Here is a 72,089-nt window from a genome sequence, read left to right on the forward strand (position 1 = left end):
AGAGATTTTTATTGGACTGGTATGAAATCCGCCATTACAGCCTACGTAGCTGCTTGTCAGGTGTGTCAGCGAAACAAGGCAGAGCATTTATAGCCAGTAGGGGTACTACAACCACTCCAGCTTCCCACTCAGGTATGGGTCGACTTATCTATGGATTTTATTGAGGGTCTTCCGAAGCCTTTTGGGAAATCCACTATTTTTGTGGTTGTGGAACGATTCTCCAAATATGGTCACTTCATTCCCATGGAGCATCCATACACGGCAGCATCAGTAGCCCAGGTCTTCTTTACACACATTGTGCACCTACATGGCATTCCGGAGTCCATTGTCAGTGATCGGAATGTTGTTTTTACTAGTCAATTCTGGCGGGATCTTTTCAAACTCTGTGGCACCAAGCTGGATTTTTCTTTCTTCGGCCTATCACCCTCAATCTGATGGCTAGATAGAAGTGCTTAACTGCACCATTGCCATGTATTTACGTTGCTTGGTAGGGGACCACCCAAAGAGGTGGGTGGACTGAATTCCGAGGGCGGAGTACTTATACAACAGTTCCTTCCACACAGCCTTACAGGACACCCCATTTCAGATAGTGTATGGCAGGGAACCTCCCCGTCTTCTTTCATATGATCATGGCTCCACCCGAGTCGATGCAGTTGACAAAGCTCTCATTGATCGAGATCAGTTTTTGGCCATTATTCACCAGCGACTCAGCCAAGCCCAAGCACATATGAAAGACTACTATGATTAGGGCTACAGAGACATTCAGTATAACACAGGTGATTTTGTTTGGGTCAAACTTCAACATTACAGACAAGCTTCCCTGGCAAGCCGCAGGCACAAGCTCTCGTCCAAATATTTTGGGCCATTCCAAATTACTAAAAAGGTCGGGGACGTCGCATATAAGCTTCAGCTGCCTCCAGAAGCAAAGAGACATAACGTTTTCCATGTGTCCCTCCTCAAGGCCTTCAAAGGCAGCGCACCTCCTCACCCTCCTGCTCTACTGCCCATGGAGGATGGACAAATATCTCTCATGCCGTCTAAAATCTTGCAGGCTAGTCAGAACCCACAACGACAAGAGGTTTTGTTCAATGGTCTCACAACGACCCCACCACTGCCACTTGGGAGGACCTCGAAGTCTACCACCGGGTCTATCCCACATTCGAGCTTGCGGACAACCTCGTTTTCCATGAGGAGAGTGATGTTGTGGACTCCATAGCAGAACGAGTAATACAGAGGTGATGCGAATGAGTCGGGGACTCAGGGGAGAAGTGAAGTGCATTAGGCAGTTTATGTTCTTTTAAGTTATTAATGTTTATGTTCTTTTAAGTTATTAATGTCATGTAGAAAGGCCGAGGGCTGTATTGTAATAAACCACAACGCTATAGCTCGAGCCTTTGCTTTATTAGGCTATCGAGAGGAATGGGAGATTAAGCAGAAAATTACAAGGGATCTATCTTCTCCTTCAACGAACCAGGGTCAGCATTCCCCGGGAACCTAAGGTGCAAACTCCCTTTGACGAGTCTGATTCATCTTTCTCAGCCATTGATTTCCCCTTTTCTCACTCTTCCATCTCGCTATAATCCTTCATTAGTCACCATAGGTCGTCTGGGCAGAACCAAGAGACCAGATTCGGATTCAGAAATACAAGAAACCCTCTCCCACCGAAGAATTACTCGATCCATGGTCAGAGTTCACAATAGAGTTTCAAACCAAAGACCTAGGACTTCTCAAATACTTCCTTGGTATAGAAGTCCTTCAATCTAGATACAACATTATTTTATCATGGAGAAAATATGTACTTGACCTCTTAAAGGAAATCGGGATGCTTGGTTGTAAACCAGGTGATACACCTATGGAATTGGATGTTCATGTGCTAAAACTAGTAGTGATGTTGCCCTTACCCACTTTCAACAGTTGGTTGGAAAGTTGATTTATCTCATAGTTACAAGAGTAGATATATTATGTTCAGTTAGTGTTATCAATCAATTCATGTACCAACATCAACAGTCTCATTGGATGGCCTAGGAGAAAATTCTTTAATATTTGAAGAAAAATCTTAGTCAAATGTAGTGTTTAAATCCCGTGGACATATTGATATTGAGGGTTTTGCAAATGTTAATTGGGCAGGCTCTCCAAATGATAGAAAATCCACCTTTGGGTACTATACGGCAATAGGATGTAATTTGGTCACATGGAGAAGCAAGAAACGGAAAGTTGTGGCATGGTCAAGTGCTGAGGTCGAATATAGCGTTATGACACATTCAGTAAGTGAGCTATTATGGCTTAAATCCCTCATGAACGAGTTTGGGTTCCAGATAACTAAGCATACGCAGCTTCAATGTGATATTCATGTTGCCATTCATATTGCAACCAACCTTGTATTTATGAAATGACTAAACACATTGAGTTAGATTGTCATTTCGTTCGAGAAAAGTTACAAGTTGGTGTTATATCGATGTAGTACATAGCCTCCAACAACCAACTAGCAGATGTTGCAAAGTTTCTCTCTAATACATGTTCCAAGATGGGAATATTTGATATTTTTTCACCAGATTAAGGGGGGAGTGTTAAAGAAGTATGAGTGGCGTTCTATATAATTAAGTGAAGGAGTGGCATAGGGTATAATTACGTTAGAGTTTGAGTTCTTTTTTTCTTTACATGTATTACGGCTTCCAGCCCTCTTATCTATAGATAATTAAGTGAGGGGGAAAGCTCATAATGTGCTCTCATTTTCCCCCTAAGAAAGCCCTAGCCTTCTCTCAAACTTGTTCCCTCTCTCTTGCCTCATTTGCTCTTTTTTTTGTCTCTTCTACTTCTTCTCTTCCCTTCTTCTAAACCGTAGGCCTTCTAATGATGAAACCCTGGAATCTAACAAAGCTCTCAATAGCAAGCTCTAGAATGGATACTGTGATACTTAAAGAGATCCCCTGACAAGGATTATTATACAAATGTCATGGTCAGATAAATATTAAAGGCTTTGAAAATACTGATTGAGCAGGTTCTTCGAATGATACAAAATATCTCTCTTGCTATTGCATATTAGTGGGAGAAAATTTGGTAACACGGATGAGCAAGAAGAAAAATGTAGTTGTTCAATCTACTGTAGAGGCAAATACAAGGCCATGACACATGCAATGAGTGAACTAATATGGGTCAAGTCACTTCTTATAGAATTGGGGTTCAGTAGAGATACTGCAATGAAACTCCATTGTGATAGCCAAGCAGTCATCCGTATTGCCTCAAATCCAATCTTCAGTGAGAAGACAAAGTATATCGACGTTGATTGCAATTTTGTTAGAGAAAAATTTATAAGTTGTTGTCATAAGTCTTGAGCATGTCTCATCTCAAGGTCAATTAGCTAACATATTTAAAAAACGGGTTGCTTCAAAGATACTAAACACGACTCCAAGTTGGGGGGTTTATGATATTTTTGCACCAGCTCGAGGGAAAGTATTAGATGACAAGAAGAAGAATAACATAGTTGTAATTTATCATATATTTTTAGTCCTCAGGTTAGATGGTATTTATGTAATGTTTTATCTTCAAGTCATTATATAAAAGTTAAAGGGAAGGATTAGGGCTTCACTTCAAAACCCTAAACTCCCCAAACCTCACTTCACCACTCTAATTATCCTCCTCTTCTCTTTTTTTACGCTCAACTACTTCACCTTCTAACTTAGTCTCTCTTCTACCTTTCTTCACCTAGTCTTTAAACAAAGTTCTCTAAGACCTCACTAATGGAATTCTAAGATTTAACACAACAATTTAGATGAGGAAGCCCCTTTCCCTCTACAATTTCAGAGAGATGGGGAGGGAGGCAAAGGCATATGCTGCCTTCCCCATTATTGTATGAAGGCGGGGAGAGCACCCCCGCCCCATTTGCGCATGGAATAGAAAGTTTCTCCCGTGCGTGTGACACGGCTGATACGTCCAAGCCAGCCAGTTCAATGGTCTAACCGGTTGATGTGGTTGGGTCAGCCACTTCTTCTCTAAATCCAATTTTTTAAGTTTCGGAACCCAGATAGGGAGCTCAAGTGCAATTGAAGCCAGTTTAACCAGTCAAGCCAATCAAAATCGAGTTTTATAACTATAAACCAAACACTTTTATTTTTATTTTAAAATTTTTATTTTGGTAAATATTATAAAATATAATTTTTATTTTGGTAAATATTATAAAATATAATTTTTATATATTTAAATAGCTTTTGATAAATTTTAACACAAGTACTTTGTAAAAATTTAAAAGTATTTTCAAAATATTTCCTTTTAAGTTTGGAAAAGGTTTTCTATGAAACTCAAAAAGAAGTTTCAAGGTAATTAGGAAGATGGTTATTCTACCCTTGCAACCCAAAATTTACTGAGTAACTTTAGATCCAAAAAGTTTATGTTTCGTTTTTAAGTACATTTTTTTCTATAACAGTTGTAATCAGTTGACATAATATCTCTAGGAGCGTGAGCGTGTTTTATGTCACAAGAGTACATGCAAATTTGTATGAAATAAAGATATATATAAGCATTTACATAATATTTGAACAAGGTATAAAATATTTATACTTTTAAAAATTGTCAAGAAAGAAGAAGGAAGATTATGAAACCAATATAGTTGGCCATTTTTATTCTATAATTTTATCATCAAGATAGGCAATCATGGCAAACAATATTATTCTTAATACCTACATGTATTTCCAACATGTCATGTCCTCAAACCGTAGTACAGGCCACAACAAACTCCATAGCCCATGCAGCGACACATGTGAAAAATAAAAACCCATTGAACAGGTATTATTTTATAGTAGGTAATGCATGGCACATGGGCCAGACAAACGCGTGCCTTCGGTGGCTACCGTTTTTGTTTCTTACGTTCTAAAAAATAACAAAAAAAACAGATAAGAATGAGTCATTCAACTCTGGAAATCGAATCCCACTACCGGTTGCTACTTCTACTTCGGTGGCTAATTGGTGTTGCTACGCTGACTGCTGTCCACATGAACCGAACAGGGTCCATTATAATCATTTCAAAACAAAAATAAAATAAAATAAAAAATCCTACGGCGGTCTTCCACTGTGACCACGGAAAGTGGCGAATTTGAAATTGAATAGCGCCTAAAGTCTAAAGTCCGCAGGAACCTGAAGAAAGACGAATCATGAATGTGCCACCTTTGATTTTGATTCGGATTCTGAGCACCAGAACTTAACCCAAGAAGACCAAATGTGGTGGGTCCTCATGAATTGCTTCTACTTTAAAGAGATTGTTGAATTGGTGACAGAACGTCATGAAAAGATTTGCACTGAACTAACTCAACAACACATGGGAGCCCACCACTGTCTTTCCCGGTTTGGTGGGTCCATCTCTATAACCCTATCATATTAACTCATTCCTGTCCAATTCTCATCCAGCAATAAAAAATCTGATTGATACCTCTGATTGCCCCTCCCGAGTGTGATCGTCCTGCCTGCCTCAATTTTAGTTTAAACCAAAATTGGAATGCTGCCCTCATGTGAGTGTTGTAGCTATGAAACTGGGGATAGTTTCTATATGAAATGTCATAGGTGGGATTAGAGGAGTTGGGTGAGATGTTCTTTAGGGTTTCAATGTTCAGTGCCAATTATTAAGTATTTTTTTATTTATGTGTTGTAAATTGTTATTAGTTGGTACCTTTTGATTAATAGTAAATGTTACTTTTGATAGAACTGGTTTATTTCTATTGACACATGAGTAAAATGATTAACAAAAATAGGACTTGATCAGAATAATGTTGTTATTTACCAAATTGCTGATTCTAGGCAGTATAACAATAAGTTCTCGATTTTGAAAGCTCTTTTTAACTCATTTTTTAGATTTTAGTTTATCCAGTATTTAATGTTGACATTTAGTCTTAGATCTTTCTTTGCAATGTACTTCAAGGCATATAATTACCTTAATGCAGTGTAAATGACTAATGATAATTGTTGAGATTTTCCCTCCTAATGCTCTCTCTCTCTCTCTCTCTTTGTGTTGTGCCTTCATTCAATAGAGTTCAATTTTTCTAGTGATATGTTTCTTGAAAGACCTTTCTTAGTCAAATTCTGTATTTCATAATTATATTCGCAGACCAAGTAATTTGGAAAACTTGCTTATACCAAGTTAGAAAAGCACACCGGGACAAAGGTTAGCGAAATATTTAAAAAGGACTAAGAATATGTTGATGGTTTGGCCATGATATTTTGATGGTTTTCTTGCCACAACAAATGACTAAATCAGATTAATTGTTTAAGACTACTTGTTCCATATATGCAAATAAACATATTATCCTTATTATAGATGAGATCAACCTTGAAATTTCTTATGTGATTATGCATCAACCATAGCTGATGCCTCGGGGAACTAAATCATAAACCTAATGAATTATAGAAGCAACATAAAAATCATTGAAATTAATAATTTAGTACCCAACATTGTCCCACCCTCACTTCTCTCCCTTCTATTATAGAAAAATGGCCCACAAGGAGGATCCTTGAAATTAGAAAAAGACTAATTAGAAAGAAGATTGAGTAAGAAATATTCTTCGGGAATTCAACAAGGTTGCTTCTTTTCTCCAATGCTTTTTAACATTCATATGTGAAGCCTTAGCTGCCATATTTAAATTAGGGTGTCAATCCAGAGCATCCTTGAAGCAATAGTGGTTTGCCATATGTGACTTAAAACTGTAGATTTGAAATCATGTTGTTGACAATCATTTTGAATGAAAGTCTGAAAGCACCTAACTCCTTTATAAAAACTCTCAAAGCTTTCTGCATTCAAGAAGAAGTTTTTTACAGCAAACTGAAAAGCTTGGAAAGAGCTCAAGTTCTGAAATTTCAATTACCCCTGTAGTGTTTTATTGCTTTATGTTACTAGGTTGTAAATTGTGGCTGCCTTTGTAGTTCTTAAATTTTAAATTTTAATGCGACAACTCAAACTACTAGGAGTTTGGGTTGGTTCCAAAGTTTGACTTCAATAAGGGTATCAATGGATACAAACCCAAACTATTACTGAAAATTCAAATTTAATTCATTAAGAAATGGGTTTCCTACAAAGGTTACACATTAGGTTCTCTTCTAAGTTGAGTACAAAAGAGTAAGAGGTAAGAATCATACCATGTGTTGTTGCCAATAGGAATTGCAGCACCCTACTAGGTGTATAATATAAGAATGAAGAATAATATTGTCATGATTATCATTGATCAGGTATACTCTATATATAAAATTACACAGAGAATGTGGGTGATTAGAACTCTATAATTTGAGTTTGTCTCAAATTCAATCACTAGTTATCTTTATCTCTATCATTATCTTTATATCTATTACTATGTTTAGCTTTATCTCTATCATGCCCCCGCAAGATAGAGGTCCGAGAGGAGAGTCCAATCTTGATCTTCAAAAAGAAAAAGCATGTTCTTGGAAGTGGTTTGGAGAGAGCAGCGGCACTGGTAGTGGTTGAGTAGAGTCGCGGCACTGGAGCCAACTAGGGCAGGCGAAATTGCATCATCTGAAGGAAGTGCAACGACACTAGAGGCTGCTAGGATGGACGGAATCACATTGTTTGGTGGAAGAGCAGCGGCACTGGAGGCGGCTGGTGCGGACGGAATTGCATCATTCGGTGGAAGAGTAGCGACACTAGAGGCGGTTGGGGTGGACATAATTCCATCATCCGAAGGAAGTACAGTGGCTAGGGCAGATAAAATTGCATCGTCAAGTGGAAAGGTAGCGGCTGGGGCGGATGGAATTGCATCATCAGGTGGAAAGTCAGCGGCTGGTGCTGGTGGAATCGCATTGTACGGAGGATGAAAAGGTTCTTTAGTGAGGGTGTTTTTTAATATAAAAAATTGCCACACATGAGAAACTCACACGTATGAAAGCCACATGTGAGTTCGCACTTTGCGCATGTATGTGCAGGGGACAGCGTGTCCAAGGGGGGAAATAATTTTTCCCCCTGAACTTAGGTCACCGAGATGCGCGGTGGGGGCTGGGCGGCGCCGGTAGGCTGGGGTCGTCGATGTTGTGGCCGGAGGGGTGAATGGCGGCGACGGCGAGGAGAGTGACGACGGTGCCTGTAGTTGATCAGCAATGGTTACCGGTAATGGTTACCGGCAATGGTGGTGAAAATCTGGCGACAGGCGATCATGTGAGGCGCAATGTCGAACAGAGTGGACGGTGGGGGTTTTGTACTACACACTGACGATGGTGGTTGCCGGCAGAGCAGACGACGCCAGCGGGGTGGACTGATTTCGACAGGAAATCAGCGACGACAGAAGAGCGAAGGAAGAGCAAGGAAGTGTGGAGGGTTATGTGCTATGCTGGAGTGGTTGTCGGTGGAGCGGACGGCAACAGAGGCAACGACGATGGTGATGGCTTGAGGAAGTTTGAAGAAAGAAGAGAGTTGTCGCCGACATAGTGAACGACGGTGGCAGGCGACGACGGTGAAGATGGACGGCAACGAGGGCGTCTGACGCAGCAGTGGCATTAGTGGCAACGGTGGCAGCAGGGGCAGTAGTGACGGCGAGGGTGGTCAATGGTAGGATTTTTTTTTCAAAAATATCTCCGACGAGATTGCACGGAGAAGGAGAAGAGAAACGTACCAGGTATGGGTGATGGTAGTGGGTTGCAGCGACGAAGACTGCTTTCGATAAGTATTTCCAAGGACGATAAACTTTTCTGATTAATCGATTGGGAGCTTTAATACCATATAGAATATAAGAATGAAGAATGATATTGTCGTGATTATCATTGATCAGGTGTAATCTATTTATAGAATTACACAGAGACTGGAGGTGATTAGAACTCTATAATTTGAGTCTGTCTCTAATTCAATCACTAGTTATCTTTATTTCTATCATTATCTTTATATCTATCACTATGTTTATCTTTATCTCTATCACTAGGTGCAATTAGCTACCATGTTAGGCTGGCACCATTGGATGTATCTAGAGGAGGTTGTCGACCTTCTAATCTATAATATGATGCAGCTAGAAAATGCCTAAAGGATAGAGGGTCTAGAAGGGCTCATCACTCTATTCCAATAGCTTTACAAGACTGGTTAGGTGGGATTGTCTTATACAATTATCTTCTCTTGCCATTAGGTAGAATATGAAGGGACTAATTTGAAAGAAGGTGCCATGCATGTGATTTAATAGCCATGCAAAGAAACAGATTATCCTTATTTCAGATAAGATCAACCTTGAAATTTGCTATGTGTTATGAACCAGCCATAGTTGATGCATCATAAAACTAAATCATAAACATAATGAATTATAGAAGCAAGATAAAAGACATTGAAATTAATAACTTAAACCCAACATTGCTCCACCCTTCTCTCACTTTTGTTATAGAAAAAGGGCCCACAAGGAGTATCCTATTATGCGTACACTAGAATTTCAATAAAAATCGTTACATTAGTGAGCCCCAGGTTTTTGCTTTTATGAGTCATATTTAGAATTTAATCATAATGGAAAATTTGGCATAAAGATAGTAATATTTAGAATTACTATCCATAATTCACGAGCGTTGTTAATTTAAAGAATAAGAGTTGTTTTAACTTTCCGGTTACTTTTCTCTTGCAGCTTAAAGGTGCAAAGATACCTGAGAGTTAACATACTACCCTTCCAAGTAGGTTCAAGTTAGTAAACTACAATCAATTATCTTGTTATTTTAATTTTATTTTCAATTAGATGTTTTGCCATAAAAATTGCAAGATTCTTGAGGTGTATATTCATGCCTTACCACACAACATTACTGTTGAATTTATGGAAAAGAGAAATACTTCATTGACTTCATTAATTTATTATACTCAGAGTACATGAACCTCTATTTATAATAGAGGAAGGTAGTAGAGTTCAATTATAATAAAACTACCTTTGTCCCAATTACACCTAAACTCTAACACTTAAATATAACTCCTACCATAATTAAATAACTCATTATAGATAAAAGACAAACATAACTCAAACTAGAACTCTTCCAGGATGTGACCATAAGATAAAGATGCCTTTGTGAGTCCTTATTGATCTTCCAACTTTTGTGATAAAGATGTTAGCTAGTTGGTGAATTTATGGAAAAGAGAAATACTTCATTGACATCAATAACTTATTTTAATCAGAGTACATGAACCTCTATTTATAGTAGAGGAGGATAAAGAGTCCTTATACAACTTATCATTCAATCCTAATTACATTACAACTCTAACTCTTCAATTTAAGTAAGTCTAAATTAAGTAAATCTATCTAAACAACTTGAGTAGAACTAGGAGTCCTTCTTGATCATCCAACTGATGTAATAAGGATGCCAACTCATGGTAATCATTGTGGGTCCTACTTCTTATGGGCTTGGGCCCATCTTGTGGGTCTTCCTTGGTCATGTGGCCCATCTTATAATAATCTTAGATATGTGGGTTTTCCTTGGTCGTGTGGGCTTGAACTTATCTTCCAACACTCCCCCTCAAGCTGGAGGTGAGAGAACAACATGAACTCCCAACTTGCTGCAAATGATGTATAAAATGGCACATCTTCCAATATGCATTCATCTTCCAACATTCCCCCTCATGTTGTTGCGTCCTTCCATGAGGCCCTATGGCATTATAAGTGAGAGTAAAAATTACTCCTAGCCGGTAAGTCATTGCTTCATAGTCCAGTCTTAATGTTGGATGTAGGGCACACTCCACTGCTATCAGTAGTGTGTCTCTCGGCATTGCTCTGAAGTGTCCACCACCGTGTCCCTCCACAAGACAACGACTCTCTAGTGGTAGGAGACATAAAAGTCATTACAAGGGGGGATAACATAGATGTAATCATAAGTTCCTCCGTCATGGACTTACAACCACAAATAATTTTCATCTTTTTTACGGGGATGAAGTTCCTCCGTCATGAACTTCCAACCACAAATAATTTTCATCTTTTTTACCGGGATGAAGTTCCTCCGTTGTGGACTCCTAACCACAAACAATTTTGATCTTTTTGACGGGGTAAAATAAATGATGACATGAGGCCACCTCTTATTCACTAATAATGTCCCCAAAGAGACATAATAGTTGCAACTGAATATAACACGACCACCTTCCAACACATATAACACGAACTAAATAATAATCTTTATAAAAGAACCCATGAAATAATCTAATATAAAAATTTCTTCATTGATGCACAAGCTTCATCTGTTGTGCTCCCCCTTTCTTGAATATTTTTGTCACATAAACTTATCCACAACATAAGGAAAAATACATATTTCTTGTACTTCTTCTACTTCTCCCCTTCAAGCTAGGAGGTAATGGCAGTGATCCCAGCTTGAACCAAATATCATTGATGTAGCAATAGTCCAAATAAAAAATATGTATAAATAAGTGAGATATTTTTCTAATATTTCAACTCAAAAAGTGACACAAAACATTGGGCATAAATTCAGATTTTCAATGTAACAGAATACCAACATGACCTTTGATTTTTCCAATTCGAATACATCTTTCAATATAGATCAGATTGACATGAAATTTTTTTCCTTCTTAAAGTAGAATTAAATACCTTTCATCCAAGTATAACTTCTCTTCATAAAATATAATTTTCAGAAAATAAATAATCTTATATATTTTTCGGTCTCTGTCATCTGGCCGAACTAAATATTGTTTCTCCTGTTTTTCCAGAATGACCATTGACTCTTCAAAGATCAATTTCTCCTTATAAAAATATCATACCGAGGATTGGTTGAATAGGTAAAATAATAGACTTATATATATTTTTGTTGATATATAATTCTCCATATAAATTCTCTAGCATAAAATACCTCAGAATTTGAGGTTTTCTGCTGCAGCTCGAATCTCTTCATAATCTGACCTTTGCTGCTTCAAATATCGATTTCTCTTTGTAGATAGCTCATATAAAAAAATGGTTGAATAGGTAAAGATTAGACTTACAAATATTTCGTTTGATATATATTTCTCCATATAAAGTCTACTTCTTGATAGCAAAAAATGCCTTGAAATCTGAAGATTGCTGCTACTGATCGAACCTTTTTCGCAAACTGACCTTCGCTTATTCAAATATCGATATCTCTTTGTAGATAACTCCGATTGGAACAAATCATTCTTCTTTGGAAAGTAGACTCAAATATTTATCCGTAAATATATAAATTACAATATGAAAAACTACTTAGAGAGGTGAAATTACAACAAAATCTACGGGTGTATGGACTGAAAAAAAATAACTACGAACCTAGACCTAGGGTTAGGGTTTAGAGGAAAGGATCACATTACCTCTGTGAGTTGACCAAGTCAACTCACATAACATGCTCTGATACCCTGTTGAATTTATGGAAAATAAAAATACTTCATTGACATCAATAACTTGTTGTAATCAGAGTACATGAACCTCTATTTATAGTAGAGGAAGATGTAGAGTCCTTATACAACTTATCATTCAATCCTAATTACATTACAACTCTAACTCTTCAATTTAAGTAAGTATAAATTAATTAAGTCTATCTAAACAACTTGAGTAGAACTAGGAGTCTTTCTTGATCATCCAACTGATGTGATAAGGATGCCAACTCATGGTAATCATCCTACTTCTTATGGGTAATCATCCTACTTCTTATGGGTTGGGCCTATCTTGTGGGTCTTCCTTGGTCATGTGGCCCATCTTATAATAATCTTAGATATGTGGGTCTTCCTTGGTCGTGTGGGCTTGAGCTTATCTTCCAACACTCCCCCTCAAGCTGGGGGTGAGAGAACGACATGAACTCCCAGCTTGCTGCAAATAATGTATAAAATACTTTTGTATAAAATGGCACATCTTCCAATATGCTTTCATCTTCCAACACTCCCCCTCACGCTATTGCGCCCTTCCATGCAATAGTGTAATGGGTTTATTTATAATGGTGTCCTAATCCGGACACTGACTCTCAACCGGGATATTTTTTAGAGGTAAATTTATCATGGTGTCACAATTAGAGCACCGACTCTCATGGTGTCCCAACCGTGATATTTTTTAGAGTCAAATAAATTATAGTATGGGAAAAGGTACTGAGGCCACCTCTTCTTCAATAATAGTATTTCATCCAAAGAGACCTAATAGCAGTAGCTGTACTGTAACACGACCATCTTCCAACACATATAACACGAACCAAAATAATAAACCTTGTGGAAGGACCCATGAAATAATCATAATCCGATATAAATATTTTTTTTCTTAGATGTAGAAGCTGCATCTTTTGTGCTCCCCCTTTCTTGAATATTTTGATCACATAAACTTATCCACAACATAAGGAATAAAATACCTCTTTCTTGTACTTCTTGTATTTCTCCCCCTCAAGCTGGGAAGTAATGGAAGTGATCCCAGCTTGAACCAAATATCATAGATGTAGCAATAAGTCCAAATATGATACGCATAGCATACAAGAATTAAAAAACATAATATGTCATGAATTCAAAACTAAAGATCTTGGACTTCTAAATATTTTTTGGGCATAAAAGTTCTTCAGTCCAAACATGGGATAATATTGTCTCAAAGGAAATATGTCTTAGACCTCCTCGAAGAAACATGAATGATGGGGTGTCACCCAGCTGACACACCTATGGATGCGAATGTAAAATTATGTACAAGTTCTAGAGAAGATATTAATATTGGAAAATATCAAAGACTTGTGGGCAAACTTATCTACCTCACAATTACTAGACCAAACGTATCATATGTTGTAAGTGTGGCTAGTCAGTACAAGCATAAACCACAACTTACCCATTGGCAGGCTTTGGAGAGAATATTATGATGTTTAAAAGGAGCCTCAAGAAGAGGATTGATTTATAAGAAAAATGACCATTTCAACATAGAAAGTTTCTCAGATGTGGATTGGGCTGGATCACCTGATGATTGGAAGTCCACTTCTGGATATTGCACTATTATTGGGAGGAACCTGGTTACATGGAGAAGTAAGAAGCAAAATGTGGTTGCAAGATCTAGTGCAAAACCTAAATACAGGGCTATGGTTCACACAGTCAGTGAACTCCTATAGATTAGATCTCTTCTTACCAAATTAGGATTTTATAAAGGAGGTTCTAAGTGTCTACATTGAGATAACTAAACATTCATTCATATTACTTCAAATCCAGTCTTCCATGAAAATACCAAACACATCGAAGTTGACTGTCACTTTATACAAGAGAAATTTTAAACGGATGTTAAGCACCTAACTAATACTACCCAAAAGACCGGCCTGGTAGGTAGCGAAAAGCCAAGTACTTAACCCAGGACCATAACATCACATCCCACCTTCACGAGCTGACGACCACGGCGGCCCACTCTAGCGACGGCCTACTCTAGCGATGGCCCACTCTAGTGACGACCCACTCTAGAAACACCGCTAGGTCGCCCCCTCAGGGATTCGAACTCGCGACGTGGGTACCCACTCATATACCAAATGTTAAACACCTAGCCAATACTACCCAAAAGACCGGCCAGGTAGGTAGCGGAAAGCCAAGTACTTAAACCCAATACCATTAAATATATCTCCCTCAAACATGTTTCATCACAAGAGCAAGTAGCATATATTCTTACAAAACCGTTTACATCTAATATCCTATCCTTTATATGTGACGAGTTGGGTATCTATGATGTTTTTTTCTCCTCCTCCAGCTTGAGGGAGAGTGTTAGAAGAGTGGGCTCAAGACCACACGTCCAAGAAAAGTGTTAGAAGAATGGACTCAAGCCCACTCCAAGAAACGAAAGTCCACACATCTAAGAGGTGGCATATGGTTAAATAAGAAGACTTCTCATAAAGATGGCATGAAGTTGTAAATACTTGTCTTTTTTATGTCTCTTCTTTTATAATGTTGTTGCCCTAAAAGGACATTGTAAAAGGTATAAATAGAGGCCTTGACTAAGAGGTTGTTAAGTACCTAGCCAATACTACCCAAAAGACCGGCCTGTTAGGAGCAAAAGGCATAAGTACTTCACCCCAGGACCATAACACCACACCGACGTCCACAGCGTCCCACTCTAGCGATACTGGTCGGACCTGGGTTAAGTTCCTATGGCCTACCAATATTTTAATCTGGCCTCTAGGTTGCCCCCTTAGAGATTCGAACGCTCGACGTGGGAGCCCGCTTTGATACCAAATGTTAAGCACCTAGCCAATACTACCCAAAAGAGCGGCCTGTTAGGAGCGGAAGACATAAGTACTTAACCCAAGACCATAACAGAGGTAGAGCATTTCAAGCTCTCACTTCTTTTTCCCCAAATCGTCCAAGCTCTCTCCCTTGATAGGCACTCTCTCTCTCTTCTCCTCCATTGGTGATTGATTTTTTATCTCTCTCTCTACTCCTGCTCCTTCTTTGTTTGGTTGAAGGTCTTATCATGGAATCCTAAATTCTACATAAATTTTGGAGTTTTGGGACATATTTGCATCCAAACATGTTTTTATCCGAGCATATAAACATTTCACATATGTTAGAAACCCAAATTCCCCTGCTTTAAAAATTCTCATAGTGAACTTGAATTAGAATGATCAATCAACATTTGCCAGATCGACCAGAAGTGCACAGAGCAAAAATATAAAGCATGATCAATCAACGAAGGTTGATTGATATTGGTCGATCATACCATCGATCAATAATCCACTTTATGAAGAAAATATGGTCATTACACTCGATTGATCGATCAATATTTTACACTAATCGAGCAATGTGAAATCAACTTTTTGTAAACGGACAAAAAATACCTAGTTTGGCTTGAGGAACTTATAAATACCTCACTAAACCTCTCATTGAAATGTTAATGAGATTTTATTGGCATACCTAGTTTATTTTACTCTCGATCACTTGAAACTTTTTCATAAGTTCTATATTTGAGAAAGAGAGTCTATTTTGCAAAACTCTATCATTCCTTTCTCGTTCCAACTCCTTGCATTCATAATTAGTTAAGCACCTATCTATTCCATTGTGCATCAGAGGCTGGAAGCTTGGAACTCTCAAGGAGAAGGTTATCTCTCCACAATTCAAAGGGTGTAAGTTTTACCTTACTTTGTAATTTTTTATGTTCTAATAGGCTCATCTAGAACCTTGTTAAATTTAGATAAAAATGCATGTTAGAGCTAGAATCTAGCTAATCTCTTGGGAAGATTAAGTTTTAAACGTTTATTATTGTATACACGTGGCTTGAAGGAGAGCCAAAATCTCCTTCTTGTAATTCAAAGTTATTGTAGATATTATTAGTGGAATTTTTCAAGCACGGATTCTTGGATGGTGAATACCAATAGGAGAACATTGATAAAAAAAAATATTTGGTTAAAATTGTGGTGTATGAATTTTGTCTATTTATTTATATTTGTATTTGTTATAATTCTTGCACACCTTAAGTTTAAAATTGTAAAACCTCAATTCATCCTCCCCCCCTCTGATAAGCCACTTGGGCCAACAAAGGATTGTTTAACTATAATTTGGTTATGTTTGTTTCCTCTATTTTAAATAAAAGCTCCTTGTACTCAATTTTGATAATTAAGTCAATAAATTATTTTTATTTTCTTGAAATTCAAAAATTTGGTTTATCTATGAATTTTAATAGGTAATTTTCTAATTTTTTGTTAGGGTTTTAATTTTCCATGTCAATCATTCCTATTGTTTTCCCCCTACAAAATATGTAACTATATGCACTTATTTAATTTTTAATCTTTATGATTTTCTAATAAACAGTGATTCTTTTGTATGTTATATTTATTTATTTACTTTTTTGATGATGATAGTTTTCCTTTTTTGTTTATTATATAATAAAATATGATTAACATTTTTATGTTCGAATCCTTTTGTAGTTAAGTGCTTTCAATTGCTTTTCTCTCTTATCTTTTATTTATGAAGCTCTTTATTTTTCTTTCCGTAGATTTAAATGATTCCTAAATGTCACATTTGCTAACATTTTTTAATCTTATAGAATTTGCTTGGCATAGGAGAGGATTTCTTAGTGAAATGGGTTGAAGTGGACTATCAATGGATTTATAATATTCAATTTATGAAAGGATTAGGTTTGATCGATTTGACTTAGCAGCCCTTTAATGCGCCAAATTGAGAGCCAGAATAATAATTTGAGATTGTTTAGATAAGAAATTATACTCCAGCTGCAGACTGGTAAATATAATCCTGTTTCTGTTTTTATTCGCGTGCATCAGCAAGTATTAATAAAAGGTGGAGGTGGGGGAAGAGACCAAGCGGAAGGTGACGAGAGGCGAACAGGAGCAGCCCCCTTGAATCTACGTGTGCCTTAGTGGGGACCATTATCAGTTATTTTGGGCGAGGATTCAGTGTATCTGACTAGTCATATTTCCCAAAAGACAACGGAAAAGTGTGAAAGCATGACACGTCACCGGGTTTTGACGTGGGTGCTTCCATCTCCCGCCGCTGGTTTCCCAACTAACCCGGGTTTTGGTTAACACCTGGTTTGGCGCTTCGCCATACCAGGATTACGACGGGAACATTTCTTGGAAGGCTACAAATTCCGTCTATTCTGTCCCTTGTCAACTCGTTCCAAACCCCGACTCGGCAAGTACGGGTTGGGAAGCCCGGTAAAGATTTTCCCAGTCAACGTACGGAGGCATTTTTACGGTACACAGGCGAACCACGTTTAGAATGCGACGTCCAAATTTTCCTAGGGAAATGAGATTCAAGATTCAGATCTGACATTCCATTTGTGGAAAAGATGATTTCTTATCGACAAAGCAAGGACATATGAATCACGAGAGTTTGGTAAACGCCGCAAGCTACAACACTTGCCAACAAGGAAGCAAAACATTAGATAAAAACTCTTCTCAATTTAGGCATCCAGCTTTGGAATCTCAGAGGAGGCGGGGCCCATCGCCATCGCTGGTCACGAAGGTCAATTCATGAATCCATTTTGGTCTGTTAAGAATTTTCCTTTCCATTCCGGGCGCCGAGTCCCACCAATATTTGTGCTAGGCTCCCCTCCTTCTAGCACAATCTCACAATTGCAGCAGCCATTCTTAGTTATCAATTGGCGAGGACGTCAGGTGGTTAAGTGGCGAGAGATGAGGAGTGGAAGCAACGGATTAGGGATTTGTTAGAACATGAGAAGAAAGTCGAAACGAGTTTTGTGGATCAAATAGCAGGAGTAAAGGCTCCCACGATTTTTCCGAAGAATATAGTTTCAGAGCAGTAAAGGAAAGTCATAATTAGATGAAGACGTTAACGGCGAAATGGTCTCGTCACAAGCGGTCTTCTAGACACTCTTAACCCCCGGTTAACTCAACCTCTTTTCCTCTCTCCCCCTTTCTCCGTTTCATCTCTGTCACTCTCCCACTCCGTATATATACCTCCCTCTTCACAAAAACCAAATGTGGATGTCATGAGTACATGCGAAAGAGATAAACGGAGGGATCTCGAGAGTTTTTTACATAGAGGAGGTAATGTAGACGGCAGGAAGGAAGCTACTTATGATTTCTTCTGCTACAGAACTGCAGCGGTGAAAAGGATTTGGGAGTGACGCCCAATCGACGGACACGACCACGGCCACGACGACCCAAACGTTGATGGTTGAGTACTTCAGTGCGGGTTCGGTCTTCATTCTGGTGGCCTTGACGGCTTCTCTGGTGATCTTGCCTCTGATGCTCCCACCGCTCCCTCCACCGCCCTTGATGCTTCTCCTTGTTCCTATCGCCATCATGGTACTTCTTCTTCTGCTTGCTCTTCTCCCTTCTGAGGTTGTCGTCTCCACCGTTTAAGATTCGTAGCCACCTAATTCCCCGACCTCCGACTCTCTGCAACACAGATGTTTCTCTCTTTCTTTGACTTGGTTTGGCTTCTCCTTCTGTATCAGTTACGACATAACGCTTTCGAGCAGAAATCAAGCATTAGCTGAGTATTGGGGATTCTCTTATCTTCGTGCTGTTCGCTGATAAAAAAAGAAAAAGATACGAGAAACGGTCCCCCTCCATTCTTTCTTATTGAAACAATGGTTTTATTGCAGTTGATATGTTTTTTTTCATGCTGAAGGAAGCTACATTTTTTTGTTGAATCATCTCTCTCTTCCACTCTGGTGATCAGATATGTTTCAATGAGAAATACAAAGAAAAAGTAGGTACAACACCATTAAAAAACAATGCGAATCGAAATCGCCGCGACTGCCGGGCGAAAACAAAGGCAGCTGGGGCTGGCAGGACGTTTCTTCTGCAGTTTGTGTGCTCTGATTGATGTTGAACGATGATCTTCTTTTCAAGTGGGATTCAGTTTGGTGGTCGCCCTCACAGTTGGCTCCCATGTATAAACAAAGAGACCGATGACGAGGATGGCTGCACCGGCGATAAAACCAGGCGGTAGCGTAGAGGCGACGCCGATGTATGGGAGTGGGAGGGTGAAGGCGTAGACGGAGAGGGGCACTGCACATGAGCCGCCGTAGGAGGGGTAAGCAAAAACTTAAAAAAAAGGACGAGAAGCGACAGAAAAGAATACAAGTGGTTTCATCAGGTCCGAGTGCTCGACTCGTTCTTGATAAGAGAAAAACCGCACGAAGTGGACGCCGGCCGTGCACATCTACTAGTGTACTATAAACAATTTCGTATAAACTACTCCAATTTATATACTATCCTTCACCTCTAAATTTTTTTGACTTTGGGCATTTTCATTCATTTTCTCAATGTTTTTACATTTTTAAAATCCAATTGGCATGAAATTTTCAAATTTTCTATTAAAGAGTGACTTAGATGATGAAGCTTCAAACTACTTAAATTAATTTGCATCTATTTCTATATATCCTAGATTTTTAGAACAAGATTCGACCGTTTATAAATAGATTTTCTTCTCTAGTTAACAAAAAATATTTCAATTTTAATTTTTTAAAATCATGAATAAAGTATTATCAATTAATTCAAATATTGTTTTGTTGGTTAAAACTGATCGATTGGTCTAATTTATCTACTTTTGCATGCCTAGGAACTAGACAAAATCCAAGTTTTGGTTCAACACATCGTGCTGATGATATTGCCAAAAAACAGGTCTACTAGACTACTATTAAGAACAACTTTATTTCAAGGAATTGGGTCATGTTATTGTCATTATGGGTATAATTCGAGAGAATCTTACACAATCAATCATGATTCAAACCAGTTTTATCAAACTCGAGGACCAATTAATTGATTCGAGTTCAACCATTCCCATTACCTTCTTTGATCTGCAATTTAAAAATCCAAAGAAGAAAACCTAATCGACCTAACTAGTTTGCTCGTCAAATTATTCAAAATTTTCCGTCTCTGTCTTAAAGGTTTCCCCTTACCACCCTTCATTTAACAACGAGGGAGTCCCTCGCTCAGTATCAACAGAGATCAGGAAAGGCTTCCCTTCCCCTCCCCCGCTCTTTGGCTGTTGAGTGATAGAGATCTGACCTTCCATCCCATGCACTTCATATTAGTCTTTTTGCTGTGGAGAGTGATTTAACTATTGGTTGCAGGTTATAATTGATGAGGGATAAACATACTCCCTTCAGTTATCATATAAAATTTCATTGGATCTGTTCCATGTTGTATTTATCTTATCATGTAAAGTTTATCTTTTCTATTCTCAATTGTATAAATATCACTCTTACTCAACTGTAAAGGTGTAGTTCAGTTCATCCTCTAATGTGATTCAGTTTATCCTCTAATGTACTTCAGTTCAATATCTAACATGGTATCAGAGCATATCGATCTTTTGCATCTACCATCCTCTAAACTTTTTTTTTCCGCTTCTTCTGCCTCTCATCCCGTAACTCACGTTCTGCCACACCCTCCCAAGTTGAATCACCCAGACGATTCACTTTCAATTCCATCCGCTCCAGTTGCTACCAATGTCGTTGTTCTTCTACATCTCTTCCTCCGGATGATGGCAGTCTGTTCGTCCCAGCCACTACCAATACCAATGCTCTTCCACATCTCTTCTTTGGACGACGTGATTCCGTTCACCCCAGCCGCTACTAGTGTCGCTACTCTTCCATCTCTTCATCAGATGATGCGATTCCCTCCACCCCAGCTACTGCCAGTGTCGCTACTCTTCCATCTCTTCACCGAACGATACCATTCCATCCCTCCCAACCGCTACCAATGCCGCTACTCTTCCACTTCTCTTATCGGACGATGCGATTACATTCGCCTCAACTACTGCTATTCTACATATCTTCACCGAACGATGCGATTTCATCCACCCCAGCCACTACCAGTGCCACTACTCTTCCCCACTACCAATGTCACTACTTTTCCCGTCTTTTTTCCTTCTGAGAACCCTCGAAACAAATCTCCTTACATAACCAATACCAAAATCACAGTTTCAGTTACTACAAGACAAGATTGGCCTCTCTAACAAGTAGCTTATCTTGAGGGGGTATGATAAGCGATAAGCATGATCCCATCAGTTATCGGATAAGATTTCATTGAATCTATCCCATGTTATATTTATCTTATCATGTAAAACTTATCTTCTCTATTCTAAATTGTATAAATGCCACCCTTACTCAATTGTAAAGGTGTGGTTCAGTTCATCCTCTAATATGGTTCAGTTCACCCTCTAATGTGCTTCAGTTCAATATCTAACACCTCGTGCTTAGTATCATGAGTTACGCCAGTTTCTCATCATCTCTGGCTTCACCAACTCTCATGCAGACTCCTCTCTATTTATCTCTCACACAGGTTCAATTGTATTGTATATTCTGGTTTATATTGATGACATCATTATTATAGGAGACAATGACCAAGTTATGGCAATGTTCGTCCACCTTCTTGCTTAGAGATTCTCACTCAAGGATCTTGACTCTTTGCCTTACTTTCTCGGAATTGAAGTTGTTCCTCATTCTCAAGGCCTACTTCTATCTCAACACTAGTATATCTCTGATCTCCTTACTCGCACACGCATGACAAATGCAAAGCCTGTAGTTGCACTGCTTGCCACATCATCTACACTCAACACTTCAGTCTGGCACGACACTCTTTGATGCATCTGAATACCGGACTGTTGCTGGGAGTTTACAATATTTGTCTCTTACTCGCCAAGGATAAGTATAATCCCTTCAATTATCGGATAAGATCCCATAGGAATTATCCCATATTGTATTTATCTTATCATGTAAAGTTTATCTTCTCTATTTTAAATTGTATAAATACCACCCTTAATTGTAAAGGTGTGGTTTAGTTCTCCTCTAATTTAGTTTAGTTCAACGTCTAACATAGTATCAGAGCAGGTACTAATATGTGAACCTCCACCTAAATTATCCATATGTAGAACCACAAAAAGAGGGCCTACTCATAAGGGGGAATGTTAAGGAATAGTCTCACATGGAGTACAACAAATATCAAAAAGGGCATCATCATTCCCTCCCCCTCCCAAGCGCTTTGGCTATTGAGTGTTGGACATCTGTCCTTCCACCCCATGCACTTCATATTAGTCTTTCTATTGTGGAGAGTGATTTAACCATTGGTAGCAGAGTAGGTTAAAATATCTAAAAATCCAATGATAAAAGCAAGAGGGATGGGGAGCTTTATGTATCCTTCCCAAGTGCATAAGCTTACAAGGGAGAAAAGGGGTGGGAATGGGAGCTTTATGTATCCTCCTTCACTGCAAAAACATAAAAGGGAGGGCGGGAGGGGAACTTCTCCTCTCCTTCTTGTCACTCTTCTGATGTGAAGGGTGATTTAACCAAAGTAGGTTAAAATATCTTAAAATCCAATGATAAAAGACAGAAAGGCATGGGGAGCTTTATGTATCCTCCTTAACAGCAAAAACCTAATTAGGGAGGTTCAGAGAATTTCTCCTCTCCTTTGTCATCCTTAATGTCAATGGGCAATGTTATAAAACCCCATTTCGATCAACTGGTTGAAACAGGTTCGACAGACTTGGTCCTTATCTAGGTCGCACAAAAACAAAACCCAAGAAGAGAAAAATTCACTAACCTTGCCCTACCAGTTGGGTCATTCTGCCCACCCCTCCCTCTCAATTTCAGTCTCGCCAACGGCAAACATGATCCATCGCCCTATGAAGCATGATGGCTGGCATAGTGCTAAGTCTTCCTTGGTCGCACCAAGGGGAAGAATGAGGAGGTAGCCTTTCTTCCCCTCTTCTAACAGAACAACAACAACAAAAAAAAAAACAAAAGAGAGAGAGGGAGAGAGGGGTTGGAAAAAGAGGCGGTAGGTAGGGCTGGCATCGAACCGAGCTAGTTCGCGAGCAGCTCGAGCTCGGCTCGATTCCGGCTCGATTTGATTCGATTTATCTAGATCTCGAAGAGGGGTTGGAAAAAGAGGTTGTAGCTAGGGCTGGCATCGAACCGAGCAGGTTCGCAAGCGGCTCGAGCTCGGCTCGGTTTAATTCGATTTATCTGGATCTCGATCCGAGTTTGAGATCCTGATACGGCTCGTTTGAGTTAACGAGCCGAGCTCGACCGAATCATGATTCGGTTCGAAAGCTTACAAGCTGGCTCGTGAGTCACGGGGGGGGGGGGGGGGGGGGGGGGGGGGGGGGGGTGTGACGTCGTGCTCCTCTTGTCGCCGTCGATAGCTTCTCGTTGGCCGCTACATCCTCTTCCCTCTGATTTCTTCGCCTCTGTTTCCGACGCAGTCGCCTCCGTCACTAATGACAGGTCCTCGCCGGTGCCACGCCTTCGCTCCACGTTGTCTCAGCGGCAAACCAGAGTCCAAAGAGAGTTGAGACCTAAGTTGGGAGAAATAATTCCCCCCATCCGCATGAAGACGATTTCGCACGTGTGAAAGTCACATGATCATAAACAAGTAAAAAAAACTTTGTCCCTTCCTCATGACTCTTGAAGAAATTGAAAAGACATTTTAGTAGAAATACGTTTCTAAAGACTATTAGTGGTTTTTTTATGACATGTTAAAAAAATATTTTTAGTAGAAATATGGGAACTATTAGTGCCTCATGTTTTTTTGGAAACTTTTTTCTGATTAGAAATTCTTATTAAAAAATCATATAATCTTCTAAGTAAGATTTTCCTGCCAAGATGGGCAAGAAAACCGTATAGAAAAAATTTAAATAAGTATTTGATAGTGGATGTTATAATACTTTTAGTATGAGGCAATTTTATAGTAATTTTTTGTTTGACATTTTATTTTATTAAAAAATTATCGATAAGTATAGTAATATATTAGATTGATTATTAATTTTTATTTATTTCCCTATAAGAGGCAATACAAGGTACATTTAACTTTCCTAAGAAAATTTTAAAATATTTCTTATAATTTTCTAGTAAGTCTCTAATAGTAATAGGATTTTATTTAAATATTTTTTTTGGAAATATGTATCCTAAGAAAAACATTTCTAGTTTTTCCTAGAATATAAATTTTCAATCAGAAGCACTAAGGAGGCCATAGAAAATTTATGGCCAAATTGAAAAATTACAAAATAAGCTAGACAACATTTGAGGTAAAAAAGATTAATATTGGTGGGTTCTAATCTATTATCGAGATTCAATCCCGAACCTCCCCTATCATTCGTTTTTTTAAAATGTATGCATAATTTTATAGATAATTTATTTGACATATATTTTATGTAGAGTATTAAAAGTAGATTAACCTCAAACTCAGCTAGAGCTCGAGCTTGAACTCGATTAAAATTATTAGGCTCAAGCTCGATTATAATTTTAGGCTCGAGGCTAGATCTGCTCGAGTTCGAGTTCGAGTTCAAAATCTTTAAATCAAACTCGGCTCGAACATAGGAAAGTTCAAACTCAACTGGATTCAATGCCACCCTTATACCCAATTTTAAGTAGAGGTCATACCCAATTTTATGTAAAATGTATGTCCAATTTTATATAAAATGTATGTATAATTTTATATATAATTTATTTGACATGTATTTTTTTAAAAATTTTAAATATATGTTGGAACTCAAACTCGAGACATGTAATTTTTAAAAAGTTTTAAATGAATGTTGAAACTCAAACTCGGCTCAAACTCAGTTAAAATTATTGGGCTCAAGCTCGATTAACAATTTTAGGCTCAAGGTTAGGCTCAACTCGAGCTCGAGTTCGAAATATTTAAATCAAACTCGGCTCAAACATAGGCAAGTTAGGGTTTGGCTCAGCTCAATGCCACCCCTAATGATAGGTAACTAGGTCAGATTTTATAGTATAGCTACTAGAAGGGGTCCCTCAACACCCTACTTTCTATAGAAGGGGAAAGGCAAGGGTATGTATTTCTTTACATCTATGTACCTTGTTAACTTCAGAGCTTTGAAAACTCTGGAATTTTATTTCATATCACTAATAACTATTTTAAAATCTATAAGCGTCTAAGTGAATTAAAACTCCTCGCAATATTCATGGTTTTACACTACATCCGAAGGGATTTCCCTTAAAAGAATCTTTAATAACTAAAATATTGAAACCTGATGATAAATATACTATTTAGTTATTATTGTGATCGCACCTTAGTTACGCATTCAAATCAAGAGCAAAAGCAAAAGAAGAAATTGAATAGAAAATGAATTGCTATTGATAGGTTGCTTGAAGCTTGCACTTTTGAAAGGGTTGCAGATGCCACGATTTCAAATATAAGCACCAAGTAATTAAATTTTAGTGGACAAATAATATGTCCCTATTACCATAACTCGATAGGAAAAAGACTAAAGAACTATATAAACCCTTATCAAAATTTTAAGTTATTTTATAAAGATATAAAAAATAAAATTTTGATTAGGGCCCACTTTGTCTCTCCCCATTCCTGTGGATAGAGAAGGGAGGAGGAAGGTGGTCTCATCCCTCTATTGTCTGCATGACAAGGAGAACCTATTTGCACATGAAGGAGAGGTCTAAGACTACCCTATCCCTTCGGACTCCAGCCACCTCTTCACATGAGAGGAGTGGAGGCCCCATCATGAATAAGAAGGAAGAAGAGGGAGAGAAGACTCACTATCTTTTGCACAAAGTGGGCAAAGGGTTTCTACCACCGCCATACACGCCGCAAGCAAGGGAAGAAGGAACCCGCCTCACTTTCCGCAAACGAGTAATGGTGATAGTTCACCTTCTTTGCGTGAGATGAATGAGGACTATCCCCCCTAGTGCAGAACAGCCATTTTAACATTTCAATTTAAATTTAAGAAATGATAATTTTATCCTGATAGTTAGTCCATAAGCCACATTTGAAAGTCTTGACTTCATTAAGAAATATACCTTCCATGAAAGCCATATTCAAATAATACACTTCTTCTAGGTCATTATATTTTATAATTTAGAAAAGACTATCAACTGATGGCTCTTACTGTGGACAGCAGCGTTCTTGCCACTGCTGCAGCAGAGGACCCACAGGAGTAATTACGACAAATCAATTATCATATACACATGAGAACTCGACATGCATCATACCTACATGGCATTTATATACACATGAGAACTCGACATGCTTCATACCTACATGGCATTTATATACACATGAGAACTCGACATGCTTCATACCTACATGGAATTAAGACCAGGCGGGAACATGCTTCCTATAATTGACTCGGAAAAACCACTAGCCAATGAAAGAGGTATAAGAAAACAAGAATAGGCAAAAGAAAACTAACCTGAGAAGGAAGAGGCCAAGCAAGAGACGACAGCAGAAGAGATCTTAATGAGGTGCAAAAGTGAAATGTTGAAAGCCATGTTCACAACAACGAATAGAACTGGTAGCAATGGGGCACCCTCACACCCTGTACCCACCGGTCAGAAGTTCAGAACAATCAAAGTATTTCAGCAAAAAATATCAATACAGTACAGAATATCTTATAACAGAGATAATTAGAGTTACAAACCAAGGGTCTATCTCAACAATGTATTGTCGTTCCCAAGATATATAACATTCGCCATTATTCATCAATCCATCATCAAGAGACTACAGTGCAACACCATAAAAGAAGCCTAAATATATGTTCTGCACTTAATAGGGTAAAACTGCTGGAAAGTTGTTGAAAGTAGACAGGCTAAAATTGGTTGGTTACTTAATGGTTGTTTATAGTATCTTTTCCATAAATGAAGTCATTGCTCATCATTGTCAAGAGCAATAACTATTCCTGATTTAGATTATTGCATTCCGACAAGCTCCAGGCTGAGAAAGCATGACCACAATCATCCATCACATCATTAAAAAGAGAACCATAAATATTTAAAGAAAAAAGGTTGATGGAAAGATATCAAGTATAAAGGTTAGGCATAATATACCACTTGTCAAAGAGCCTAGATTTACAAAGCAGACTGCTCCATCTTTAAGGTAGGCTGGTAATTGATTGAATGGAACTCCCCATAATTTAGATAAGAACGGAAGCAAGAGGCAAATAAAGATAGCCTACATGAAGAACAATGACACCCAGCAAATTGATCATCACCCTGGCCGGATATTTTTTTCCAGAGGTCTATGCTAATTAAGAATCTGCCTACAGCATATTATTTAAATATATCTATATATTCTAAAGTGAGTTTTAGGCAGAGATATTACTTGGAAACCCGATCCATATGAGTTCACAACAAAGAGGTCAACTGACCCTCCCTACAAGAAACAAAAGAAAGTACAATTTAACCAGTAGAAAGCTAAAAGTGAAACATACCTAGCCACAAATCAATCTTTCATGAAAAAAAGATCCTTGGACAAAGATAAGAGGGAGTACAAACCTTTAATTCTTTGGCAGCATTCACAAAAACTACTTCCTACATGAAGAATAAACATTTGTTTTAGTTAAGGGCAGTGACAGAAAACTGAATAGCGAGAATGCTTAGAGGGAAATTTGCAACATATACAACCTTCAACACGGTGTCTGCAGCTTGAAGCATAAATGAGATTACCATCAAGAGCGACCAAAATATACCATATTCTTTCATCGATAGACCGGCTCCAGACCCACTGCACAAAAGAGAAGGATATTGTCTACATATCTGAAAACTTTAGTATGACATTCATTATCACAGGCCTGTTTAAAGGACAGATATACTGGACAACAATAGGTTTTAGAGATGACAAAACTGAAATTTTGTCTTTCTTTAAGAGCACAGACAGTTGAGCTTGGTAGAAACAATAGGGGGACAACCATGGCATCAGAGCACAGTGCACGGCACTAATACCTATTGACCCATCTAGGTATTGTCATAACACTAAATTTGGTGACAGGGCCAGCGAATGTGAACTTTGAGTTACTTCATTGAGAAGCTCCTTTTGTCAGCCTCTTAGTCTCACATGTTACAAATGAAAATTTTTAACTTGGAAATTCATGAAAAAGATAGTAAATCTGCAGCTAACAAATATAGTATGTGCAGAAAATTGTACAAGCATGTTCGGCCAAAGCAAGGGATGAAGAGATTTTGGTAGGTCTTTAAGATAAAGACCTACAATAAATACAGGAAAGAAAGAAAGCAAGATTACCTGGCAACAGTTACTATTACGCCAATGACAACAAATACACATCCAAAAATTTGATTCAGCTTATATCTTCGTCCAAGAAAAAGAACCGAAAAAAGAAGCTGCCAGACGAGAAAAGTCTGCAGAGGACATTCCAGAGTCAAAGATAGGAAGGATAGCAAATACTTTCATCAACTTAAATACAATTACAGAGTGAAAAAGTCCAATTATAGGTCCCTCACAAAAACACCATGGACAGGGACTGATTTCCATTCAAGTGCAATGTGTGATGAGAGAACAGACAATTTGAGCATTTCTATGTCGATGTATATTATCCAATAATAGAATGAAAGGATGCTCTCAGAATTAGATCATAACTGTAAGGCTGGGAGCCTGCTAAGCAGAAGGGGTCACATAAGGTAGCTTGAGTCGAGGTGTAAGATCTTCTTATGTTTCAGAACATAAATTAAGTGTCATGCAACCAGCCAAAGATTGTTGAGCAAAGATTATGAAACCCTCAGGGTCAATATGGGGCAACATAACACAAGAGGTCAGCAGGAGATTAGTAAAAGCAGAGTTTGATCACTGACAATTACCCTGGAGACCCACAAGTCCTAGGTATCTAAAATGGAAGTGCTCCTCTAAACATAAAGCCTGCCTGGCATTTTCTAGTAGAACATTAAAAGGATCACAAGAAGAATTTGCTTTTGTGTATTAAAATTTCTCAAGAAATATACAACTAATATTGTTACCTGGGATAAAATTGGAATTGATGCCCCAGAGAGATTAGCTGCTCAAAGAAAAATGAGATAATAATTTAGGTCTTGAAATATAAATAGGAGGTTTGGAAGAAATTTATAGGATCAGCTTGGTGTAAAATTAGGAAGGTAGGGTCCCTAAATCATCCAGTTGCCATTTAGCATTTGAAACACACCAGTAGCAAACATGAAAATAAAACCAGTACTGTATAAACCTTGAGATGAAATGGACATATAAGTCAGACCCTAATCAACGCCTAAGTAAAAAATAAGTACATTAACAAAGCAATTCATCAAAACAGAACAAGTTACAGGCAGGGTTTTCTGACTTGCGAAGTTGACCTGCGATTAGGCCAGGTTGACTTGGATTCCAGAGGAAATGGGTCAGTCAGGGCTTTAGAACCGAACCTTCTATTCTGGGCGAGCTGGGGGGAGTCTGGCTGCTGGACACAAGTCTGGATCCAATTTGGGAGACCCAACCTAGGTCTACAGGTGCCTCAGTCAGTCGGAAAACCCTGATTACAAGGGAGTTGCAACTCTATTGAGGCAGACCTCTATGTCCTTCAAGGTATCAAAGTTTACTGTCAGCATTTTTCCAGAACTTTGGTTGTGAGGAGAATTAATGGGTGGTAATAAGACAGTTTCATCAAGCAAAGTTTCTCCTTGATGTCTTCTTACTTATGAAGAGATTTGTGATTTATCTAGCTCAATACAGATTTTGAATCATGTTATGTACAAAACTAACTCGATGGCTAATATGAAGCTTCTTACATATGACATGCTTCATGATTTATCTAGCTCATTTCAAGTGTTGAATCATGTTTTTTACTATGCTAACCCAATGGCTGAAAATCTAGAATGGATGGGTGTTTTTTCACAGCCAATTGTCTTTCAAAATTCTTGCACTCCAGATTTTGATAATTGATGTTTCGGTCTCCCCAGATTATGCTTTTATTCTAAAAATTTTCCGGTTGCTCTAGCCATCATGTTCAGAAATTCTAAGCACGCAATAGAGATAAAAGATGGATAATATTCCTTCATATAGGTTGAGAAATAATAAGAGTTCTTGTGAAAAGTGAAAAATCTAGAGAGAGAGAGAGACAAGAGAGACAAGATGACAAAGCTCCGAATGAGCTGCGTTGGGAGTTGTGCATGACTCCCAATGCTATTTATTTAGGTTTAAGTCATAATTTACAGAAATGACAAAAATGTCTCTCTTACATAGAACCACTTATTCCCTTATAACTCCCATTCTACTCTTCTTATGAAAATAAAAATGTGCATAGACTAAATCAAACATGCTGGACAAGATAGGATCATAATATAAAATATTAGATCATGTAAAATGACCAAAATACCCTTAAACTAATTTCCCCCGCTCAAGCTGGGGATATATATATCCATGAGGCCAAGTTTGAGACAAAAGTTCATGAATTCACGTTTCCCTAATGCCTTGGTGAAAACATCTCTAAGTTGATCAGCCGAACGAACATAAGGAGTGATCACATCTTTCTTCATCACAGCATATCTAACAAAATGACAATCCACCTCTATGTGTTTTGTTCTCATGAAAAATTGGATTGTTGGCAATAAATATAGTAGTCTAGTTATCACAAAACATAGTCATGGCTTCATTCTAATGGAAGCCTAACTCCCTAGATACCGATCTCACCCACATGAGCTCGCTAACAGTATGTGCTATAGCCCTGTATTTTGCTTTTGTGCTGAATCTAGCTACAACATTCTATTTTTTGTTTTTCCAACTGAATAAATTGCTGCCCAAAAAGACACAATAGCCCATATTTGATTTTTTGTCTAGCTTTGACCCAATATAGTCTGCATTAGAGAAAGCCTCAATTTTCAAGTGGCCATTATTTTTAAAGAAAAGACCTTTCCCCGGTACTCCCTTGAGATATCTCAATATCCTCTGAGCTGCTTCGAGATAAATCTTCCATGGGTGTTCAATAAACTAGCTTACTACACTTACTACAAACGATATATCTGAGCACGTAAATGTGACATATATGAATTTCCCAACCAGTCTCCTATATAATGTTTTATCGTTCAATTCTACACTTTGATCATCGTGTAGATTGAGTCCAACTTTCATCGGAGTATCTACCGGTTTAGCTCCCAATAATCCATACTCATGTAGCATATCGGTTATATATTTTATTTGAGATGACACCAGTCCTTTTTTGCTTCTTGCAACTTCAATACCCAAGAAGTATTTCAATGCTCCCAAGTCTTTGGTCTAGAAGTGAGTAGCAATTAGCTTTTTAACTTATCAAATTTCAAGGGTATCACAATCGGACAATAAAATATTATCCACATATACAAGTAAAACTATGATACCGGAAGGCCTTTTCATGACAAACAATGATTGATCGCAATAGCTCCTATAAAAGCCCATAGACATCGTGGGGGATGGAACATTCAGCCTCATTGGGCTTATCTGATTCAGACGGTCTTGAAGCCAGTCAACTATTGGACACTTTGCAGTCAACCAGAATCCAAGCTAACAAATTAGACAAGCTAATCTGGTGGCCAGATAAAAGTGGCTCCTTCTCTGTTAGCTCCGCCTATCTTGTTATTCGAGGAAAGATCACTCGGGGTCCCAAGCATGTAGTGTTCACTTGGCGTCTTAGTGCCCCCCCAAAAATAAAATTCTTCATGTGGAGTGCTTGCCATAATAATATTCTCTCTGTTGACAACCTCAGAATTCGTAACAACCGCGGAGTTGACCCCATTTGCTCTTTCTGCCATGCACAGGAAGAAACTGTAAGCCACCTGCTCCTTTTGTGCCCTTTCTCTTGGAGGATTTGGACGTCAATTCTTAACAAAATTGGGCTCCAACTCTGCTTCCCTGAGGATTTGTCAGCCACCTGCCGTATGCTTGCTGGAACTCATTTCCCTAGTATTGGGAAGTTGATGATCTCTGCTATATCCACATTCATCCCGTGGGGCCTTTGGCTGGAGCGAAATCAACGAAGGTTCAATGCCAAACCCAGCACTCAAGATAGAGTTATTGAAACCATCTCTGGCAATATTGTTACTTGGCTTCACTCAAGAAAGGCCTTCTCCCCGTTCTCTGGAACATCCATCAGGGATAATTGGAGAAGCTTAGCCCAGCTTCACCTCTCCTTGAAGCCTCCTGTCATATGCGAATGGACTCTGCCTCCTGCTGGAGTCCTTAAGCTGAATTTCGACGGCTCTTCTCTTGGTAACCCTGGCTTAGCTGGGTTTGGTGGCGTGATCCGGGACTCTCTTGGGAACCAGATCGTCTCTTTCTCCAGGCCCCTTGGTATTGCAGACTCCACAACGGCTGAACTCCAAAGCCTCCTCAATGGGCTTCGTGTTTTTCGTGATCATTGCTCCGAACCTGTCCTGATCGAGGGAGACTCTAAGGTGGTGATCGGTTGGTGCCAGCATACCTCTACTCCGTGGCGTCACTGGGATGCTTTTTTTGAAGTTTTGGATATTGTAAATCTCTTGGAGTGTTTCTGGTCTTTCATTCCGAGATCAGCAAATTTTGTGGCTGATGCTCTAGCCAAGCAAGGAGCCTCCTTGCAATCTCTTGTTGTCAGGAGTTAACTCCTTTTGTTTCTCTTAATAAAATTCACATTTCATAAAAAAAAAAAAAAGCCCGTAGACATAACTACTAGGCTAAAATTTTCAAACCAAGCACGAGAGCTTTGTTTCAGCCCATAGATTGCTTTCTTGAGTCTACATACCTCGTGCATCTCTCCCTGAGCAATATACGCCGAAGATTGCTCCATGTAGACCTCTTCTTCTAGATCTCCATACAGAAAAGACATAAATACATTATTTACGTCTAACTAGCATATGGGCCAACCCTGAGTAACAACAAAATGCTTACCGAAGATAATCGAGCAACTCGAGAAAAAATTTAAACACTACTACATCATAAGTTTGTGTATATGCTTTGGCCACCAGACAAGCTTTATACCTCTGAACCAAGCCATCAACCATGTACTTGACAGTGTACACCCATTTACAACCAACCATTGTAGCACCTGAAGGTAACTCACATAACTGCTAAGTTCCTCTCTCTAACAGAGCAACCATCGCAGCATCCATGGCTTGCTTCAGTGTGGAGAGGACATAACATCATGCACTGAAGAAGGAATAGTGCAAGCAGAGAAACAAAACAAACTTTTTGTTGTAATCAAACAAATGATCATATGACACAAAATGAGACAACGGATGATGAGTACCTTTCTAAACACCTTTCCTTAATGCAATAGGTAGGTGCAGATCACTTACCGCAAGATCTTGAGACGAAGACGAGTCATGGTCTTGCATGGGAGAGGAGGCCGTTGGCTAAAAGGGATGCCCCTGTCGACACCAATATACCTGCAAAGGTTTCTCAACAATGGTATTCTGTGTAGGTCCAAAACAATCATCCATCGGCACAGGAATAATTGACTTAGAAATTCCACTAGGGAAGAAGATTTTTTTTTTTTTTTTGAGAAAGTGATGAATATTGTTGGAAGATAGGCCCAAGCCCACACGGCCAAGGCCCACAAGATGGGCCCAAGCACATAAGAAGTAGGACCCACCATGATTACCACAAATTGGCATCCTTATCACATAAGTTGGAACATCCAGAAAGACTCACAAAGTTATTTTTATCTTATGGTCACGTCCTAGAAGAGTTCTAGTTTGAGTTGTGTTTGTCTTTTATCTATATTGAGTCATTTAATTATACTAGGACTTATCTTTAAGTGTTAGAGTTTAGGTGTAATTGGGACAAAGGTAGTTTTATTGTAATTGGACTCTACTACCTTCCTCTATTATAAATAGAGGTTCATGTACTCTGATTATGATAAGTTAATGAAACCAATGAAGTATTTCTCTTTTCCATAAATTCAACATGGTATCAAAGCAGGTTCTCTGAGTTGACTTGGTCAACCCACAGAGATAATGAGATCTTTTTCTCTAAACCCTAAACCCTAAGTCTAGGTTTGTAGTTTTTTTTTTTCAGTCCCTACACCCGTACTTGGCTTTGCATTTTTCACCTCTATACTGAGATTTTCATATTGCAAATTATATATTGACGGAGAGATATTTGAGTCTACTTTCCAAGGAAAAACGATTTTTTTCCAATCGGAGTTATCTACAAAGAGAAATCAATATTTGAATGAGCGATGGTCAGATTGCGAAAGAGGTTAAGAGCAGCAGCAGAAAGCTTCAACTTCTGAGGTATTTCTCTGAGTTGACTTGGTCAACCCACAGAGATAATGAGATCTTTTTCTCTAAACCCTAAACCCTAAGTCTAGGTTTGTAGTTTTTTTTTCAGTCCCTACACCCGTACTTGGCTTTGCATTTTTCACCTCTATACTGAGATTTTCATATTACAAATTATATATTGACGGAAAGGTATTTGAGTCTACTTTCCAAGGAAAAATGATTTTTTTCCAATCGGAGTTATCTACAAAGAGAAATCGATATTTGAATGAGCGATGGTCAGATTGCGAAAGAGGTTAGAGCAGCAGCAGAAAACTTCAACTTCTGAGGTATTTTATGTTATCAAGAACGAGACTTTATATGGAGATATATACATTAAAAGAAAGATTTTTAAGTCTATTCTCTTACATATTCAACCAATTTCAATCGGATTTATCTACCAATTTAAATCGATATTTGAAGCAGCGAAGGTCAAATTGAAAAAAAGGTTCAAGGAGCAACAAAAAGCTTCAACTTCCGAGGTATTTTATGCCATCGAGAAAGAGACTTTATATGGAGAATTATATATAAAAAGAAAGATATGTAAGTCTATTTTCTTACCTATTCAACCAATTCTCAATCTGAATTTTTTATAAGGAGATATTGATCTTGGAAGAGTCAATGGTCGTGCTGGAAAAAAAGGAGAAACAGTGATTAGTTCGGCCAGATGACAGAGACCGAAATCTATCAGATTATTTATCTTTTGATAATTATATTTTATGAAGAGAAGTTATACTTGGATGAAAGGTATTTAAGTCTAGTTTCATAAGGAGAAAATTTCATGTCAATCTGATCTTTATTTAAAGGTATATAAGCATTGGAAGAATCAAAGGTCATGCAGGTATTCTGTTGCATTGAAAAATCCGAATTTAAGCCCATTGTTTTGAGTCTCTTTTTGAGTTGATATATCAGGAAAATATCGTACTTCTCCCTGGTTGGAGGGCTTATTACTACATCTCTGTTATTTGGGCTTATTGATGCATCTATGATATTTGGTTCAAGCTAGGATCATTACCATTACCTCCCAGTTTGAGGGGGAGAAGTACAAGAAGTACAAGAAAGAGGTATTTTATTCCATATGTTGTGGATAAATTTATGTGACCAAAATATTCAAGAAATGGGGAGTACAAAATATGAAGCTTATGCATCTAAGAAAAAATATTTATATTCGATTATGATTATTTCATGAGTTCTTCTACAAGGTTTCTTATTTTGGTTCGTGTTATATGTGTTGAAAGATGGTCGTGTTATTATGTCTTTGGATGAGACATTATTATTAAAGAAGAGGTGGCCACAGTACCTTTTCTCATACCATAATTTATTTGACTCTCAAAAATATCACGATTGGGACACCATGATAAATTTAATCCCCCCTATAATGGATTTTATTACTCCTACCACTTGAGAGTCGTTGTCCTGTGGAGTGACACGATGGTAGACACTTCATAGCAATGCCGATAGACACTACCTACAGAAAACGGAGTGTACCCTACATCCAGCATCAGGACTGGAGTATGGAGCAATGTCTTATCAACTAGGAGTGATTTTTACTCTCACTTATATTATGCCAGCAGGGTCTCATGGAAGGACGCAACAACATGAGGGGGAGTGTTGCAAGATATGCCATTTTATACAAAAAGATTTTATACATGATTTGCAGCAAGTTGAGTGTACATATTGTTCTCTCACCCCCAGCTTGAGGGGGAATGTTGGTAGATAGGCCCAAGCCCACACGACCAAGGAAGACCCACATATCTAAGAGTATTACAAGATGGGCCACACGACCAAGGAAGGCTCACATAATGGGCCCAAGCAAATAAGTAGGACCCACCATGATTACCACAAGTTGGCATCCTTATCACATAAGTTAGAAGATCAAGAAGGACTCACCAAGGCATCTTTATCTTATGGTCATGTCCTAGAAGAGTTATAGTTTGAGTTATGTTTGTCTTTTATCTATATTGAGTTATTTAATTATGCTAGGACTTATCTTTTAAGTGTTAGAGTTTGGGTGTAATTGGGACAAAGGTAGTTTTATTGTAATTGGACTCTACTACCTTCCTCTATTATAAATAGAGGTTCATATACTCTGATTATGATAAGTTAATGAAATCAATGAAGTGTTTCTCTTTTCCATAAATTCAACAAATATATTAAATCAGAAACAAAACCAACAAGATTAAGCAAGCCTCCCCCTTACAAGAGGGGCATGGAGAGAGGCCCCCTGCTTAGCACAACCTCTGCAATAGAATTTGCAGATCTGGGCACATGGGACCAAATACAGGTAAGATGGGAAAGAATGTCGATAATATAAACATCTCAATGATGCCACAACGGAGAAGAGGGAGAGGAGAACTATCCAACAATCACCGCAAAGTCTCCCTCAATGTGGAGCGGTTCGGAGAAATGCTCACGAAAGATGATGAGGCCTCTGATAAGGGCCTGAAGCTCAGCAGCAGTAGAGTCAGAAATGCTCATAGGTCCTGAATAGGACATAAGCTAAATACCATCTGAATCATGAAAGACACCACCATATCCGACCAAGCCAAGATTGTCGAGGGAGCTGTCATCAAAATTCATCTTGATGTAGCCCGGATCGGGAGGTTGCCACTCCTGCATCGCTGGAGGCATCGACGGAGCTCCCATCTAAGCAATGGTGCTCCAGTTGTCCCTGAGCAAGAGTCCAAAAAGAGAGGAAAACTCCTTCCCAAAGCGGAGACAAGCGGAGATGTGGCCAGTAATAGAGGAGATGACCCGGTCTCGGGGGAGATGTTTGGCATTGAAGTGCCTATTGTTGTGTTTCGTCCAGATGCTCCATGGGAAGAAAGCCACACAAGCAGAAATGATCAACTTCCCCAATTTAGGGAGGGGAATCCAGAGAAGTAAATGACACCATTCATCTCCAAAGATTGATGTCAGTAGTGTTGAATTTCCAGATCCATTTGAGGAGGAGGGCCATATTCATATACTTGGTGAGCCTTACACCCAATCGTCCTTTAGATTTGGGAATGCACACATCCTTCCACACCACCATATGATACTTGAACTCAGTAGAGGTACACCATGCCAAAAGAATCTCCTCATCAAGCTGTCGATTTGGTGGCAAATCGCAGCAGGGCAGTGCATAAACGAGAGGAAGTAAGTTGGGATACCAACCAAACCAGATTTGAGAAGAGTAAGTCTCCCAACTTTAGAGAGGAAACGACCCCTCTAAGTAGCTAAACGGGATTCCAATCTCTCAATAATTGGGCTCCATAGGTCCTTACTGATGCGAGAGGTAAAGAGAAGGAGAGCGAGGTAGGAGGCGGGGAGGGTAGAGATAGAGCGACCCAAGAGATCCGCCATGGACCGAAGTTCCTCAGTGTTGATGTTAAACCCCACCAAAGATGTCTTCTGCCAATTGACTTTCTGCCCTAAAAAAATCTCAAATAGACCCAGCAAGGCCAAGATCTTCACGATATAGTCCAAGGATCCAACCCCGAATAATGAAGTATCATTTGCATACTGAAGGAGGGGAACATCAAAGTCCCCAATGTTGTTGATCTGCTCTAGCCAGCCAACCTCCTTAGCCCTATAGGTCATGGCCGAGAGGAGCTCAGCCACAATATTGAATAAAAGGGGGAAGAGCGGAAAGAAACCACAAAGAAACCAGGGAAGAAGACGGTACATCAATAGAAATAGTAGACTCAAAGAAGGGAGTATCCTCAAAAAATGTGACATTTATGGATACAAATGTTTTCTAGTAGATGGACAAAAACACTTATATCTTTAGTGTACATGAATACCCAAGAAAGACACTTAATTGCATGATGAGATAACTTATCTTTGGATAATCCCATAACATGAGTTAAAAAAAACACATCCAAAGACACTAGGGGAAACTAAGATCAACGGATCTGAAGGCAACAGAAACTGAATGGGATTTTTACCTTCAAGGACATATGAAGACATCCTTTTGATCAAGTAGCATGCAATAAGTACTGCATCACCCCAAAAATGCTTAAGAACCTTCATAACATCATAGTGCGAACTACTTCTAGTAGATGACAATTTTTACACTTTGCTACTCCATTTTGTTGTGAAGTGAACACACATGAAGTTTGATGAATGATCCCTTGATTTTGACAAAAGTTGTTAAACTTATGATTAATGAATTTAAGACCATTGTCAATATACAAAATATGAATAGAAGCCGAAAACTAATTCTTTATTTCATTGTAAAAGAGTTTGAATACATCAAAAGCTTCAAATTTCTCCCAAAGGAGAGAGACCCAAATGCACCTACTAAAATCATCAATAAATGAGAAAAAATACCTAAAATCCAAATAGACTCGTAACAAGACAAGGACCCCAAATATCTGAATGAATAACCTCAAACAGTTGACTTGTCTTATTATGTGAGGCTGGAAAGGAACTCCGATGGTGCTTGTTCAACTAACACGGCTCGCACTTAAAGGTAAGATTGGAAGGAAATTTTGGAAAGACTTGAATCAGTTTTGTCGACAAAGGATGACATAATCGCAAATACCAATGGAATGGGATGGCAGATGTATGAAGTGCATGTAGTGTATTATTTGGTTAGTGGCTCTTCAAATAATACAAATCACCTCTCTCACTCGCGGAACCAATCGTCCTCTTCGTCGCGACATCTTAAAATAAACAATGAGTTGGATAAAACGTCAAAGAACAATTCATAGACTTAGTTAATTAGCTCACTGACAGCAAATTTAAGGGAAATTTAGGAACTAGTAAAGCAGACTAAGGAAGCAGGGTTAACAGTGCCAACACCCTGGACTGAGGAAACAGACCCATCAGCTAAATTTAATTGTTTTATATATAATAAATCTTTCACGTTAGAAAATAAAGATGACATTTCTAACATGTGAGTAGTAGCTCCGGAATTGATAACCCAAGTAGAGGAAGAAGACAGATGAAGAGCAGACGTACCTGAAGTAGTAAGGGTAGCAGTAGGAGTAGGAGCATAAACCATAGATGTTGAAGATGAACCAATTGATAATTAAGCCAAGCATTGCGTCATTTGTCGTTATTGCTGAAATAATTGTTGTATTTCATCAGCTCCCCCTGAGGGAACAGAAGCAACAACCTCTAATGTCGTTCCACTAGTTTCATGGCTGGTAGAGTTTGCCTAGGCAGGCTTTCCAAACGTTATCCAACGTCTATCAAAATAATGGTTATTTCGTCCACAATTAACACATTTCCTCTCGGACTTACCATGTCTTCTACCTCGACCTCTATCTGAACTGTATCAGCCTCTACCTCTCCCAAAACTTGTCTGACCTCAAGACGAGTCTGTTGGGCTAGGACTAAGGCCCAAGGTATTAAGTGCAACAATATCTGTCACTTTACCCCTTTTTCTTCTTTAGATACCAAAGTTTTTTTGCCCTCACAAATTTGTTGAAAGTAGTGGGTAACGAGGGTATCTCTTTTGAAGCCATGTTTTGTGCCTTAATGTTGTCAAACTCCCCACTTAGGCCATCAAGAAACTTCACCACCAATAGTTGGTTTTGTTGTTTCCTTAATTCCTGCTCATCCATAGTGAATGGATGATCATATACATTAATTTCTTGCTGGAGTCCCACAAATGCATTGTAATATTGTGTAACAGTCTTGTTACCCCTTTTTAAAATCAAGAAATTCAATTTCAATATCCAAACACTTTTGCAAATTCCACAGATGTGGGCCCCACTTCGTAAAAATTAGGATTAGGGCACGAATGAGATATGCGCAAGTAAAATATGCTCAAATCAACACCATATATCAAATAGATAGAAAATCTTCCAAGAATAGAGCACAATTAGAGCTGACATCAGCATGCAAACAGATGACATGCACTGGTCTAGGGATAGGTGACGTACATCCCAAGATCTCTCAAAAGAAACCCTTTTTAGGGCAATCAAAGCATGAATAACCCTTTAATGGATTATTAAACTAGTAACCTTAAGGTTATGGTAGAAGAAAAGGAAGAAAAATTGAATTTTTATAAACAAGTCACCTAGGAGATCTAAAAAAACCTTGATTTTGTGAAGACATCCAGATAAAGAGGAGGCTTTCTGGCTAAGTTATACTCACAGTAACGATCATTGCTCTGATACCATGTGAAAAGTGTGAAAAATCTAGAGAGAGAGAGAGAGAGAGAGAGAAAATATGTCAAAAAAGCTCTGAATGAGCTGTGTTAGGAGTTGTGCACGACCTCCAATGCTATTTATTTAGGTTTAAGTCATAATTTACAGAAATAAAAAAAATGCCCCTCTTACACAAAAAACACTTATTCCCTTATAACTCCCAGTCTACTCTTCCTATGAATATAAAAATTTGTAAATAGAGTAAATCAAACATGCTGAACAAAATAGGGCCATAATATAAAATATTCAATCAGGTAAAATGACCAAAATATTCGATCAGGTTGTGCTTGACTTCTAATGAAGAACTAATGCTTAGGATTTCATTAAAAAAGTGTAGGATTATAAGTTCTTTTTAAGATGACACTGTTAATAATTCATGGTTTTATGTAATATGCATCTTAAGTATCACATCTAGCTTTAGCTTCCAGAACTCTGTAATCTTTCTCCAGAAAATAATTTTTTTGAAGTCCTGAAAATAAATATTCTCCAACCAGGTTGCTCTATCGTGAAGGATCATTAGAAACATATATGAAATTCAGTGATGCAGAGAAAGTATTGTGACGCTCAAACTGGGGAATACATCATACCTCCTGCAGCCATTCCAGATGCTGCAGCAAGAGCCTCAAAAAGGCCTATTGCTACATATGGAGTCTTGGATAACGAAAGCATCTCATCAGTAACAATTCCTGCATTATAGCGGAAGTGAAGAATCAAGAAGTACACTACCACATACCTGCAAAAAGAAACAACATGTCAAATGGGTAGAGTGAACTGAAAATAGACGCCCAAGTCGTAACCTTCTAACAGTGTGATGTCAAAAGATAGCCATGTCAAAATCAAGCAACCCAAAGAAGTACTCATATGACATTTTGATTTAAAGAACACTAACAGTGAGGCTTAGCAATAAAACAGAAATCTTCCTGTGTTTTACTTACTGTATTTTAGCTAATCTGTTTGAATGTCTCAAATTATGTCAATAAAGAATCAGTGAAAAGGCAGTAAGCTAACGAAATTGTACGAGCCTAAACAAGCCCTCTAGTAAAAAAGACCTCAAAGTCATCATGATGATATGCGTCATATGCCATGAGAAAAGACAGGCACTGTGAAGAAGGCAAACTGAACACTGAATTAACTAAGCCATAAGAAATTTGAAGTTCTGCTAAAAAAATTTAGATGGTTTTTTTTTTTCGAGTTGAATTTCAAGCTTTGTGCTGTCATCAATATTTTGGTGTTTCATTTGAAAGAGCTCAAAGATCCAGTAATGGAAGGAGTTAACATTTTCAAAACAAAAAAAAAATAGGATTGTTTTTCTTACTAAGGGGACAGGGAGAAATTGAATATTTAGCACATCACAAGATTTAGTTGGTCAGATTCTTACAAAAGAATTTCTGCAGCTATGCATGGTTAATTATATATATGAAAGTTTTCTTGTCATAGAGAACAAAACCATTTTCAATTGCTTATAATATCATTAGTAGCCATTAGTAAATATTTTTGGTTTTCCAGATGCATTTTAGACATCTCTTCACTATACCATGCTCTCCAAATGATTGAGACCGTAAAACTTGAGCCTTACAAGACATAACAAGAGGGAGACATATCAAATGGTTTAAAATTGTGAAAGGAGGCTAACATCGTACCAGTGAGGAGAATTTTGTTGCTATTATTGAATGACCAAGTCGATTTTCAGGACTCCATGATTTAGGTCATGGAGAAAAAGACATTAAGAGAAAACAAGAGGAAGGAGCTTGTGGACTTGATCCAAACCCTCTCCCATAAGGTATATTTATAGATATCAAAACAACCAATATTACAAGAATACCCTTCACCCTAATAAGAGTGAAGAAGAGACAAAAAATGTTAACTAATTACATCAGTGCCACCCTAATTACATCATATATTCCAACACCACCACCACCCCCTCAAGTTGGGAGGTAATGGCAGAGATTCCAGCTTGAACCAAATAACATAAATGTAGTAATAATCTCCTCCATCACGGTGTCCCAAGGATAAGTACGAAATTGGACACAAACTCTCACAAGGTAAAAATGGGTGATAAAACATAAGTCGAAACCAAACTCAAGAATTTCGAACGAATATTGTGAAAATAATCCCTAAAGTGGGTAATGCCTGTCATTCACAAGACGGCGATAAAAGACCCACGGGTACGAATAAAAAGTCTCAATGGACTTAAAACACCCATATAAATAAAAAGGACCAACCAAATCAATGCTCCAACAGGGGTTGGCCAATAGGGGTAAGTGAGAGTCAAATAAAAGGATGGTAGGAGGAAGGTTGTCAAATAACCAATGGGTAATGGGTAATGAGGAAGATACGACACTAAGGCCACCATGTGATTTATTTTTCTAAGAAATTCAAATTTTGCATCAAACGAAACATTGCCAACAACAGTCAATAAATAATGAACCCAAAGCAAGCAACTGAGGAGTTCTTCTTCAAAAATAATGTCTCAATCAAAGAGACACAATAGCAGCAGCGGAAATGGGCCAATACCCAGATAACATGAACCATATGTGCAGTTGTATAGTACCAGGTAACCGATATATAATAGAGGTCTTTAAGAATAATAAGGATACATGAAATAGTCCGCAACGGTCCATTAGTAAATAAGGAAGTTGCACCAAATCCGGGTAATAATTCATGATAATAATCCAGCCGGAGAAAAAGAACCGAGTTACGCCGAGATAAATATCAAATTAATATAGCCGAGTCACAAAAGAAAGATGTATGAAACTAGGGACCCGGACCCGTATAACTGAGGCAATAAAAGAAGTGGGTCGAGTCGGGTTGACCTCTACCGAGTTGACCTGGACTGAGTTGGCTCGAGTTAACCCAACAATATCTGATGCGGCTCGGTAAACTGGTGTTGCTCGACAACATCTAGACGGACAGCTCAGTTCACCGGGTTGACCTGACGGGTCCAGTCCGAGACTCGGCCGCCAATTGAACCTACGATTTAAATCAGGTTTCCTAACTTAGGAAATCTGATTATTCATGATCTTCCTCCGACAGAGTGGAACGACAGCAAACCAGAGGGAAAGATCATCACCACGCCGACTGAGGCAAATATTTCTGGAAAGGAAAATCAATAGCGCTTGAAATAAATCATCGACAGATAGACGACTTCGTCTTCCTCCCTGCGGTGCCGGTGATTGCAGAGAGTTAGCGTCGAGGCAAGATGACTCGACGGAGTCTAGGGTCGTCTTCTCCGACAACAGCAACGGGACTAAGATTCATGCAAATCCACGAGATTATTTTGAGCAAATAGAAACAGAGCCCCTACTCAACCTCCTGGCCGAACGAGGGAGCGAAATCAATAGAGGCAAAGCCCCTTCTCTAATAAGGGGGTTTTGTGTTGCGGCACCAGCTGGCTTGGGACGGTCAGCGTTGTGACCGCCGAGGCGAACGGCGGCAACGGCAAAGAGAGCGTTGGCTGTGACTGCGGTTTTCGACAACGTTGGGAGAGATGATGATACGGTCCAGGTTGACCCGGATTAACTCGGCAGAATGGTCCGGTCCGAGACTTGGGCAGACCCTGTAAACCGATGAAATGTTTCCTAACTTAGGGAAACATTTAATTTTGCTACAGTTCTTCTTCTTCCCTGCAGCGCCGAACAAAGCGGTGATGAAATGCAGATGTGAGATAAGCCGAGAAATCAGCAATTCAAGATTATCTCCCCATGATAATAGATGGTCAGATTTATGGATCAGAGAAGACGTGCCAAGAAGATAATCTTCCAGATAGCAAAAAAATCTTGTTAATTCAGCAGGTCTTTGTATTCCGAAGTGGAGCGCTTGCTGGTTCGTCGCCGATGCTCACAAGATGGAAACAGCGATGAACCAGCAACTCAGAAATAAAATAGCCAAAAAACCGATTCTGCTACGGCAAGTCAATATCGGCAAGATCCCATAACAGTTTTTGCAAATATGCTTGATTGTAAGCGAAACAACAACTGTTATGGGTAGCAGGCTGGATCAACAACAACAGATATACCATGAGCAGCAGTAGAAGCAACGTGCTAAAGCCTGAATTACAGGAATTAATCAAGCTACATGATACTCATAATCAGCAGCAGAATCACTGGACTGGTTTCCAAAAGAAAATGCCAACAAGCAAGATACAATGGCAACAGAAAATAATAACAATGACAGCAATGGTCCAGCAATAAGCGATCATGACAGCAGAGATCCGATGAACAAGGGATCATGAACCAGAATTTTTCTGGATGCTAGTTTCTGAACAGAGTGGATCCGATCCAACGCCAGAGAAGAGACAAGCATGAGAAGATAATAAGCAGCAGCAAATTCCCATCTCGTCAATGCAAATCTTCCCTCAAATAACTCCCGAAATCAACAAGAACAAAAACAAGAGAAGCATCCAAAATAAACAGGCAAAGAAACAAAGATGAAAGTGTAGATCCTGATAGTAAACCACGAGCAACAAAATAAAATAAAAAAAACTAATATCTAGGAGAATCAATGATTTTTTTTCTTAAAAAAAAAACAAAAAAAGAAGGAGAATGAAACCTAAAAAACCATAGTCAGAATCCTGAAAATCAAAGCTCTGATACCATGTTACTTTCAGGACTCCATGATTTAGGTCATGAAGAAAAAGACATGGAGAGAAAACAAGAGGAAAAAGGAGGTTGTGGACTTGATCCAAACCCTCCCGCATAAGGTATATTTATAGGTATCAAAAATACCAATATTAAAAGTGTTAAATTGGGTCCAAGGCCCATCCCAAAATGACTAGCCAACTTAGGAGACCTCTGTTCCAGCTAATAAACTCAAGATCTTTGTACTCAATAATCCATGTGGGACTATTCCTTAACACTCCCCCTCACGTGTAGACCCTCTTTTGTGGCTCTACAAGTGGATAATTTAGGAGTAGGCAGTTAAGTGTAGGCCTTCTTTGGTGGCTCTACAAGTGGATAGTTTAGGTGTAGGCCCTCTTTTGCGGCTCTACAAGTAGATAGTTTTTAGGTGTAAGCCCACATATGAGTACCTGCTCTGATACCATGTTAAATTGGGTCCAAGGCCCATCCCAAAAAGACTAACCAACTTAGAAGACCTCTTTTCCAGCTAATAAACTCAAGATCTTTGTACTGAGTAATCCATGTGGGACTATTCCTTAACAACGAGTATACCCTTCACCCTAATAAGAGTGAAGAAGAGACAGAAAATGTAAACTAATTACATCAATGTCACCCTAATTACATCATATAATCCAACAGACCAAAAAGAAATATAGAAAAGCTACAAATGACATTGATGGAATTGGTGAAGAAAGACATGAAAAAAGGTAACACAGAACGATGTTCGTGTTGAAGAAGGCAACATAATAGAGATGGAGCTATGACTGCTATGATGATGAAACAAGAGATATAGCCGGCCTACTATGCCATTGGCCAATAGGTCCATCAAAAATATCTAGTGAAAATTGTAGGATAAGGTTGCATTTTTATGCAAACCAAAATGTAATTTGTTAGGAGCCTGTCATGACTATAGAGAGAGAAAAAAAGAGTCTGTCACACACACAAAAGAGACAAAAATAAGGTTAAAAGTTAAAATCATTGTCCTTGTGATCTCTTCGATTTATAGAGAAAAAATATTACAATAATAAGAACTCTTATGAGAGAAATCTTATAAGTCTTACTTTTAACTCTTTTAAAAAAAAAAAAAGAAGTCTTACTTTTAACTCTTTAAAAAAAAAAAAAAAAAGAAGTCTTATTTTAACTATTAAAACTCATTTCATTCTAACTCTAAACTTTCACTTCCATAACTCTTACTTAGCCTAAGACGTCATCACCCCTAAGTCTGCCCTTACTTTCTCTCCTAATTACTAATTTACCTTTTTTATACATTAAAATATTTTATGATACTAGGCTCAATACAAGTAAACTCTTTATTTGGTATTTAAACCAAATAAAGGGCATATCCCCACGTTGAGTCAAAGAGAGGATGAGTAGAGTACATATTGTAAAGAAGTATGGTAGTTCTGGAATTTAGTGGGTCTTTAGACACTATAGGTAGTTAGGAGCATTTCTGGAATTTATTTAAATATGTGGGAATTATGACAGACAAGCTATTTACCGTATTCTCTTGAATTAATGCCAATCAATCACAAGTTCTCTTAAATTGGCATGAAAGCCTTGAGGGGGACAACCCATAATCAGTAGGTCAACTATGCCCCATTCTCTTTCTCATTTTCCCTCACCTGAGCTCTATCTGTCCCATCCCCTTTCGTCTTCTTGAGTAGTTTAGCCTCCGTTTGTATGTTTCATCTCTTTAACCAAGTGTTGAACTCGTCCATCTCTAGCAAAACTTCTATAGTTGACATACAAGCATCCTTCAAAGGATTGAGAAACTAGCAAATTGATGAAGATGTAAAGTAATGAGGCTTGAAGTGGAGCTTTTTTGGCTGACAAAAGAGACACTTTTCTTCTTTCTTGTTCAACTTCCATGTTCTATGTCAGTTTTTCTCAACTAGGACATTTGTAGAGGTCAAGTTCAAAGAAAGTAGTCCTTTTAGAAGTCTAAGTTACACAAAGAAAAGTAGAGAACTTTCAAGCTCAAAATCCAGGTACACGTGAGAGGACGATCTTATTTTTCTTCTCACCCCTTCATTTCATCTCTCTTAAAACAGCATATTGCAATGGAACTCCTGGCCAAGACCATTAGATGTACATGCAACCATAGTGAAGTTCAAGACCCATCTGACTTATCAAGCCAAGTCTAGAATCTCACGTGGACCGAGCCTTGAACCAAAGAAAGAAAATTCTTCTCTTTCTTGCCAAAGCAGACTAAGTAGCGGAGGAAGATTATGACAACCCAAGTAATTACTGAGAAAGCAAACGAAGGTTGAGGGCAAGCTAACTAAGCTTCAAAGCCACTTTGAATAGAAGATGCAAAGTAATTAAGTGTTGGCTGATGCGGTAAGAGACTTGCTCAAAGGGAAAGGAGAGGAAGGGATGACTATGGAGGTGAGTGCAACCTATATGGCTGAGAACACACATTCTTCCACTGACTATTGCAAACCCTAAACAGGGAATGATTGGAACTCCCACGATGCAAACTCAGACCAGCTAAATTTCTGGGGGCCTAGTAGACGATCTGAATAGCTGAATTAATAAGAGCAAAGAAGTTTATCAAGTAACAATAGATTGACGAGGAGCACAAGGTGATGGCTTCGTTCCACTATGAAGGAAGTTCAGGACATTGATTTAAATAGTGTTGGCTGATGCAGTCAGAGACTTGCGCAAAGGGAAAGGAGAGGAAGGGATGACCATGGAGGTGAGTGCAACCTATATGGCTGAGAACACACATTCTTCCACTGCCTATTGCAAACCCTAAACAGGGAATGATTGGAACTCCTACGATGCAAACTCAGACCAGAGAAATTTCCGGGGGCCTAGTAGACGACCTGAATAGCCGGATTAATAAGAACAAAGAAGTTTATCAACTAACAATCAAACGACTAGGAGCACAAGGTGATGCTGGCTTCGTTCCACTATGAAGGAAGTTCAGGACATTGATTTAAATAGTGGAGCCACATACTGACTTGGTATGGGCAGAGCTGAAGAAGGCAGTGCATGGTGTATGAAATTTTGATGTGGCTCTTAACAAGCTTCATGAAACAAGGTCTATAGTGCAGTTTAAAGCCAAGTTCAAGCAGCTAGCAACTAGAGTAAAAAGATGGCCAAAGAGTGCCTTGATGGGGAAGTTTCTAGTGAGCTAAGAGACAAAATAGCAAAAATCATATGCCTTAGCTGGACTTGCACAGATGGAAGAAGACGAATTATCATCCGAGAAGAGAAGGTCAGCCACCTTCACTGAGATTGCATGGATCAACAGAGAAGAACAAACACCAAGAACAATAGTCCCAAGCAAGGAGAGACTGTGGGCGGAATGGGTGTTTGTTCTAAACAGTTGACAAAGGAGGAGATACAAGAATAGCGCATGAAAGGATTTTGCTACAATGGTGATGAACAATTTGTGCTAGGACATTGCTACAAGATCCAACAGATTTTTATGTTGAGCATGGAGAATGCCAGCCAAAAAGAGATGGTGGAGGAAAAGACGAGAGATGACAAATGATTACTAGGGGTCAGATGAGGAAATAAGTGAGTTGGAGGTTCACCAAATCTCCTTGCATTGTGCAAAAGGATAAGAGACTCCAGAACCCATAAGAATTGAAGATTCTATCAATTGGTGACCAGTGACTTTCTTAATTGATAGTTGGAGTACCCTCCACTTTATTAGCTTGGAGTTAGTGAGAAGCTTGAGGAAGGTGGTACACAAGGAAGATGGGATGCGAGTGACCATAGCCGATGGACCAAGATGAAGATGTTAGGGCATGCCAAGGAGAGATTTTATCTCACGGGTGGACACCAACTCAGAACTTTGATGTATCTTTCGAGCAACAAGGTACTTGCAATAGAGTGGTCATCACAATTTGCTAACGATATTTGGAACTTGGAAGAAGGCACAATGGATTCACTCAATCGGATGGCTGTGATTGCCACTTAGAGGGGTTTGATGGCTGATCAGCTAGTCAAACCAGCTAAGATGGAGATGATAGAGGAATCCGAGTTCAGATGGTGGAACTTGTTACTTTGATAGTTTTGGGATTGAGGCCTGTGGCAGTGGTTGAAGAGAGAAGATGGCACATACATGGGGAGATGGCTCTTGGATCAAGTGACCTCGTTTTTATACACTTTAGAACATTGACAACAAGGTTCTTGATTAAAATTACGGTAGTTGGGGTATTTCTAAAATTTACTAAAATATGTTGAATTTAGGATCCCATGACAAGGTCCTCTACCAAGGTAGTGAAAGAGGAGAGGAAGAAAGGGAAGAGAAGAAAGGAGACGAGAAAAAGAAGAGAGACGGAGAGAGAGAGCTTGGGAGAGAAGAAAATTCTAGGGACGAATTTGAGAGAGAAGAGGGAAGACTTAATGATCAACCCCAAGCCTTGAACCTCTATTCATAGATGCGGAAGAAGGTTTACAATGACTACAATGCACTTAGGTCTACAAGCTTTGTAAAAGAAAAGACGTAAGTAGAAATACATCATCTTCTTTAATTACACCCTTGTGTCATCCTTACGAGAGACCTTTTAATTACCTCCTTTGCCACCTCCTTGACGTGGGGGAGGTATTTACTTTGATGTCACTTCGAGATGTCTTCCAACAAAATACATGGGAATTAAAGTAGAGAAAAGATATTTATTGTGTTATATTGAAATTAATGGCAACCAATTACAATATCTCCAAAATTGGTGGAAGCCTCCCTCGAAGCATCGAGAAAATAGCAACATACCTCAAAATCACTAATTACCAATGTTGTCAAAACCAAACCAAACCAACCAGTTCAACCGGGTTAAATCGTAACCAGACCTTTTTCTGGTTCTTATTTAGTCAAAACCCGAATTTATCTTAAAATTGGATAACTGGGCCAGTTGGTCTGCTCCTACCATAAATTGGATCAGTTGAATCAGGTCCGGTTTGATAATCTGTGTAAGAGACTAGAAATTTTTTTTTTGGGGGGAAAGTTCGAAATGGATACCAAACACTTTGCATGGAAATGCCATACCTACTTTCCAAACTGTTGGATTGTGTTAAAAACTAATGAAATAAAAATTTAAGAAATCTAATAGTAGCATCCCAATTTGGTCCAACCTACAGTTGAACCAGGTCTAACCCAATTAGACCAAAACCAGCCATTCTTTACTTGTTTGATGGCCGGTTCAGAGTTAATAACATTGCTAATTAAATGATAATGACTATTTTGCCCCTATGGAATTAAATAATCCCCCCTTTATTCCACTTATACCCTAATAACCAAATAACCCCCAGATTGGCCCCTAGCTTTTCAGATTTCCACCTCTCCTATGATGAACCTCGTCCAAGAGGTTAGGCTATTATTGGTGCTATTTAAGTTATTCCTTGTCCTAATGGTCCTGAATTGTTGTAAATGTTTGCTCTCAATTGAGAACCAAAATGCTCAATAGTCCTATGCTACCAGTACTAATTGCATCTTCAATAAATGGGAACAAAGCAACTATAAAGCAACTATGACTTTTAATTTTTGGCAGGTTGCTGAAGATCGGCCTTCAAGGCAACCACAAACCATCCCATGTGCTTTTTTGTGATCATCTATAGTCTTGTGGCAATCAAAAAAATGTTTGGCACTGTGGTGAACACTTTTGGATCGTCTTGATGAGCTAGGTGCAATTGGAAGCTTCCCTTGAGAGTAGTAGGTGGACTCTTCGACTGAGATTGAGATTCAATGGGCCAAATCTTGCATTTCTTAAGGCTGAGGTGGGGGCACAATCTCTCCTATTGGATTTTCAGCTTCAGGACTACTCAGCATCTCAGGCTTGCCTAGTTGTTGATAGCGAGTTGTTCGTAACTTTCTCGAAGCATGGTTTTGAAGTTGGCTTCAAAGCCAGCCAATATTTGGAGCATCATGTCCGAGTAATACAAATGGTTTTTCAACCCAACACGTCAAACTGTGGCTCGGTCTGCTCGACCCATATTTTGATGGGACCGCTTTGGGTCAAGGTGTGGGACTTGCTCCATCTGTTTTGGCTGAGTTCCCTCTAACACGCCCCAAGTTGATCTAGATTCCAGATTGGAAAACCCTGGTTAAACATATGCAGTTCAGAAGCCATCTTTGTCAAGTCAAGGTGACTTAAGTTGTCGTGCTACCTACTCGTGACCTTTGCTTCTTCTAACATCGAGACCTCCCCGCAAAAATATCAGAATAAGAAGTTGTTTCTTGCATTAGAAAGTAGACTCAGCAGCCTTCTTAAAGATAAAATATGAAATTTAAAGTTCTGTTCTTGATAACACAAATTGTCAATTGATTGAAACTTCATTTTACCACTCATAACCTTTTTTTTTATCAATGTTCATTGCCACCGACGCAGACTTCTCTTTGTCAAAAAATGAATCAAAGAGATTCTTCTTGAGTTGGAAAGCATACACAATGGGTTTTTAAAGAAGATATAATTTGTGATATAAATATAGTAGAATCGATGGCAAATATAAAATACCATAACCAGGGAGTTGAAGGGAAGAGAAATAAGTGACAAAAGGGAAAAGAAATAAGAGGAAATGAAAGGAATTGTCTTAAAACATGGCCGTCAACTTAGGTGCAAAAGCTCGACCTCAATGCCTTTTTTTTTTTTTTTTGACAAAGATGTATTTATATTAACAAAAGAAAAAATGACAAAAGAGGAGGGAGCAGATCCCTAACAACAAGCAATTGCAGGGTTGCTCCCTAGGCAAGCACGTCTGCTGCCGAATTTGAAGATCTCGGAATGTGAGACCAAATACAAGAAAATAAAGAGGCAATTTCTAGAATCTCCCAAAAGATGCCCCAATGTCGCCACGGGAGAGGGGATGCACACTCACACCAACCTATGACCACCTTCAAGTCCCCTTCAATGTGAAGTGGCCCACTGCACTTGTCTCTGAAAACACGGAGCCCATTGAGGAGGCTATGTAGCTCAACTGACGTAGAATCGGAGATGCCTAAAGGGCCGGCGTACGAGAAATGCTAATTACTTGAAGAATCCGAAATAACACCTTCGTAGCCAGCAATCCCAAGATTACCAAGAGAATAACCATCAAAGTTCAACTTGAGGTAACGGGGCTTAGGAGGGATCCATACCTACATGACTTGGACCTTTGTTCCAACGTGCATCATTGCCAAAGTTTCTCCAGTTTTCACAGATAGAGGTACCCACGAAGGAGGATAAAGCCTTCTTAGTCAGAAGCCAAGAGGAGATATGGCCCGCCACTCAGTCCGCGACTCTTACCGCTGATTCACTCTTTGCATCAAAACGCCTTCGGTTACGTTCATTCCAAAGCCCCCATGGGACAAAACCAGCACAAGTAGAGATCATCACTTTTTCGAGACCAGGAAGGGGAGTACCAATGAGCAACTTGCTGAATGAGATCAGATCAACCAACACACAGAATTGTAGCCCCAACATACGGAGAATAGAAGTCCACACCTTCCATGAGAAAGAGTATTGTAGCAGAATGTGACTTGTGGTTTCAGCCTCAGTGTTGCAACAAGGGCACAAGGGGTCGATAGAGGGGTGACCTCTTTTTCTAAGAACATCTGCCGTGAGAATCTTACTTTGGCAAGCGCTCCACATGAAGAACTTTATCTTTGGGGGAGCACAGAGACGCCATACAAAGTGTACCTCATGCTCTATTTGAGTCAAAACCTAGCCATTAATGAATCCATATGCAGATGATACAGAGAAAATACTTTTTTTCCCGCCACCAGATGAGCTTGTCAGCCTTCAAAGGTCTAATTTTGACCGAAATCAAAGAATCCATCAAGCGGCTGGCTTCCAAAGCCTCTGTGTCGGAAAGACTTCTGGGATGTAGGCTCAAACCTTCCCCCTCAACAGCATTAGCTACTGATATCTCTCTTTGTGCAGAGAGGATGAAAAGATTTTTGTAAGAATTCTGTAGCGGTTCCTGCCCTATCCATAGATCATCCCAAAACTTAAGGGATCTGTCATTTCCAATAAAGAATCTACTGGCTGAGAAGAATTTTGGAAGAAGTAAGAATAGTGCTCTCCAAATTGAAGATAGGCATCTCTGATTACCACCTGAAATCCACCATGGAGAATCTCAACCAAGTTTTGCTAGCGCCATTTCCTTCCAAAGATTGAAAGAAAGAGTATGGAACTTCCATAACCATTTTAGTAGCAGCGCTTGATTCATTTCCTTGGATTTCCGAATCCCCAGACCACCCATATTCTTTGGCAAACAGACTTCATCCCATCTGACCAGATGATATTTAAAAGCATCACTCGATCCCTTCCATAGAAATCTTCTTTTGAGCTTATCCATGGTTTTACATATGGAAGCAGGATAAGGCATAAAAGATAGTGCATAGTTTGGGATGCCCGCAATGCAAGACTTGAGGAGGATGAGCCTCCCAACTATGCTAATTAAACACCCCTTCCAAGTTGCTAGCCGAGATTCAATCTTTTCAACCACCGGATTCCAAAGACTATTGGATATGCGACCATTGAATAAGGGAAGGCCAAGATAGGCTGTTGGGAGGCTAGTTGTTGTGCAGCCAAAAATACTAGTCGTCTCTACAAGGAGCTCAGGACTAACGTACCCATGAGAGAGGTTTTCTCCCAATTAACTTTCTGCCCTGATGCTACTTCAAAGAGAGGTTTTCCCCCAATTAACTTTCTGCCCTGATGCTACTTCAAAGAGACCCAAGACCACTTTAATCCTTCTAGCTCCATTAATATTTCCAATTCCAAATATGATGGTATCATCTGTGTACTAGAGGATGGGGATATTAAAAGCCTATTGGATACTAGTTGGAGGGAGTCATCCAAAATTAATAGCCGAGTAAAACATTTGGGAGAGGAATTCTGCTACCATATTGAATAAGAGCGGGGATAATGGATCCCCTTGTCTAATTCCTCTGGACCCTTTGAAATATCCACAAACTGAGCCATTGAGGATAAAAGAGTAAGAGGCCGAGCCCACACAATTTCTGATCCAAAATCTCCATTTTTTGCCAAAGCCCATTTTTTCCATAATCTCATCTAGCATCCAGTTTACTTTGTCGAAAGCTTTTTCAAGGTCGAGCTTTAGGGCAATTATTGGGTCCTTGTTGCGATGGAAGTGATCAATAAGCTCATGTGCTACCATAGCGGAATCTAGGATTTCTCTCCCCTTGAGGAAAGTGCCTTGCCCTCTATGAATAATGGTTGGGAGAAGAACCTTTAGGCGGTGAGCCAAAATTCTAGCAATGATCTTGTAGGCACAAGTAACAAGACTGATGGGCCGGAAGTCTTCTGGCTTCTCAACACTAGCTTTTTTTGGAACCAAAGTAATAAAAGATGCGCCAATACTGTGAAAGGTGATGCCATTTCTGAAGAAATCGTGGATCATTGCTATGATATCCACTTTGAGCCGAGACCAAAATCTTTTTAGGAAGTCTCCATTGAATTCATCAAGGCCCGGGGCCCTATCACTTTCCATGCCTAAGATTGCACGTTCAATTTCACCAGTAGAAAAAGGAAGCTCTAATAAAGAGGCAGCTACTGGAGAGAGACGAAAGAAGCTGATGTGTTGAAACTTTGGCCGGTTTGGACATCCCTCTGAATATAGATCTATGAAAAACCTGATCAACACATTAGTAATAGAGGACCGACACGACGTTACCTCATTATTGACACATAGCGAGCTAATTCGGTTGGATCTCCGTTTTGCCGATGCTACGGCAAGAAAGAATTTAGTATTTGCTTCTCCCTCCTTCCATTTAAATTTGGCTTTGTTTCCCTCGGATCTTCTCTTTATGAAGGATGTTATTGAGATTAGAATTAAGGGAAACTCGGGAAGAGAACTCCGCAGGAGTTAAATACCTTTGTTCTTCTACCAGATCCAGGTCTGCAATCTGAGAAAGGAGAGAAACCTTCTCGGCACCTAGAAAAGCACGACCGCCTGTGGCCCATTCCTTGATTTTTCCTTTTAAGAATCGTAACTTTAGGGGGAAAGCCCACTCCCTTCGACCCAAGCTTGGACCCTCAGTCCACCAACCATCAATAAGAGCATCAAAATTCTTCTCAACTAACCATGAGTTTTCAAAACAGAAGGGGGAGGGGTCCCCATTTCTCGAAAGAGGTGGTCAGCATGATAGGCCAATGATCCGACCCCACCTTATTGAGAACACGACCAGTGACATTCCCGAAGAGCTACAACCAGTCTAGACATGCTAGAAAGCAATCTAATTTTGAGAGGATAGGTTGTTGTTGGCCGTTAGACCGTGCATAGTTCTTTCCAGAAAGGGTTATCTCATCCAGCAATGCTAATGAAATTCGAGAAACCTCGCATTGAGGCAGAAATGCAGGTTGTCGGTGACTTCTTCTCATTGCAGTATCTAATAGCATTAAAATCACACGCAAATAGCTAGGGGTGTCTCCATGTCTGATGAAGCTCACTAAGCTCTTCCCAGAAGAAGCTACGATCCCTATATCTGATCGGGCCATACACTCCACCCACACACCATATTCTGCCTGAAGAAAGATCTCGGAGTTGGATACCCAATGAGAAGCGACCCTCAAACACATCAAGAGAGTTGAAATTTGCTGAGTCCCAAGCGACAAAGATGCCTCCAGAGTGACCGACAGCATTAACCGCCACCCACTTTATGGAAAGACTCGACCAGAGCTCCTTGGGTATGACATCTGTCATCTCAATGCCTTTTATAAATCACTTTAAGTCAACGATACATATAATGACCAGGTTACACCTCATGACTTACAAAAGCTATACACCCTGTAAGAGACTAAACTGAATTTACATATTGTACCCTTTTAAATCACGACTTAAATTAAGAGGGATATCATAGCATAAAAATATGGATAGAAATTGACAAAAATACCCCTAACATAACAATAGGAGATTCAAGGAAATTCAGTTTTGATACCGCTAACCTGTCCTAATTAGAGCGAAAAAATGAAAGATTCTTAGCCACACAAAGAAGAGAAATAAAAATAGGTTTACTTCTAAGCACATCCCTCCCCTTGTGGTCTCTTCAATTTATAAATTAAAAATATTACATTCATAAATATTTTTTTGAACAAATCCCGATATAACTCTAAATCCTGCTTGTACTCTAACTCTTACTTTCATTCTAAATCTAACTTTGACTTCACTCGTGACTATTACTTAGACTAGGACATCTACATATCTTTAATCCTCTTCTTTCAAGATTATTAAATGACCCTAGATTGGCTCCTGCAAAATTTAAACTGCATAGAGCACAACTCCCTCAGCTACTGATGCTGCCTTATTAGGTGTACATGCCTTTTTAAGAGGATCTCATAACCCAGGAGGAATAGGTGTTAACTGAAGAAGAATTTAAATTTCTTCTGAGTTAATTGATATGAAACAAAATGAAACAGAAAAAAATGAAGATACAACATTAAACATTGGCAATAACTTTGACCTGAGAGATCCATCTATATCTTTAAAACTATATATCATGAATTATTTTAGAAACCCAACTTATTACCAAACTAAGTCACTAAAAAAGGAAGTTTCACAATGAAAAAATTTGTGAATAGCCCGAGAGATCTAGGTGAGAGATAGCAATGACAATTAGTTGACAGAAACAGAAAAGATTTTCTTCTAAGCAAACCAGAGGAGAGACCACCTAAGGATCCATCCAAATTTAATTTTTCAGAAAATATATAGCTACATGGTGTACAGACCTACAATTTGATACCCCACAAGAACCTGGTTCTAATCATGTACGGAGACACCACAAAATCAAGAGCACAGCATATGCAGACCTTCAATTTGATATTCCACAAGAACCTGGTTCTAATCATGTACGGAGACTCACCACCAAATCAAGTGCACAGCATACGCAGACAGCAGACAAACAGTTCCCCTAGTTACACTCAATATTCTCGCACAGGGAACCATGAAACAGTCAAGCTTTATGAAATTAAAACCGTTTGCAGAATAACTAGTAAGAGAGTACACACGGTATAAGCAAAACACTGTACAGTGTAGCACTATGTGTCTAGCTACAGCAAGAATCCGCAGAATGATAGAGCGGATTGTTTTAATTAATAAGGACTGTTCAAGCGAGAGCATTTTTAGAAAAGCGAACGGTGCTTACGTTACCTCATAGTTAAAATTTTAAACTACTAACAATGCAGTAGAAACGACCTTTTGACTACTATAAATGCGAAAGAGTGGGGAAAAATTACCCGAAAGTTGCTAGCTGGGCAAGAAAAAAAGGGTACTGTCTGAGAGGGATGAGAGCCAACTTGTAAAGAACCCTGTTTCCAACTCCTAAAACTACAGTTAGTAGAGCGGCAACAATCACATCAAGCTTCCTTTTTCTTTCCACCTTTTCGTCCGTGATTGTGGTTTCCAGACTACTTGACGCCACCAAGAAATGCCGCAATTTCCGTTTTGAGGGTTCCAATCTCCCAACAACCGGCCATACTCTTCCAAAATGGTGAGATCGCAGGACGATCTCCCGTTCAATCCCGCTATAGAGACGGAAAGAGTGAAAACATGGATTCCTGTACCGCTCTATAACCGAGATTAAACGGTGATCCCCAGACAAAGTAGGAGGATTCCGACGACAGTACGCCAACATCGCCGGTTAGCTGCTTGGACTCGGATCACCGGGAAGTGCTTGCTCCAGCTGCTCCAGGTGCAATACAGAAATCACAGCAGTCGGCCGTTGTCAACAAAAACGGACTGAGAAACAAAGAGGAGGAAAGCGACAGAGAAAGAAGAGAAAGGAACTTTAAAAGGAAGAGAGAGCAGCGACGTTGTATTTTAGCTCTTCCCGTTTTGGGTTGACTGGAGAACGGGGAAATGGCGAAATGTTAAGCCGTCGCCGTGTTTAGATTTTGGTCGGGAGATTTTAGACAAATTAACCCTTTGGAGAAGGATAGGAAAAGCACGTGGGACTACTGGATTAATATCAAAACCACATCTGGGCGTTGTGGACCGTCAGATCATGGTCCCCTCGCTCGTGACGGTGGAGAATATCCTGGCATACGGATCTCTCCGTTGATTCAGTTCAATACGCTACTGATTCTTTCGAGCATGAATGGAGTCACTTTATATCATTATATGTGGCCTCAACTGTTCACCAATTCGCAAATTGGGGCCCGTAGAGATTCTCTTGACACGTGGGATCATGTTGCCTTAAGATCATTTGGGATCTTAAACAAATTCAACAATTCGAGTCAAGTACTGGAGACAGTCGACTTTTTTGTTTTTCTTTTCCAATGGTCGATTCTTCGAGGAGGCTTTTCAGTTTTCAATGATGCGTCGACCTTGGCGGCTGTTTTTCTTTTTAAAAGTGATAATTATTAAGCAAGCAGCCGTCTTCGACTCTCCACCGTTTTTAGATTTGAAACGATACCCGATTACATCGTCAATCAGAGGGTGGGCACGGGGGTTGTCCATCCATCCATACCGGGACGAGGAAAAAACACCTGCCCGATTTTGAATCCAGACGGGTTTTTCCAAATCGGACTCACAGATATATAAAACGAGATTGGGAAGAATCGGGTTTTACGGGGATGGAATAGAGATGGTTCAGATTTATGTCTGGTTTACAAGGACAAGTAGGGGATAGGTTTACGAGGATGGTATCAGGTCAGGTTCGGGTTTGATGATTCGGATCTTTTCAAGGTTTCGAGTTTCGAGGTCGAGGATAAGGATCGGGTTCGAGTTTTTGTAAAGCCGACCCGTGCCCACCCCTACTCAACGGGTTGGGTTTACTAGATTTAAATTTAATTTATCACTAAAAAATTATTTGGGGATTAATACTTACATTTAGAAATGTTCTGGACGGAAAATTTAATTCTAGACCAATAGTAACTTTAGAGTTAACACATCTAGAATTGTTTTATACAATTTTTTAAACCCAAACTTTTCTAATGAGTATGGGATACCGAAATGAAAATGGAATCTTAGAGAGGGACGTAATATAGGGGGGGAATCAGTCTTTATCGATTTTTAATAAAAAATTAAATTATTAAGTAAAATTTTAAAATATCATGCATAAGAGCAGTTCAATAACAATAATAGTATGCACACGCCACAAGGACAAGAAGATTTTTTGTTATCGATGTTCCCCTAGTGGTAGTCACCACCCAAGAACCCTTACTTGAAATTTTTTTCACTATTACGCTCTAATAGCGAAAAATTACAAAGAGATTTTGGCTCTCTTTATCCATGTGTAGCTCAATATACGATTTTTACACAAAGCCAATCTCCCTAAGAGATTGATGTTAGATTCTAGCTCTAGGTAGGCCTTTCTAGCAAAGATTAACAAGATCTAAATGTACCTTTTCACAAATCCATTAAAAGAAAGGAAAAAATTATGGCAGTAGTGCTCCTGACGAACTTCCAAACGTCGTTGACAACTGCAACCGAGCCACTACTCGGCCTTCCAACAAACCACACCAATAGTCCGACGAAGAAGGAGACACATTGTCGTCGCCATGAAGGAAGATGACAACGCTGGTACAAAAAATAAAAATCGACAAAAATTCTGAACATCACCAATGACCGCACCACCAGTTCGGTGAAGAAGGAGATGTACTGCCATTGTCGTAAATGAAGAAAACGTTGTCGCCGCCGTGAATGAAGAAGACGCTGGTATGAAAAAAAATTAATCGCTTTCGTTAACTTAGGTCCTATGAATTTTATCATTCTGATAGTGACCCGGACCAAAATCGGATACCCAAACCAGGTGAACCCACCAAACAGAAAGTGGACCGGACAAGTATTTTTGGGTGATTTTGTTCTAATCATCACCGATCTTATTGCATCATGTCGAAGGAATCAACACCGATTATTCATGTTCAATCTAAAAACTTTGGTTTTGCAACTAGTGTCATTCTTAAAGAAGTAAACTACAATGTATGGTCCCAGATCATGGAGATGCAAATTGTAGTACGTGAGAAGCTCGAATATGTTATGGGGAAAATACCACTCCCATAAGAAAATGAGGCATCCTATACGAAGTGACATGCTGAAAATCAAAAGGTTAAGGGGTGGTTGTTAATCTCTATGTCACCAGATATTATGAAGAGTTATATTCGGCTGTATACCGCATGTGGAATTTAGAAAGCAAAGCTTTCTATGATGGGTCAGATGAATCACAATTTTTTTCATTGAATCAGAGAGCTTTCTCTGCCAAATAGACTGGTCGCCCTCTGTCAACGTATTATGGTGATCTTGTGGAAAATTTCCAAGAACTTGATCATCGTGACAAAATCATCAGTGTAGGTTCTATGAGTTGACTTGGTCAACCAATAGAGATAATAAGACCCTTTTATCTAAACCCTAAACCCTAAGTCTAGGTTCGTAGTTATTTTTTTAAGTCCCTATACCCGTATTTTGCTTTCCGTTTTTCACTTCTATAATTGGATTTTCATATTTCAAATTAGATATTGAAGGAAATATATTTTAGTATAATTTCCAAGAAAAAATGGTTTTTTTCCAATCGTAGTTATCTACAAAGATAAATTGATATTTGAATGAGCAAAGATCAAATTACGAAAGAGGTTCAAGCAGTAGCAGAAAACTTCAACTTTTGAGGTATTTTATGCTATTAAGAACGAGAATTTATATATATATATATATATATCAAAAGAAATAGATGTAAGTCTATTATCTTACATATTCAACCAATTTTCAATTGGATTTATCTACAAAGAGAAATCGATATTTGTAGTAGTGAAAGTCAAATTGAAAAAAAGGTTCGAGCAATAGTAGAAAGCTTCAACTTCTGAGGTATTTTATACAATCAATAATGAGACTTTATATGGATAATTATATATCAAAAGGAATATATTTAAGTCTATTTTCTTACCTAGTCAAAAAAATTTCGATCTGAGTTTTTTATAAGGAGATATTGATCTTGGAAGAGTCAATGGTCATGCTGGAAAAAAAGTAGAAACAGTGTTTAGTTCGGCTAGATGACAGAGACTAAAATCTATCCGATTATTTATCTTCTAATAATTATATTTTATGAAGAGAAGTTATACTTGGATGAAAGGTATTTAAGTCTAGTTTCACAAAGAAAAAATTTCATGTCAATCTGATCTATATTTAAAGATATATTTGCATTGGAAGAATTAAAGGTCATGCTAGTATTCTGGTGTATTGAAAAATACGAATTTATGTCATTTGTTTTCCGTCACTGTTTGAGTTGCTATATCAGGAAATTAGCTCACTTCTCCCTAGTTTAAGGGCTTATTACTACATATATGTTATTTGGGCTTATTGTTGTATCTATGATATTTGGTTCAAGCTGGGATTACTACCATTACCTCCCAACTTGAGGGGGAGAAGTAGAAGAAGTACAAAAAAGAGGTATTTTATTTCATATGTTGTGGATAAGTTTATGTGACCAAAATATTCAAGAACGGGGGAACACAAAAGATGAAGGTTATGCATCTAATAAAAAATATTTATATTGGATTATGATTATTTTATGGGTCCTTCTACAAGGTTTATTATTTTGGTTCCTGTTGTATGTGTTGGAAGATGGTCGTGTTACATTACAGATGCTATTATTACGTCTCTTTGGATGAGACATTATTATTGAAGAAGAGGTGGCCTCAATACCTTTTCTCATACCATAGTTTATTTGACTCTCAAAAATATCACAGTTGGGACACCATGAGAGTTGGTGCCCGAATTGGGACACCATGATAAATTTAACTCTCAAAAATATCACAGTTGGGATATTATGAGAGTCGGTGTCTGGATTGGGACACCATTAAAAATAAACCCACTACCCCCCTATAATGGCTTTTATTACTCCTACCACTTGAGAGTCGTTGTCCTATGGAGGGACACAGTGGTGGACACTTCAGACCAATGCCGATAGACACACTACCTATAGAAGATGGAATGTACCCTACATCCAGCAATAGGACTGGAGTATGGAGCAATGTCTTACCGAGTAATTTTTACTCTCACTTATATTATGCCAGCAAGGCCTCATGGAAGGATGTAACAGTGTGAGGGAGAGTGTTGGAAGATGAAGGCATATTTGAAGATGTGCCATTTTAAACAAAAAGATTATATACATCATTTGCAGCAAGTTGGGAGTTCATGTTTTCCTCTCACCCCCAACTTGAAGGGGAGTGTTGGAAGATAGGCTCAAGCCCACACGACCAAGAAAGGTCCACAAGATGGGCTCAAACACATAAGAAGTAGGACTAACCATGACTACCACAAGCTGACATCCTTATCACATAAGTTGGAAGATCAAGAAGGACTCACAAAGGCGTCTTTATTTTATGGTCATGTCCTAGAAGAGTTCTAGTTTGAGTTATGTTTGTCTTTTATCTATATTGAGTTATTTAATTATGCTAAGACTTATCTTTAAGTGTTAAAGTTTGGGTGTAATTGGGACAAATGTAGTTTTATTGTAATTGGACTCTACTACCTTCCTCTACTATAAATAGAGGTTCATGTACTCGTATTATAATAAGTTAATGAAGTCAATGAAGTATTTGTCCTTTCCATAAATTCAACAACTCTTGAAAGTGAAGTATCCAAAATACTTTAAATTGTTAAGTTATTAGTTCAATTAAGTTTCGTTCTCATCAAAGCAATGTGGGGGTCAACCTATGGTCAACTATAAAAACTAAATACATATTTTCTATCAATTTTGGAACTTACATAATCTACATATGAGTACCCTTGACCTTCAATATGTCTGTGACATTTGTATAAATAATCCTTTACTTGATCCTCCTTTTAGGTATCGAAAGAATTCTAAGAACAACTTTCATACAAACTTTTTATCTACTCACTAATGCTACAACATACATAATGTCAGATCGAGTACTAGTGGTATATATCAACTTACCCACTAGACATATATATTGTGTTTTATCTTTCAAGAGTGGTGAATTATCATCAAATAAATCAACATTTAGCTTTAAAGGAATATCAACAACTTTAGCTCCTAGAAGGCCAATTTCAGAAAGTATGCTTGTTTTATTACTTGCTACTTGAATCTCTAGAAAATACCGAAGAACTCCTAAATGCTTAGTTTGAAAGTGGTTTTGTTGATGATTCTTCACTTTAAAAATTGCTTATGTTTCACTTCCTAAAATGATAATATCATCTACATACACTACCAAAACCACACTACCTATCGATTCTTTCAAAATAAACACTGACTAATCAGAACTACTCACAAATCAAATTCAAGAGTTACTTGAATAAACTTCTTGAAAAAAAACACAAAGAGTTTACTTCAAACCATAAATTGCCTTGTGCAATTTTTATACTATCAAACTCCCCATGAGAAACAAACCTCAAAGGTTGCTGTATATAGAGTTCTTTAGTAAAATCACCATATAAGAAGACATATCAATTATTGCAAAGGTTATCACATATTAATGGCAATAGAAATTATATATGTACCAAATTCTTTTGAGCAACTAGAGAAAAAGGTCTCACTCTAGTATACTCCATAAGTTTGAGTATACCCTTTAGCTACTAACAGAGTTTTGTACCTCTAGATGGATCCATCGACATTGTGTTTGATGGGTAATACTTGTCTACAACCAACCACAATCGCCTTAGGAGGAGGTAGAACAAACTCTAAGTACCACAAGATACCAAAGTAGACATTTCTTCTTACATAACCATTGTCCAGGAAGGAGAAAGTAGAGCTTCACTAATAGACTTTGGGATGGATACTCATTGTAGATTGGACAAAAACCTTTTTTAGGAACATGAAAACTGTATCTTAAGACAAAAATTATTGATAGGATGACAAGTACATTCCCAAACTCCTTTTACAACAATAATAGGTAAATGAAGATGATAAAATAGAGGAGATTCATTTGCAGATGAAGAGGACGAAGGAGGAGAACCATGAGAGGGTGATGGATTCATAATAGCATCTTTAACTTCCTCAATAGATATGACTTTTTTTGTTATCATGGTCCATTGTTGTCACAGGCAAAGGCATAGACATATCAGGATTGGAAACACCTAGAAGCTCACTTGAATGATAAGGATTAGTGTTGAATTTAGGATCCCATATTATGAACCTCGATCAAGGTAGTGAGAGAGGGGGGAAGGAGAAGAGAAGAAAGAAAAGAAGAGAAGAAAAGAGAGGAGAGAAAGAGCAAGAGCTCAGCTAGAGAAGAGAAAAGGGAGAGAGAGACAAGAGAGAATGCTTGGTTAAATTTAGAGAAGAGAAGAGAGCTTCATTGAAACCCTTCAACTATGACCCCTATTTATTCTTTTTCCATTACATAAACTCCTCAGTCAATTAGGATCTCTAATTAGATCAATAAAGGTAGATAATTTACATAAATCAATTACATTAATAAAGGAAGATTACACACTCCTCCACCTCATTTGATGACACCTCATGAAGATTCCACCTCGTGTGATGACTCATCATGCCACCTCGTGTGGGCATGGTGGGTTTGGTCCCACCTTCTAACACTCCCCCTCAAGCTGGGGGTAAAAACATCGTAGATGCCCAACTTGCTGCAAATGGTGGACAAGATTTTACGAGTGACTGGTTTAGTGATAATATCTACAATTTGTCCTTGTGAGGAGATATGCTTGAGAGATAATATACTGCTTTGGAATTTCTCTCGTATAAAGTGGCAATCCACCTCAATGTGTTTTGTTCTTTCATAGAAGACCAGATTTGAGGTGATATGAATCGCTGCTTGATTATCGCAATGTAGATCCATATGAGCTTCTGTATAGAATCCTAATTCAGTGAGAAGGGACTTGATCCATAAAAGCTCACTAACTGTGTTCCACAACCATGTATTCTTCTTTTACACTGAATCTTTCAATTACATTATACTTCTTGCTTCTCTATGTAACCAAGTTCCCTCCAACCATTGTACAATATCCTGAAGTAGATTTTCTATCATCTGGGAATATGGCCCAGTCTACATCAAAGAACCCTTCTATGTTGAAGTGGTCATGGTTCTTATAGAGAAACTATCTTCTTGGAACTCCTTTCAAGTATCGCAATATTTTTTCCAGTGCTTTCCAAAGAGTAAGTTGTGGTTTTTGCATGTATTGACTCACCACACTTACTGCATATGATATATCCGGTTTTGTTGCATAGAGATAAATGAGTTTCCTCCCGATATTCACATCTAGTTCAGTGCCTATAGATAATTTTTTATTTGAATCCATAGGATTTTCTACTGGTCTACACCCCATCATTCATATCTGCTCCAGTAGATCAAAGACATACTTCATTTGAGATAATATAATTCCATGTTTGGACTATAGTACTTCAATAGCCATAATGTATTTAAGTTGTCCAAGATCTTTTGTTTTGAACTCGTCACATATCTTTTCATTGGTTTTCTGAATGCCCTCGAGATCATTGCCGGTTAAGACAATATCATCAACATAGACGACCAAAAACACTTTCCCTTTAAGTGTGTTTTTAAGAAACACGAAGTGATCTATAGAGCATCTGTGAAATTTGATGCATATCAGTGCTTGGCTAAATTTATCAAACCATGCATGAGGAGACTGTTTCAGATTATAGAGTAATTTCTTCTATCGACATACCGACTCTCCCTCAACCACAAATCTAGGTGGTTGTTGCATATAAATTTCTTCCTTTATATCTCCATTGAGGAAAATATTTTTCACATCAAGTTGATAGAATGGCAGGAAGAATTAGCAGCAAGGGATGATAAGATACATACCAAGTTCAATTTGGCCACAGGAGAAAAAGTTTCCTCATAATCGATCCCATAGAATTGAGTATAGCCACTGGCAACGAGGTGGGCCTTAAAGCGATCACCTGACCCATCCATATTATGTTTAACCGTATAGACCCACTTATAGCTGATGGATTTCTAGCTTAAAGGAAGAGGAACTAGAGCACATGTCTGATTTTCATAGAGTGCCTGTATTTCTTCTTCCATTGCCACCTTCTACCCTAGATGTCTCAAAGCCTCCTGATAGGACTGTTGGACAGAGATGGAAGAGATAGATGTAAGAAATTGACAACATAAAGAAGATAAATAATGGTAAGACACAAAATTGGATATGGGATGATAAGTAGAGGCCCTAGTGCAAGTTTCTGGTTCTTTCCCTTAAGGCGATAGGCTGAGTATCATATTGTAGTCCAAAATGAGCAAGAGAACCGGGACTTACCTCTGGCATTTGCTCAGTTGACACACTTCACAATTTAAAGTTGACATATTTTTAAAAGTTGGAAACAGAAGATGAAGTGGGGGGTTGGATGTCCCAATCGATTGTGCATACCTCGGTGTGCTTAGTTGAGATGACATTGATTAGAGGCACATCCAGGTAGTAGAGCCCTCCTTTTTCATAGCCTCCACCAATCACCTGCTTCGTTGTAAGATCTTAAAACATACAGGAAGTGGGTGAGAACGTGATGGAGCAATCAAAATGGCGACTAAGCTAACTAACAGATAAAAGGTTCAAGGGAAAAGTTGGAAAATAAGCATATCTATGAGCGGAAGTGATGGTGTAACAAAAGTGGATCCTTTCCCGAGAACCTTAGTCTATGATCCATCAACTATGGTAAAATTTTTATCAGGGCGACATGGAGAGATAGAGTGGAGTAGACTTTTGTTACTTGTGAGATGCTCAGAGGCCCCTGAGTCAATTATGCAGGATGAAGAGGAGGAAGTGGTAGAGGGCATACCTGAAGTAGTGGTGGTAGCAACAATGGAGGAAACTTGGCAGAGAGACCATTAGAGTTTTTTTTTTTTTTTTTAAATAAGTCATACATCATCTTCTTTTCTATTGGTGGGGCAAACTTGTCCTCCTTTGTACCACTTACCAAGACTTGATTAGCCTTGGCCCATTTCGGCGTGCCATGAATTTTCCAACACTAATCGATAGTGTGGCCATATTTCCTACAGTGGGTGCATTCATTCCCTTCTGTTATGGAGGAACCTTTCCTTCTCCCTCTTCCTCTATAGTTTCATTCCTGGTCACAACCGCAGTCGGTGGATGTTCCCCTATTATCAGAGTACATAGCAGATAATACTTCAGTGGGAAAAGGGGAAGAGGAGTGTGGAATGCAAAGTAATGTGGCACATACATCATCAAAGATGGGAATAGAAGAGGTGCTAAGGAGTTGAGTTTTAGAAACCTCGAGATACAATTTAATATTTTCCATGGCTAAAGCTTCCTTTTGCTTGTCTTGGATAGAGACATCAGTAGAGTTAGGCTGAGCTAGCTTCTATTCTTGAAGAAGACCTCCAAATTGTGCCAAGTACTCATGGATGTTTTCTCCTTGTTTAGTATTAAACATACTTTGGAGAATTTCATTTGACCTTTGTAAGTTGTTGGAGCTAGCGTACTACTAAACACATGTTTCCAAAATTTGTTTAGCTATGTCTAGATGGATAACATTGTTGGAGACAAGTTCTTCCATGCTATTAATAAATCATATACAACCCACAAAAAAGGGCATGCTTCAGAGTGAAACCTTGCTATCAAATAGAGAGGGAGAGTTTTTTCTAGAGAAGCTAGATTGGTATCAACAAAGTAGTTTATGTAAGCATATGTATTGACAATCAATCTATTAGTATATAGCTTTGGGTTGGTCCCCTTCAATTACGTAGAGAAAAATGAATATGACTTATTTCTTCATATAAATGAATTTCATTCATCCTTTTCATATGGTTGGAGGAGAATAACCCCATTTCTGGTGCATATACCAGTAACTTTGAACTCAAGTAAATAGCAAACAACTATGGAAATGAGATAAAAATGAAAATAAAACTTCTCCCTCTTTACTCTGTGAATCTCCAAAGTTATGGCTTTATGTTTACAACTTTACTGATCTACATGCATAGTCCCTCTTGTGTAAAGTTACTATCTTTTTCATTTACGTAAGCATTAGATTGAAACCTCACATACACATAGCGTCTAAACTATTTCATTTTGGTATTTTTATGTTTTTACATCGGAAAGGCTTTTCACTAAATTAATTCAATGGTTTAGTGTATGCAATTTATAGGGAGTATTTTTGCATTATTTTAAAACCAAGGGTATGTAGGCAATATGTCATATTTTAAGGGTTTTAGGCAATTAACGCGTAGCTTAAATAACTCTTAAACCACTCTCTCCCATTGGGGCCTTTCTTCCCATGCATCTTCCATTCTGTCATCTCCCTACCCAAGCTCTCTCCTATTGTCGTCGGAATCCACCAAATAGCTGCCGTCTCCGTCATTTTTTTCCATTAGCCCACACCCATCTTGCTGCCAGAGCTCTCACGGACATTGCCATCGTCGTCCTACCCTTGAACACTCCGGCGAATGTCCAATAGACACAAGCCTCCATGAGCTAATGACCATGGGCGGACGCCTGATCAGGAAGTATACACCTGGCATCACCAGCAAAGGCACGGTTTGGTAGACGCATCACATCCAGAGCCTTGAAATTAGTTTCCACGTTCTTGAAGAGGAAGGTGAATGCATGGTTTGGCGGGCTCATTTGAATGCCTCGGAGCTGGAAGCGATCACGCCGTGTCATCCGAGCCATATTTCTCCTTCCCTTTTAAAGTCTTCCTCACCCTTTTAACCCATTTCTCTCTGGTATCCCTACACCCAACGCCGTCAATGGTTCTCGTCTGTGTGGTATCCAAGACTTAGGTGATCTGAGTGCCCCAGGCTTATGTGAGACATTTCCCAATTGATTTGGTGAGCATCTAATTACCTGAATGCAACTTCGAGTAAAGAAGCCGAGCTAAGTACTAAACCATATTAAGGTTTCCTCTAACTAAGAGAAGGAAAAACTCTCTACTGTTTCTTCGACCGTTGGAGGGTGTTAGAGAGAGAACAAGAAAGACAGCATAAGATACGTTTAGCTATTGACAGGAATCTCCAGGCCGTACATCATTCATCGACAACGGAATACATAAACCACTCCTTATTCTATTCTGTGGGGATCAACTCAGGTTTCTCATGGGATTATTTTAAAATTAACTTTCACTAATCTTGGGTCATATGAAGCTCTTTATCTAGACATGCTTTATCTAGGCATGCTGAATGCAATGGTTTTTAAGGACTCAATGGTACAACAAATTCAGGTTCATCATCTGGACACTGGAAATGTCACTGAAAAAGGCGAAGTGGTGCTACTGTTTGTATGATAATTAATTAAGGCACAGCAGTAAGATTGACATAGTTTATCTAAGCAAAAAATTAGTAAAAAATGAAATAAACTAACTAATAAAATTAGCCAGATAAAATTTCAGAGAATTCTATTCCCATTATTCCTGCTAAAAGAAAAAGATAAAAATTGTCGTAATACCAGATCCAACTTGACAAGATTAAAAAATTAGCTGATACTATGATTATAGATATTGTATAGAACAATAGATTCTTGCGTTGACATATAGAACTGAATAAGGACTAACCAAATTTAATTTCCGGCTTTCAAGAGTTGGACATGTATCCATACGTTGGGAAACATACACAAGTTCTTATTCATGTGGAGATCAACTCGATTTTGAATTGGCAGCTAGAAGTTCATTTCTTAAGAATAACTTTCGTTAGTATTGGCTATGTCTAGATGCTGATTGACACGACAGATTGAGGCTCACCTTCTACATTCTAGAAATGTCACTAATTAAGGAAAAGTGATAAATTTCATGTAGTTTTTCTACAATAATAAAAATGAAATAAAGTAACTAACAGTCTTCAATTCAAATAAAATTTCAGAGAATTCTTCTTCCATGATTTCCTACTAAAAAAAACCATTAAATTGTCAAAAAACCAGAACAACTCACAATATATGGAAATCAACCGACAATTAGATTCTAGTTATTGTATGGAAACAAGAGAATCTTGCTTTCAACATATAGAACTAAATATGAACTACCGAATTAAATTTCTAACTTATAAGAGTTTGACACGTGCTTGTCTATGGCGTGCCACAACAATAATTGACAACCTGGTTACCAAAAACAGCAGGAAAGATACTCTCTAAAGACAGCTTAATCAATCCAAGTTCATTGTAAGATAGGGTTTGTAGGAAAAAATAATGTAGAACCTCCAAATAGGTGGTTGTCATGGGTCTCTTGGGAGGAACCCATTCACTCCCATATTTTGAATCAGTCCTTTTAGGGGACCAATCTCAGCCTTCTGTTCTGAAGCCTCTAGATTTTTTTGGTTTCAACATATCTCACCCAGTTGCTTACAAGTATTATTTCCAAGTCATTCATCTGACCTTAGGCTTATTGATGACAATTCTAGATTTGGATCATGGGGGGTTTTCTATTGATTCAAAAATCACCTGAAAATCCATCAACCAAGTCATTAGCATCAAATGGTTTCACAGCACCGGCGCCATTGGATGGTTCAACATGTTCATCAGGGTCCATGGCTTCCATGAACCAAGTCTCCTCTTTAAGGAACTCGACCATTGGAGGCAGCCTGTTGCTGTTATTGTTGCTTCCAATCCCTTCCTCAACAGATGCCTGCTAAACCGAATGAGTCTCCTTGCCTTTGAGATTGTTGATCCTGTCCTCTACCACCTTGGCATTAGCATCGATCATCCTGGCCAAATCACTAAGCTCTTGGCTGTTAAGATCATCAAGGCTTTTCCCACTAAGACACTGATACAAGTGGGTATCCAGGTGAGGCTCTTGGTTTCCATTCGCTATCTTCTTCACTTGTTCGTTGAGTTTTTCTATCTTTTTCCTGAAAAACCCTTCTTGGTTCATCGTCCTCTTGATTTGATCCACCTCGGGAAGATCCTTGAACTTTTCCAAAGTGCGGATGGCATCAGGGACGGACGGCCAAATATCAGGTTGTGGGTTGATCGCTACAACAGCCACCTCCACCCCACAGAGGGTGCTCATTTCACTCACCTTCTTCAGTTAACCCTTTGTCCTGCTCCTGCATATCTCCCTCCTCGTAGACTCATTCGATTTCCAAGCAAGTTTCGCCTTCTCGCGCGCCATGAGTGGAGTAGGAAGAGGCAGACGATCTACCGTTTCAAGTTTGAGGTTTGTCTTGAATGGCTTGAAAGGTCGCTTGGCTGTAGCATTCAGAGGAAATTAGGAGAAGGTAAGTATCGGCATTAAACTCAAAAAGATGCCAACACCTGAAGTCGAGGTGTTCTATAGTGGCCATTGGACTAGTTAATTGCGTAATAAATGGAAGTTTACTTTCTTTAGGCTAGAAAATCTGTCTCTCTACATACATTTTTATGTAATGGAAACATAAAAGTTCAGTTATACAAGCTGTTCCCTCGTTCAGAAAGCACGCGCAGAGACCAGTTAATCTCAAGAGGAGTACTTTCTTCTTAGATCATTTAGAATGGGAAGAGAGGTTGACTCTCATAAGCTTACTGTAAAACAGAGAGAACCGAAAATACTAACAAAGACTGAAAGAATGATTTTCCGATGAGTTTATTCTTCTCCGTTAAGAGGCTATTTATAATACATTACAAGTCGATTTTAGGATCAATTTAGATCCTAAAATCAAGGAATAAAATCAAGAATACAATCACGGGATTGGAGGAAACAATCACGCTATACAGTTTCCTCCGATCACGCTATACAGCTATACATTCCAACACTCCCCCTCAAGTTGGTGCATAGATATCAGTCAAGCCCAACTTGTCAATTATACCATGAAATGTTTTTCCTGATACTGCCTTCGTGAGCATATCAGCCATCTGACTCGCAGATTGAATAAAGGGGAATTGTATAATCTTTACATCGAGGTTCTCTTTGATGAAATGACGATCAAGTTTAACATGTTTAGTGCGATCATGTTGAACTGGATTTTGTACAATTGCAATAGCTGCCTTGTTATCACAGTGAAGATTCATAGGTTTGTCATATTCAATCCCTAAGTCTCTCAGTATATTCCGTATCCATAGCAACTCGCATACACCATGAGCCATACCTCAAAATTCAGCTTCAGCACTTGATCTTGATACTACCTTCTGTTTTTTGCTTTTCCAAGTGACAAGATTCCCTTCCACAAAAGTAAAGTAACCCGATGTGGATC

At 38.7% G+C, this 72,089-nt stretch overlaps 2 protein-coding genes across 4 annotated transcripts; both read right to left on the bottom strand.

Moving 5' to 3' along the window:
- Window positions 1–18,877: 18,877 nt before the first annotated feature.
- LOC137955687 (protein CLT1, chloroplastic-like) lies at window positions 18,878–57,899 on the bottom strand. 3 transcript variants are annotated; one of them, XM_068802754.1, is made up of 10 exons: window positions 57,288–57,899; window positions 41,074–41,219; window positions 29,088–29,125; window positions 28,360–28,475; window positions 27,744–27,843; window positions 27,615–27,650; window positions 27,442–27,492; window positions 27,168–27,291; window positions 26,534–26,659; window positions 18,878–19,374 (listed from the first exon to the last, which is right to left on the bottom strand). In XM_068802754.1, exons 1-10 carry the CDS (start codon window positions 57,683–57,685, stop codon window positions 19,211–19,213), a joined length of 1,299 nt encoding a protein of 432 aa, XP_068658855.1. In that variant the 5' UTR covers window positions 57,686–57,899; the 3' UTR covers window positions 18,878–19,210. The 3 variants fall into 3 exon arrangements, with proteins under 3 accessions (XP_068658855.1, XP_068658857.1, XP_068658856.1); XM_068802756.1 differs by lacking the exon at window positions 18,878–19,374 and adding an exon at window positions 25,849–26,026; XM_068802755.1 differs by lacking the exon at window positions 18,878–19,374 and adding an exon at window positions 26,168–26,333.
- A 12,452-nt stretch (window positions 57,900–70,351) lies between these two features.
- Window positions 70,352–70,930, bottom strand: LOC137954917 (agamous-like MADS-box protein AGL80). The gene is made up of 2 exons (XM_068801806.1): window positions 70,604–70,930; window positions 70,352–70,546 (listed from the first exon to the last, which is right to left on the bottom strand). Exons 1-2 carry the CDS (start codon window positions 70,928–70,930, stop codon window positions 70,352–70,354), a joined length of 522 nt encoding a protein of 173 aa, XP_068657907.1.
- Between the last annotated feature and the right edge of the window lie 1,159 nt (window positions 70,931–72,089).

This window comes from Aristolochia californica, unplaced genomic scaffold (genome assembly GCF_029961685.1).
Source record: "Aristolochia californica isolate CCGP_79_NKW_82.1479 unplaced genomic scaffold, dmAriCali1.0.hap1 SCAF_2, whole genome shotgun sequence".
NCBI lineage: Eukaryota > Viridiplantae > Streptophyta > Magnoliopsida > Piperales > Aristolochiaceae > Aristolochia > Aristolochia californica.

Bases quoted from the DNA above. Each gene is read 5' to 3' on its own strand.
- LOC137954917 (XM_068801806.1), bottom strand. From the start codon at position 70,930: ATGAGCACCCTCTGTGGGGTGGAGGTGGCTGTTGTAGCGATCAACCCA. The intron at 70,547-70,603 runs GTGGTAGAGGAC...TCGGTTTAGCAG, and splicing joins TGATCGATGCTAATGCCAAG to GCATCTGTTGAGGAAGGGAT.
- LOC137955687 (XM_068802754.1), bottom strand. From the start codon at position 57,685: ATGTTGGCGTACTGTCGTCGGAATCCTCCTACTTTGTCTGGGGATCAC. The intron at 29,126-41,073 runs GTATGATGTATT...TTCTTTGAGCAG, and splicing joins ATCTGGAATGGCTGCAGGAG to CTAATCTCTCTGGGGCATCA. The intron at 27,651-27,743 runs GTTGTATATGTT...TTCTTCATGTAG, and splicing joins CTGCAGACACCGTGTTGAAG to GAAGTAGTTTTTGTGAATGC.